Raw genomic sequence first — 72,089 nt, forward strand, 5'->3', positions numbered from 1 at the left:
ACGCTCAAAGATTTGTGAGTTGCGACGTGACTTGTCATGGAATGTGACATAAGCCTTAAAAAAATTTAATCAACAAATAGGGAAAAAAAAATTTCTATCTATAGTTTAAATTATTGAACCAATATATAATTCATCTATTAGAATATCATAATTTATAGTCAAATTAAGAGGGTGTTTGGCTAAACTTATTAAAAAGAGGTTATAATCTCCTAGTGCTTAAAAGCTATTTTACGAGCTTATAAGTTGTTAAAACTTATTTTAAAAATAATCTGTTAAAGTGTTTTGATAAACTTATTTTAAACAACTTAAAGATGTTGATATGTTTGGTATTATAAAATCTTTTATTGTCAAAATTACCAAAAAAGATATAATTCTATGAAAATAAAATTTTGAGTTATACACATACGAAAATAGTTTTAGAATAAACATATATTAAAAAATAAAATTGTTTTAATATTTTACTTTAGAAAAATTTGTGTGATTTGTAATTTTTTAAAAAAAATTATATTTAGTATTTAATGGATGGAGGATATGATGGAGATTATGAAAATATTCAAGGATAGATAGAATATTAAAAAAGGATCTTTTTGAAAAAAGTACCTCCCCCTTACTTTTTTAAAAACAGCTTATAAGCTGTCAAACAGCTTATTTTGACAGTTTATAAGCTGTTTTTTAAAAAAATTTCCAAACAAAATTTGAGAACTTAAAAACTCTAAAACAGCTTATAAGCTGTTTGAAAGAGCTTTTAAGCTCTGTCAAACACCCTCTAAATGTCACTAAGTTTTTATATTTTCAATACTTATAACTCATGTGTAATCTACTTATTTAATTCAAATATAAAAATAAACTACACCAACGAAATAGCCTCATCCAAAAGATCTATTTACTTTTTCTCATCTACAAGCTCCATCACAAATATAAATACGCATTTTCTTTTTTTGGTAGTAAAAAAAATATATATATTTAATTTTTTTATTTTTTTATTTTTTTCTACATTCTTTTGCCAATTTACTAATCTATACTATATAACAATCCACTATCCCCAGACACCGTTTGGTTTGAGTGATATGATAAGTAATTCATAGATAAGTAATATAATGTAAATTAAAAATAAATAAGAAAAAATAGTTAATACATTATTTGATTTGATTGATAGATTATAATTTATTTGATTTAATTGATGTAAAATTATTAATTAATAAATAGATAAATAATATGACGAAAATAAGGCGAAATTGATTGAGATAAGTTATACATAGATTAATAATACATCAAACCAAACAATGCCAATGGATGGACAAAAATACCTCTTATTTCATCCAATAAAAATTGTTAGAACAAACCTATTTCAATAAATTTGAAAAATAACTAAATGATTTGTTATTCATAATCAATATCTTAAATAACTTTAAAAAACATAGAGATTTAATTTAAAAAACATTTAATTATTAAAAAAATCTATGCATGCGTGAATTATCGCGTTCGTAGTTTGTTAGTATTCATTGAATACATTAGTTATTTTCAACAAGTTTTTATATCATATTGAAGCCCTTATTAAATAAGTGTAAAATATAAATTTATTTTGTAAAACATGTTTTTTCAATAATTTTCTTACTCTATCTTAAAAATATAAATATAGGACGAGTCGGACCTGACAAAACTAAAATAGAGAATCTCAAGAGTTATCAAAAGGATAGAATTAAGTTCATTCTTTTCCCTTAAGATAAATTCAAATGTATGGGACGATCGACAAGAATATATCCTATTAAATTTTATCTTATTACATATAGTAACGGTTATTTGAATATATTGCGCACATTTTTTTTGACAAATTGTCCTTTTCTTAGATCCAATGCATGAACTGTAGTCCCAAAAATTAAAGATTCTCAAGGTCTCAATAAATGAAGGCTTTAAATGCCTTTAGACGAGGTACTTAAATGTGAGTCAAAGTATTATTTATTGAAAATGACACACCTTGAGGACACTTGTACCATTTCAAAAATGGGTATATTTTATATTTCTCCTATGTTGTAAATGATTTCCCATAAAAGGTAAATGGGATCATCATTAGCATTAAATCCCCAAATTATTACCAAGATTCTTTTTTATTATTATATATCAATGTAAATGTTGGGTTAGTTTATGCTATATCGAGTGTTTTTCCCTCTATTTCAATACTATTAGATCTAGTGAGACTCTTATATTTTTATAAAAATTGACATGTGTGTTGATGATCCAATAATTATAATTTGACATATCATGGGAAAAAAAATTCAAAATATAGCATAGAATAATACGTAAAGGTCTATCAAACCAACCCCCCACCCACCCCCCCCAACAAAAAGACTAAAATAACCTCAAATGAAATACTCCCGTTTGATCAATCTCATAGAGCTTAGGGTCATGAAAGGAATAAATTATTGTACAAAGTACATATGGTAGATCTGACTGAGATTTATCTATTTTATATAGGTTAAATATTTTATTTACATTTTACAATATTCATGGTTAGATGTATATGAATATAAGTACACTAAAAAAAAATACATGCTATGGTCCTACATATTAGATATGGAAACAATCAAATAATGTGTCACTGGTGTGTACTTCATCTGGATTTTGGAACAAAAATCCCCAAATTTCTATTTCAAGATTCAATTAATTGGAACAAATCATTTCTTAGTTTGAAAAAAAAAAAAAAGAGAACAAATAACCCTTTAATGATTATGTTATAATTTATATGAAATTTAAATGTAAATTTGGATGTAAGAATCAAGGGTCAGGATTTCTTTAACCAAGTGTGGGTGTACGGTGCTCTTCGTGCGGGATGCCACACTGAATAATAACAAAAAAGTCTTCCCTTTCCAAAATTGCATGCTTCTGGCTCCATCCGAGTTAAGAAAGAGAAAAAAAAAGTTGCTGTAAGCAGACTATAAAGAAAGCTCTCCATTATTTGACACCATAAAGCTCCATTATTCACACCCACTTAGGCACGCACATACACACACTTGTATGTGTATCTATATCCATGTTTTATATAATATATGCAGCACATCAACCTTTTGTCATTATTGACAATAATCACTGAAAAAAAGGGGGAAAAAGTTGAAGGTAAAAACAAATCGCACACACACAGTGGTACCATAGGAAGGGGGGAAGAAAGTGATGAAAATTGTTATACGATTTGGTTCCTTGCTGTGTTGGAACCTTTAACTATGTTCTGGCCATCACCATCGTTGTCAACACGTACGGCTTTTACTTTCTTGAAACAAGTCTTTCCCCTGTCTCTCTCTCTCTCTCTCTCTCTGCACGCACTCACGGTGTACTTTGTGTTTCTGTTTTGATTTTTCCCGATTCTTGTGAAGTTCTTATTTGAAAGGAAGTGTTTTGGGCATCTGGGTCTTGAGTTGGGTGTTGAAGAAAGTGATTGTTGGTGTTCAAGATCCCATCTTTAGGGCTTGATCTGCGTTTTTCTCATCTGGGTCTTCGAATTTTGTGGGGTATACAAAATGATTGTGGAGAAAATCATTCTTGACAATGAAAAATCTGATAAGTTTCCAGCGGGCCTGCGTGTTCTTGCTGTCGATGATGACCCGATTTGCTTGAAGTTATTGGAAACTTTGCTTAGGAAGTGCCAGTACCATGGTATGTTGTTCATCTGTTTTGTGTAGATGTTTCTTGTTTAGTGGATTCCTTGAGTGGCATCCTAGATTTGCTTTTGAAGTTTCTTGCTTTATGATCATTATTATTGCTTTGGAATTTTCGTTCAAATCATGTTGATCGATTCTTGACGCATCTGCTTTCATTCATCAGTATTCGGGTTGACTTGGTAATGGTTATGAATACTTCAGTATTTCAGTATTTACATGTGTATAATCATGTGTGGCATTCTTTCATAACCTGATGTTTTTATTTGGTTTTGAATTTTGTTGATCGGCTTGTTTAGCTTCTTTTTTGTTCCTAATTTAATATCTGAAAAGTTCTGGCTTCCGATTTCATTTAATTCTGCCAATTGATGTCTATATCCTTCTCACTCTCCTTGTTTGAATCTTGTTGTTTGTTCATAAGATAATTTATAGTAGACTACCATGTATTATGAACTTGGGGAAAGCTTTGAAATAGGTTCAAAATCCGGTGTTTTAATTTCTGTCTAGTTTTACTATTTTTACCAAATGCTGTGAACTGGAAGACTACTTTATCTGATGCTCGTAGGACTAGCTGACGAAAACAATTTTGGAATCTATAATGAGATTGTACTTGCTGAAGCGGCCTGCCCCCTTTATCTTATACATGAAATGTGCCGCGGTCTAAATGTTTGATTTTTCTTGGAATTGCTCTATTATTTGAATCGTGAAACTCACATCTTGGTTTATCAGTACTATTGGTCCTAGAGGCTCAGCAAGGCTCAACCTTCGTGTCTCTATAGTGTCTTAACTGTAGATCCCCAAGCTTGACGCACTTTAGATTCTCGAGGCATCTTTCAAGCTCATCTTAAATATGGGTATAGCACATATGTGATGAAATGCAAGACAGTATTCAATCATTGTCGCAAATAGAGTAATGAATATTTATTTGTTGCCGTTGAAGTGTTTATAAGGTACAATTTGGTTATACATGATGTAATTTTGTTCATTGGTTATACATGATGTAATTTTGTTCAAATATTTAGATTCTAACAGATATCTTGTCTCTTATGATGCCTTGCCGCATCCATTGCACCTAGACTCTACAATATCCATGTGTCTGAGGGCTCATTGCTCTTCCAATAATTACTGTTCAGGCCCTTGATTGGGAATCTTGTTCTAACAGATTTTGATTTATTTGTCTGTCAGTTTTTGGTGCTCTGTTGACTGTTCATACTTGTAATACCTTTTTTTTAAAACTCAAAATCGTGTCTAATCTCATATCTAATATCATTTTATTTCAAGTCTTTTGAAATGGATGAATTCTTCTTTCATGAAATTGATTTGCGGTTCTCACAGTTACTACAACGAGTCAGGCTCGTGTGGCGTTGAAGATGTTGAGGGAAAACAAAGACAGATTTGACCTGGTTGTCAGTGATGTGCACATGCCAGACATGGATGGTTTTAAGCTTCTTGAACTTGTCGGTCTTGAAATGGATTTACCTGTCATCAGTAAGTTCGATTTTCGTTTTTCCTTGTTTCTCTTAGTATGAAAGAGACTTGAGACCAAGTTTCAAATCTTCCTTTGGGTTTTGATTCTTTCTTGAAGATGCCAAAATGAGATTATTACGAAGTGTAGAATTACCAATATCACAGTTAATCTGATCTTGGAGGTGTTTTTTTTTTTAAAAAAAAAATTGTTGTTGCAGTGTTGTCAGCAAATAGCGATCCCAAACTTGTAATGCAAGGGATTACTCATGGTGCTTGTGATTATTTGGTGAAACCCGTCCGTATTGAGGAATTGAGGAATATATGGCAACACGTAATTAGGAGAAAGAAGGTTGATTCGAAGAACCAGAATGCATCCACTGATCAATTAAATGCTCAGCCAGGCAGTGGAGAAAGTCATATATCTCCAACAACAGAGAATGCAGATCCGCATGGGAAATTTAATCGAAAAAGAAAGGATGACGAGGACGATGGCGAAGATGATGAAAATGAAAGTGAAGATCCCTCGACACAAAAGAAGCCTCGTGTAGTCTGGTCTATTGAGCTTCATCGGAAGTTTGTTGCAGCTGTGAATCATTTAGGAATCGAGAGTAAATTCATCCACCTTGTTACTTTGTTCGTGTGTATATTTAATTATTTTGCATACTGATGCCCCCCATTCCTTATTTTATACTGCTTCTCCTTGTAGAAGCTGTTCCTAAAAGGATTCTTGACATGATGAATGTTGAAGGGCTTACTCGGGAGAATGTGGCGAGCCACCTCCAGGTACAGTTTCTTATTCTGAATGTCTTGTGATCCATTAGGTTTTTGCACCTAAAACTCCAAATAATGTAAGCAAAACAACAGAAGAAGATGCGATCTCAATGCTTTTAACTTCTTGCAGAAGTATAGGCTTTACCTGAAAAGAATCAGCCACGTCACAACCCAGCAAGCAAATATGGCAGCTGCTTTTGGGATCAAGGATTCCCCTTTCATGCGAATGGGTTCATTGGATGGGCTCGGAGATTTTCGTACTTTGTCTGGACCAGGAAGACTCGGAAATGTTGCTTTATCACCTTATGGAACCAGTGGCATACTTGGGAGACTAAATAGTCCTGCTAATATGAACCTTCGCAATCTCACGCCAACTCTAGTCCAACCGACTCATTCTCCAACCTTGAGTAACTTGATTGGGAAAACACACCCAGTCCTCTCATCCTCCGGTCAGAATCCAAGTTTGTTTCAAGGGATACCATCATTGGAGCTAGATCAAATACAACAGAAAGGCAATCTAAATTTCAATGGCACGGATGATTCAAAAATCTTTGCCACTGCCAATACATTTACAGATTCAGGAGCAGTGATTGGTGGCTCCAGCAACTTGTTTAGCAGTAATGGAAATAATTCCATGATGCTTGTTGGGGGATTTGGAAATCCATCTTCCAATAACATGGCTTCTTTCAGCTCAGAATCCTTTAATACTGGTATCACTTGTGCCTCTAATCTGCTGGATCCCAGTAAATGTAACGAGACCTGGCAAAACACCATCGAACCACCTAAAATTGAGCCAAATTCTTTGCTTTCTACGAATACTTTTCATCCTCAGTTGCCTCTCAATAGTATGAGAGACAAAAACTCCTCAAATGGTTCTTATTCTCAGAACAACTCCTTCCTTGCTTCTTCAGTGCCTCCTCAAGATTTGAGGGAGAGGTCTTGCCAAGATTTGGTCAGTGATACTCAAAATACAAATCAAACCACGAACCAGAGATGGGGAGAACAAAGGCAGAATTACAGGCACATTCCGAACAATGCTTTTGGTTCCTTAAATTCTCAAAATCCCGAAAATGGTGTCATCTCTCGCATGAACAGGAATCTGGACCACAATACTGGAATATTTGAGCAGAAAATTGACGAGTTTGTAAATGGCAGAGCAAGTGGAGGTGTTTTGAGCCTCGTGCAGCGGAGTGAGAGTGACAAATTTGCAATGGAATCTAGAGTAAGGTCCAACGAGAACTTCTTTTCGGAGCAACCAAAGCTGCTAGGTGGCTTCGTTCATCAAAGTTATGATTCATTGGATGATTTAATGAACGCAATGATCAAACGGGTATTGTAGCCTTAGATCGCGACCTTTGTTTAATTTATTCATGACAATCATATCAATCTCTAGTTCTTGAATCATACCAATATCTCGTGCTCTTGATGCGTAGGAACAGGATGAAACCACGTCAAATTGTGACTTCGGATTTGATGATTATGCTGCTTTTGGACAAGGTATGTAATGAAGGCTTTTTGGGGACACGACTCTTGCTCGTGGAATGCAAAAACATCGATGGAGTCTGTGTATATGTAATCTGCATTTTCATTCTGAGTCATTGTAGTATGCTTGAATTGATCTTTGTTTTTCTTTTTCCTTGTCTAGTTGCAGTTGAGAAAACGTTGGTATAGTTGCTATCACGAGGAGCTGTAGACTCTTTCTTTCTTGGTAACCAGAATTATGAATAAGATTTTTAGTGATGTGGGCTAGTCTACTTGTCCAAGGAAATTTAAAACAGTAGTATTATGTCAGAAAACAAAAAACAAAAAACAAAACATATATCTTGGCTTCATAAAGATGCGTAAAATCTCAGCCGAAGTGGGGATACTTTGAGACATGCCATGCCTTTCGTTGTCAATGAGAGATATACATACACAAAAATAAACTTGACCATAACATAAAACGAATGAAAGAGACCACGAAAAAATGAATCACAACAGGAAAAAAAGACATCCTTTAATCTCGTTGCCCACCCGAGGCAGAGACGCTACCGGAGGTATCAATGATTGTTTTAAAAAGCGTTACGTAGAGCGCTATAGCGTAAGCTCGCCATTTAGCTATTTACACAGATTGCACACGCTTGCGCTATCACGCTTTTTAACGTACAAGCCGATTCACAAATCCCAAGTCTTACAGATTCAGAACACCTCAAGGGAATAAACATAGAGCCGATTCAGAATTCAGACTGCAACTTCCGTTTTCCAAATTCACAAATTCCAACCCTAGATAATCTTGATGATGATAGCTACGTAGGGTTGGATGGATGATAGTGATTATTTTCACATCATGTCGTTTTAGTTGTAAGACTTTCTAAATTATTATGGTTTCATAATTAATTATCACTAATTTGCTTATATATATATTTCTATTTTCTAATTAGATAATTGACGTGCACAAATAGCTTACGCTACGCGCTGCGGTATTTATGTTACGCTATCACAGGACAAAACGCTACAGGCCAACGCTACGTCTTTTAAACACTGGTATCAATATGTTGCATGTATCAGCAGAAGTTAGTATAGAAAATTCCTCGTTTATAGATTGCAAGATAAGTTCCACATCTTTCAGAAATAGAGTAATGATATTGCACCAGTTTAGGCACATTCTAATATTCTGTCCAAAATATAAGAATACAAGTAGCAGAAGGCAGCAAAACGAATGATTTACCAATGAATAATCTTCCTGTCAGTACTTCATTCCCATCGTGGACCAGTAGATACATCGTTTATGGTTATATTTACTCGCCTTCCCAACCAAGTTGACGGGCTCTTCGTTCCCAAAGCAAAGTTATCTTCTTTTCTTTGGTGAGTAGCACCACAGCTCGTTCCCGGGCTCCCTCACAAGTTTCCGTGGCAATATTGCATTTTTCGGCTTCCCTTTGATACTGAGAAGCCAATCTTCTTGCCTCACCGAAGGTGATGTTCATGTGTCGGGAACTCTCTTCATCGACAGTTTCTTGCAATTTCAGCTCTTCCGATAACAAGTCAACAAATTGCTTCTCCATCTCCTCCTTGAGATCAGGGTCATCTTTCCCACAATCTATTTCAATGAAAATTTGTCGATCAAATTATTTATGATTCAGAAGAGAAGCTATGCAATGCTCTTCATCAAAATGAAACTCTAATATCATAACACTGAGCATGTTTGGTTTCATCTATTATACCCCTACTGATCCTGGAAATGAAACAAAAAAATACACTCTTATTTTCATTCTCCACCCCCAATGCCCTGCCACCAATTTTCAAATATCCCAACCTTATGATTTGAGGTTTCACTACTCCTCAAAATACTATATTATTTTACTATATTTTAAAATTTTAACAGAGTCTGTATACTGTTAAAAATTAATAAATCTACAATGAGACATCACTAACTCAACATGATATGATTTCGGGCTATGAAGTTGATTAGACTGTCAAAAGTAGAAGAAATAAATGAAACTAAACATACTCCTTACCTGTAACAGAAAGATTAGCCAATCCTGCAGAATAAAGGAAAACAAAGTTGAGTGTGTCGATGAATCCGGTATTCTTATAACAAGATGAATATTTTGAAATTTTAAATGTAAGCAGACAAGACAATAAATGTAAAAGCATAAGAAGAGCATGAAAGAGATGCTCAAATCTTCCCTGACAATCCGGCATAGTATTGACAAGAAAATGACAAGGAAGTAGATTAAGAAAGAGGTTGTCTGGTGACAAAAAACAGAATGAGAAAATGGCATGACAACAAATGTCAGATTGATTTAAAAATAAATCTCAATCACCATTCAATCCTCCTACTGTAACTTGTGAACATTAAGATTGAGGCGTTCTTCATTTATCGTAAGAACTCGTAAGAACCTGCATCACTCACAATTACATCGCATATCCACACCAATCTTATATTTTCCATAAACACCATTTAAATAGTTGTCAAAGCTACAATACAAAAGAAGCATATGTGTGACCGGAGATGCAAAGTCTAACAACTCCTCCGGCATTGCATGACTTTGTACAACATTTATAAATCTGACTTTGGATTTATGTCTCTATCAGACAAAAATGGCTCTGATATTCTCATATGCAACCCCTTCAAAGAACAAATAAAAGAAACGTAGTAAAATATCAGGACCTCCGTGAAGGTTGAATTGGTTCTTATAAATGGAATCTTGTAATCCATACATCAGCTAATCTTGGAGAGGTGCGTGAGAATAATTAGAAACCGTAATTTGTACTGAGTGGCACAGAAGAAGAGCTTATAGAGTTGACAAAGATATTCAGTTTTTGGTTGTTTTGTCAGTTCTATTCCGAATGAAAAGAAATTCACAAAGATATCAAACAAACACCAAGTGTCGAGACAGCATGGTTGTAACTTGTAAGATTGCATATCCCTGTATCATTCCTTTTTTGTAGGAATTCTATCCATACGATTACAACACTGCTCAGAATCTTCTTCACAGTTGTAATGTTAACAGGAAAACTACCCACCATTTACGCGATACGATAGAAGGGGAGATGTACTAACTTTTCCTTAATTACGATGTCGAGACAAAACCAAATCCCATGTATCCTTTGATTTCATTGACAATAAAGTGATAAGCTCAAACAGTCAGGACCATTCATAAGCTATACACCAACTCATCCAAGAGATTAACTGTAATAATTCCATCGCATGAGATATCATCTAATTGCATCATCTTTCATAATATCTTGAAGCCATCATTTCAGTTAAATAACTTGATCAACCGTTCTGATTTCTGAACTTCGAAACCCCACCAGTGGTGAGTGACGAATCAAGGGAATTTACTATGCTAGTGGTCAGTTTTGCATCAGAATGTGTGTGATTAATCAATATTCATCACATAAACAAGTAACAAATATGAGTAACCCACGTGATGGCACTAGCACAACACTTCAGGACACAATTCTTGTTTTTGGTGATCGCAAGACAAACTAGTAGGATTAAATCAACACATGAAAATTGCTCCCTTTTGTACTGCAAGAAAATAAGAACCCCTACTTACTGGAGCTTGGAGTGTGATCTCCGAAGGCACAAACATCACAAAGCTTAGAAAGGGGATGGAAAAAAAAAAGATGTTTAGTAACAAATCCAGCTATACCCAGATAAAATTCCCATTTTAGCATGGAGGAAATCATCTTAGAAATAGTAATAGTCGATTTATAAGGAGGAACACCAAAATAATCAAGATATTACACCATGTCCCATGAACCCAGAAACTGAAACCATCAAAAAGCACAAAGGAGAGATCATACCAGGTGCAATCTGAAAAAGGGATTGAGGTGGGGCACAATTGCAGATGCACGGAGGACAAGCTGAAGAAGCTTTCAATTTCAAACCCTTGTTGAATTTGAAATACAGAGCAGGGCCACACACACAAAGTGCAGAAACTACAGCAAAGATCACCAAGCAACAGCGCAGGCAAGCCCCAGATCTTCTGTTCATCTTTCCGTGTGGAAACTAGAAACGATGTGAGATCTACACTGGCTTCATTAAATGTCACAGCTTTCAATTTATCATCATATCATATATATATATAAAAAAAACTTTTTTATTTTATTTTTTAAAAATGTGTATAAAGTCATGTTGATGTAAAATAAAAGTTTTTTGTTAAAAAAAATTATTAGATTTTTTTTTTAAAAAATTAGAGTTTATAACTTATAAGTGATTTTAGTTTTAAAAAATTTATTATTATTATATGCTCTTATATCACTTTTATTGAGAGCTGCCAGAGTTTAGATAAAATAAATTGTGGTAAAAAAAATTAAATAAAAAATAAACAAATCACATGAGAGAGAGATTTTTTTTTTTTTTACATAATTTTAAAAACTTATCTTAAAATCGACCGAAAAAATTCTATGCCTAAAATCCTTTAAAAAAAAAAATGGTACTTTGGTAGTCAAATATAAATTATTAGTTCTACTTGAATACGTTTAGCTCGTTTGAGATGACAATTATTATCCATTGGTCTTTGGGGAGCACAAGCTCAAATAGTAATTTTCATATCGAAAATTTATATAATATAGTATAACTGATATCAGTAATAATACAATATATGGTAAACTTTTTCTTGTAGAAAAATAATTTTTTAAATAATTTCGTTAGCACGTACCCTCATAAAATGAAAGAATTTGATTGATTTTTTAACAAGTAAATAAAAGAATTCGATCTTTTGAAATTTTGCTACCATAATCATTGTGCTCATCCATAATCAACTAATATTCAGACATTAACTAACAATTAAAAAGAGTAATTATGTCCCATTAAGAAAACGAGTAATAATGTAATTTAGGTAACTAGACATCCTATTATTCTTCTAAAATTTAAATTTAAGACCATGAAACATTTATTAAACTAATTATATGATTTTTTTTTGTATTAATAACATTTTTTTTATTTTTTTTTACACCGCTATTTCAATTTCATAAATTAACCACTGTAATTTTAAAATTTTTAAAAAATACTTCATTATTTGTTTTAAGCAAATCTAAAATTACATCACGACCATATAAACATAAAATCCCTTTTACGTGCCAATAATCCAGTAAAAGAAATGAAACATTCCAAAAGATCCAAGATTAGTGTTTGAGCTATACATGACTTCCTTAGTTCTTTGTAACATGTTTTTCGCATTTTAACTTGATGCAGATATTATTACAACAATCTATTCAATCTGCTTCAATTCAGATCAAGATGGTAATCTGATATCCATCTCTTGATGATCTCAACTTCTTGATTTCTCTGATGAATTAGCCATTCAGGATCGCTGCTCGTTGCGGCGCGTAAATCTGTGTGGTGTGCCCCTGTTCCGAGCAAATGTGATATTACTAATGAGTCTAATGACAATAGTACTAAGGCTGTGTTATTGGGACGATTGGATTCGATAAAATATTTAAAATGACTCCATGTTTAGGAAATAACTGGCGCAAGATTTATAATACATAGTTAAATAGATTTATCCACACAAATTAACAAATGGATCTGTTTTTATGAATTTGAATTCCTTGTATTTATATCCATCAATCCAAATAGAACCAAATTACCTTGCTCTGCCACGAGTGCCACAATGCTAGCAGATATGTTCTTCAGCACACTAAATAGAGTCAAAAACGATAACATCAGATAAATAATTAAACAATATGATTCTAATGAATGCAGTGAGTGCATGATGCATCAATATGATATCCAAGCTCGCTTCATGACTTGACGCCCTTCTAGAAGACGTAGGAGCCACCTCCCGACGCAGGTGGATCGACCAGTCAAGCCGTGACTAGGAAGCTACCAAAATGTCTCTATTAAATTTCAGTGAATCAAAAGATTTGTAAAGTTTTTTTTTATAGTTCTGTTTGATAAAAATAAGATGGAAGCTACCAAAATGTCTCTATTAAATTATCCAGATTGTTTCCAACTGACCTGCCCCTGCTCCATGGGTCTTGCAATCCACTGGAAAATATAATATTGCTGCCGAATCTCTTCAGAACTTGTTCGATGTTCTGCGTAGAATAGGGAGCTTACAAATGAATAGAAATAAGCTTATCATATTAAAATCTAGAAGAAAACAACTGTTTTTCAAGAAGAATATAAAATATAAACAAGATTGGCACATTAACTTCTCGGAAATTATCACATCAATAAAAGAACAATTACAAAAGACTTATTACTAGCACATGATATTTGAATTGGACACTCACAGTCCCACCAAATTCAGTGGTGATCCAGTGACGTCGGGGCTTCACTCCATACTTTTTCGAGCAATCCATTGCGTAATCTTCGTAACTGAATGAAGATGGAGGGAACATGCTCTCATTGGACACTATCATTGGCATAACCATCTCTGTACATGCCTAAACATGATTTGTTCATCAAGAAGATGAATAAAAAAAACATATGAATTCATTCATTCAGTATTTCGACAGTTAATTATTATTCAGGAATTTCGTCTACCTGCCAGTCCCAACCATGAAGTCCATGATCATCAGTTTCATCTTCCAATTTGAAGCATTTTTCGGTCTTGGAGTAGTTATAATACAAGCTAGCAGCTGCGAAAACTCTGCTAAGCTTTGTTTCTCCCAGCTTAGATCCATCAATGATTTTGCACATCTTCTCAGAAAAGAAAGAAAAATATTAATCAATACAAGGGATCCGAAAATCTTCAAAACACCAGTTTGTCTATGGAAATGAATAATATCTATCTATGTGATCCACATTGCACCTCTTTCACAGGGTAGGCTGGCAATGGCTTCATAAAATTAGCTTGTGTTGGATAATTCACCATTGCTGTGTAAATGAAGGCTTCCCACAGCCAGCTTCGGGCCGATTCAATTGAAGTAATTTCTCTGAAACACGAGGCAGGCATGTTATAAAGAAGTTACTTTAGTTTGTTCAACTAAAGTAAAGTTCCAAGCAGTTTGCTAATCAGGTAAAAGCCATAACTTGTGAGTGAAAAATATGCTTTCAGACCAATTATATTGTTTTTTCTTCCTTGAAACTTACTTGCAAGCTCTGAAATGGCGACTAAGTTCAGCTAAACTTTCTTTGTGCGGGGAAATAGCATCCAATTCTGCCCAACTCTGTTTGATCACTTCATAGCAATTTAAGCTTACATCCTGTTCGAAATGAGTTGATTCAAACATCATTTTTTTTAGGAAGAATTCACTACTTTTTGAGTTCTGTAATCTGTTATTTAGCTAGAAAATACCTTGAAATCTTGAGAAACAGCATCATAGAAGCTAGACCATGGTGTAATGCCATCAAATTGCAAGATTGGGGCAGAAGATGCCAGTGCACCAATGGCTACATGCGGGTATTTTAGCCTAAACCAAGCACCAAGCACTGCAGACGGTGGAATTTGGAATTGAAAATACCGTTTTAGTGTTTGGCAAGTAAGGATTTCAATCCCCAAACTCAGAAAATTAGAGGCAATCCCCAAATTTGTTGTAATATCATCAGTTTTTATAACCTTGTCAATAAGTAGTCAGCAAATTATGGCTAAAATTAAACACTTTGATGAAAATAGGATCAAAATAATCAAAAGTTAGCTATCAATATAAGTTTGATTAGTTGTTATATGACTCAAAAAGAAAAAAAAAATAAAATTACACGACAAAAATATCTTTTAACTTTTATCCATGGGGAATTTTTCCATAATTCTCCTACATTATCGTTGTGTTTAAATTTTTACAGCTTTTGGCATGTGAAAATGGTACCAACAATCACAATATATATCGATATATATTATATCGAGCTATATATAGAACAAATTAACATCTTCTCCACGGAATGCACTTGGAGAAGACTACAAAAATATAATTAGCTGTAATGCAGAGCATATATATGACAAACAAAAGCCACGTGAAGTGCTGCAGGAGTCCCACAATTAAACTTCAATTCTACAGATATCTAGAGAGGGAGTGGAGGATTTATCCGATGTTTTTTTTTTTTTTTGTGTGTGTGTTATTATCCTAAAAATTGATTCACTGATTATTGTAACGCATTATATCACATGAAAAATATATACGTGACCCGTCTATTACCTTTGAATCAACCTTGGGGTGCTACGATATCGTTCAGAATTTTGGGTTCCAAAATGTTAGATAACGTATTTTTATAATTTTTTTTATGGAAGGCTAAAATATAAAGTTTTTCTAAAAATTTAAAAAAAAGATATAATATCATGATATTATGTTACTTACTTCCCCCATAGGATCCTCCAAAAACCACAACAGGGGATGCCTCAGAAGATAAGTTTTGCTTCAAACTTGTGATCAGAACTGCGTAATCAGCCAATGCTTGCTGTGAATTCAAGTATCCCAATGTCTTTGCCGACTTGTAAGAGTTCTTTCCGAAAGGTAGCGATTCTCCATAGAACCTATGCTACAAGTCAAAATTTATATATATAAAAAAAAAACAAAAAGAGAGAAAAATCAGCTTTAAACATCATGCTTTGATTAAGTTAAAACCCTTTTAGAGAATAAAATAAAATAAAATCATTATTTCAGGTCTTAAATAGTGATCATTTAATTTTCCTGCAAATTTACTTGAATGTTGAGCCACATGCACATAGCTAAAAGCATGGACGGATTCAGAAATTGGGGTAAGGGTATACTTCAACTTAATATAACAAATCATATATTATTATCAAAAAATTATTATATAAATCATTACATCCTATGTTTAATAAAGTTGTGTCCAAGAATTAAAGAAATCGACGGAGCTTTGGGCGTGGAAAACGTGGATTTTAATAGTCTAAGTAAAACACTTAAATATATAAGTAATTTTAAAAAAAAAAATTTGGGTTGAGCTGATCTAAGCTAGATCATTCTTTGTTAAAAGGCCATTTATAGAGAAGCTGCATGTAAGTAGTTGCGGTGACGAAGGAAATTAAGGTAGTGTTTGGGAAAGCTTCTTGGAAACACTTCTCAACTTTTTTTTTCTAAAATTTTAAAATTTTGTGAAATTTTGTAAAGAAAAAGGCGAGAAGTAATTCCTAGAAGCTTTCTAACCACTACATAAGACTAGCCTATGAGCAAAGTTTACGAAATTTGAAACTTTTTTATGAGATATACCTCGATGAAAACTAGGAGGGCGTGAAATTTTGGAGCAATGTCGAGTAGGAAGCCGGTGTTTTCAGCAAACCAATCAATATCTCCTTCATTCCCAGTGTAAACAAAGATGGGGTCTCCAATATTTCCCCAGTGCTGGCTGTTGATCAGGTACTTCTGATAGAAAATCTTGTAACTCTGGGGATTAAATGTGAAGTGATCTAAGATTTGAGGGAAATAACGGGTTTCGTACGGCGTTTTTGGCTTCGAAATCTTTGCATAATTATTCTTTAGTGAAGACTGGCGAATCCCAGGAAGATAAGCTGGAAGTACTGATGCTGCTGATAGAATTACAGTAGCATTAATGAGAATTAGTAGCAGAAATAGAAGGGATGAAAATGGAGCCATGTGAGTTTGATTCTCCATTGGTGCTGTACGTATATGTGATAATTTGTGTGCGGAGAAGAGAGTTTCACAACTTTGGACAAATTTTATTTATGTTTTTTTTTTTTATCTTGAAATGTGAGAGATTTATTTTTACAGTTTGTGTTGTGTCAAATTCAGACCATATATGTCTTTATACGAAATTATTTCGACAGCTTTAGTTTTGGATTATTCTCGGAAGATATCGTCGAGATGTGATGATACTTGTGGTTGAATTGTAGGTACGACGTGATGCTGCAACATTGACAGTTCAATTGGATATCTAATTTGAGACGTTTAAATTAAAGACTAAGATCGTCGTTGTTCTAAATAAGTGGAGTTTCGCATGGAAAGGAAAAGGTTAATAATATATAGTAGTTGGATGACCATGTTCTTTGATGTTTTCCGATTTGCATGAAGAATTTAGATGGTCATGAATATCATATATTTTTAATCTATATATATATATATATACAAAAATGATCTCATGCATTCTAAAGTGCAGAAAATTTGTGAGCGACCACTAAAATCCAAGTTTTAATGATTTTTTTTTATTTTTTTGCACGTAGTGGTCGCTCACATATTCTCTACGCCCTAAAATGTGTGCGACCATTAAAATCCGGTAGTGGGTTTTAGTTGTGAAAAAAAAAATCACTAAAACCCACGTTAGTGGTCGCACACAATTTTTCTGGAATCGGAGCTATATATATATATATATGATAATATTTTTAGCGGAGTCATGCATCACATCATACATAATATGATATAATAACAATATTCGATGTAAAAGTAGACATCCAAGAGTCAAACACCAGTCGTTCACCGACACTCTGCTTGATTGGATATGCCCACCAATTTAATTAAGAAGGGTTGTGATTTTTGGGAAAAAAAAATTCAAGAGTTTCCTTGGAATTTAATTTTTTTTTTTGCAATTAGTATGATTTATATTATAAAATAGAGATAATATTATAGTTATGAATTTTTTATTTTGGCGATGGATGATAATAGTATGAAATTTTAGTTTGGTGAAGGATAATAATAGTAATTTTATGATTAAAAATAGGAATAAAAGGTAAAGTTTTTCATTATGGGTATACATAATTATCCTTTTATTTCATATAAATAAGATAAAAATTAGGATTATATGTCATTTTACAACAAATTAAAGAAAAGGACAGAGATGAAAAAATGCACAAGACAATTGTGATTTAATTTGTGTCTACCTTCCACATATAACGTACTTTCATTTTAATTAGGTCTCTTGAATCTTATAAGTTATAACTTCCAACTTTACTGTTAATTGTCCAATACTGTCATATATAAGTTTTGTAAGGAATTATTAAAAATTTAAGACTGATTATAAATTTGGTAACAAAAAAAAATCCTAAAAAAATAACCAGATAAATTTAGAAATCCAATTATTAAACTTATAATAACATTAGATAAATTTTTTTTGTAATTTATTAATTTGTCCTCATAATAGAACTATGAAATATATCATCATAATAAATATTTTAAATAAATCTCGGACTTTCGAACTTTATTTCTTTCTTTTTCTTTCTTTTTTTTTAATTTTTTTAAATTTATTTTTTTCTAAAAAAAATAAACTAGATAATATTTATCTATATATTATCTATTACCTATCTAAAAGTGTGAATAAAAGGGTAAAGTTTTACAATTGTGAATCTACAACTTTGTTTTTTATTCTACACAAATTTATGTAAAAATAAATACATATTATAAGGATATAAATGTAAAAGTTAAATATTGGCTAGGACATAAAAGCAATATATTATATTACTTATCTATCTATATCATCAATCATCAATCATCAATCATCAATCATCAATCATCATCATCATCATCATCATCATCATCATCATCAATCATCAATCATCAATTATCAATTATAAAAGTGTGAACCAATGTCAAAGTTTTTCGTTGTGTATTTTCAATGTTGTCATTGGTTAGTACACACTTGATAAATTCTACGAGGATACTTTTATAAAATCAATCATTATGATAAGGTTAAAATTGACAATGTGTGAATATTAGATAAGGTTCCAGTTTTCAAAAAGATTGAATACCAAAATACTTTAGTTTTTATTTTCTTGTAGATAAAGTGAAAATATTTTTTTCACAAAAATTTTAATTAAATTAAATATTTATCCAGTTTTCTAAAAGATTGAAACACCAAAATACTTTAGTTTTTATTTATTTGTAGATGGAATGACATATTTCAACAAAAAAATCTTATGTATTATAATTTGCGTAAGGACCTATTGAACTAAATAATTATATCATTAGTTCATAAATATAATAAAATATTAGATTTTTAAACGTTATTAATATATATATATATATATATATATATATATATATATAAATTAAATTACACATCGGTGTTGAAATAAATCAATTCATGTAGAGTCAAGTTTTTATCCAGAATAATAATAAAAAACAAACCAACACACAAATATCATATATGTAAAAGTTGAAATTTAAAAAATTAACTATTTTTCCTCCTCAAAAAATCTAAAAACTATAAAAATTATTTTATGAGATGATGTTACAATTAACGAAGGAATATTTTTACAAGAGTTGGAGATGAATATCTTCAATTGTTTTTAGCAAAACTATAAGATTGATATTATTTAAATATTATTAAAGTCTGTAAATATATCTATGTTAATCAATCTACTACGGGTTAGTTAATAAATCAAAAAAAGAAGACTAGAAAAATTATGGATGACACGTCTCGCATTAAATTAAAGATCCTGTAAAAAAAATTACATATATTGATGCAAATTTTCAATCAGATGAATGAATAAAAAAAAATGCAACAAAACGGTTGAGATAAAATATGAAATGTTAACATTTGTAATTAAAAACATTCAAAATTCAATCAAAAAATTCAGCAATGATAGCATTGTAAGCAAAAAGAGATATGTAGATTTTGAAAAACAAGAAATCAAAAAGAAAAAAGGATGTACAACAAATACATTGATAGTTAAGGATACTGACATACAAGTAATGAAAGACGATAACATACCAGAATGCAGATGAGAATGATGAAATTATTGTTATTCTTTGCAAGCAAATATTTTTAGCATAAAAAAGAGACCGTCTGATTAAATAATCACGATACAAAAATGCAAATGATTGATGAAGATAGTATCACAAGAATTGTTATTAAAGATGATGATAATAATGATTCTTTCATGGAGAATAAAAAACACATGATATGAAAAATCGTTAAAGAGAGAAAAATCCTAAATATAAAATAAAAAATATATTTTACGCAATAATTTAAATTAATGTATAGAAAGTATTATCTATACCAATTTTTTTTCCATAAATTGTAGTAATCCAGATCCCATTTTAAGATAATAATATGTTAAACATGATTAAGAGTTAATATTTAACCAATTCCAGGGATTAGTCGAACTTCAGAATTAAGAATTGGACTTCCATTATTTGGGCCAGTTCGGACGGTCCGAAGAGGACTTCAGACGATCCGAACTCAGCAACCCGGAGGCTCCGAAGAGGGCTTGTTGACTTCGAAGTTAAGGCAAGTTCGGACGGTCCGAACCAGGATCGGACGACCCGAACTCCCTTATGCCAAGCAGGAAGGATTACTCAGCCATGGAATTTGACAAGTGTCATGCATAGGTCACTTCGGACGACCCGAAGTGGCGATCGGACGGTCCGAACTTGACGTGTTCTGCATGCAGGCGTTGAGCTAGATCGGACGATCCAAACCCGAGTTCGGAGGGTCCGAACTTGACCGAAAATTTGCCTATAAATAGGGCTCATTCGGATTCTTTTTGAATTACGAATTCCGAGTTTCCTTCTTCAGTTATATAGTGTGAGATATACACTTGAGGGCCCTATCGGTTTATAGTAAGGTTCTGGAATAACCAAAGCGTGGTTATAGTCATCCGGGATTAGCGACTCCAAAGGACTTACGATGGACGAAGATATGGTCCGGGAATCTATTTAAGTTTTAGGAGTACTTATTATATTAGCTTAGTTAAGGCTTATAGAATATGTGTAGTGATACGGTGAACTTTTGAATATAGGCTTGGAACCTAGGATCCTACTAGACTTGAACTAGCCTAGAGGTACATACACATTGACTGAGATTGCCAGCGAGTATACATGTTTATGTGTTGCATTTATTTGGCATTATTATATGGCATGATATATGATTTACCGTTTTCCATATTCATATGTCATGTGCATATACACGTTGAGCCTATACCTGGTTATACCTGATTATAGAGCCGCTCAGCTCTATACTTGTTAGTCTGTCACTGAGAGTACCGCGACAGCGGGACATGTATGTCTGACTACTCTAATGTACTAGACGAGTGTGGTTGTACCCAAAGGTTGATCCGCGAGGTTATATCACTCATGTGGCGCCTGTACTGAGCATGACTTATCGGATGACCCTTTACCAGTCATCACGGTTGCATGCATCATATACATATGTTTACTCATGTTTATGTACTGGGCGTTAGCGCTCACATCCTAGTTGTTATCTTGGATACCCTATTCCACGGGGCAGGTCGCAGGATGGACGGAGCCGGTAGTTCGAGGCAGGACTAGGGAGCAGGAGTCTTGAAGAGTTAGTTATACAGCGGGATTCGATATAGTTGTATAATGTTTACTTACTAGTCTTTTCGATTTGGTTGTATCACTACTTATAAATAAGCTTGAAACTTTTATACTAAGCTCATATGTAAATTATGGGTTCTGTTTCCGCACGTTTTTCTTTGATTAGTAATTATTGCTTTTATTAAGCTTAATGTATGCTATTAGTTGTCAGTTAATAGGTGATACAATGCAGAGTTACTACATTTTTGGTATCAGAGCATGCTTAGATTTTGGGATTAGTACTTGGAATTTAGCCTAGTTTTGAGTAATTATTGCGCATTTGGGATTTTAATGTGCAAATCTTTTCAGATAATGGCTGATGGAGGTAACGAGAGTCATGGTAGTGTTGGCAGAGAGATGGTCATCATCGTCAACATCGCCATCATCAAGAGGATCGACATCGTCCTCACGAGGGTAGACGTCGCTATACTATCAATAAGTTTATGAAATTAGGACCGAAACTCTTGTTAGGAGGTGAGAATCCTGAGGAAGAAAGGAACTGGATAGCTAGGATCGAGAGTGCTTTTCGTGCTTTCGAGTGTTCTGAGGAGCAGAAGATGGAATTTCTAGAGTTTGTTCTAGATGGGCGTGCACGTTTATGGTGGGATGCCAAGGTAGCTCAGGCGGGTACTAAGAGAAGACAGGTGACTTGGGAGGATTTCCGTCAGCAGTTTTAGAAGTTATATTTTCCTCCAGCTGTTCGTCAGGCACGATCGATGGAGTTGCTTACTTTGAGGCAAGGATCTATGACTGTTGATGAATATCAGCAGTGATTCATTGATCTGCTACCTTACAGTCCCCATATCAATGAGAGTGATGCGTCCAAGTATGATATCTTCCTGCAAGGCTTGAATCAGGATATTTATTCACAGGATGTTGTCTGTGATGATCTAACATCTTACGAGACTCTGGTTAATCGGTGTCGTCAAGTGTAGAACAGCAATAGACGAGCATTGTTGATGATGCCAGGACAGCCTAGTGGATCTTTTGGGCCTAAGGCTCAATCTGTTGTGCAGTCTGGCACTACGCCTTCTTCTACTACTACTTCTTTTGGATCTCGTGGTTCACGAGGTATGTTCCGGTTTGGAAAGAAGAAGAAGAAATATGAATTTTGCAGTCACTGTGGTGGGAATCATTCTGCAGCTTCTTGTCGAAAGGTTTCTGGTGCATGTTATATCTGAGGTGAGCAGGGACATCTACGGAGAGATTGTCCTCAGCGTATGGGAGCTGAGAGTGGATCGGGATCATAGATGGGATCTCAGGCTTCTACTCATTCACATCAGCAGCCAGCACCACCTAGTTCTTCTAGTTTCCGTCCACACACACAGGGGCAGGTGTTTGCTCTGTCTCAGGATCAGGCTACTGAGGAAAGCGATCACATGTTGGCAGGTACTTTTTTGTTATGCGGTATTCCTGCACTTGTTTTAATTGATACTGGAGCATTGTATTCCTTTATTTCTAACCATTTTGTTAAGAGACATAGATTACCTTATGTATCATTAGACCTGGATTTAGTTGTATCTACTCCGCTGGAGTAGAAGGTAGTAACTAAGCGTCTAGTGATGGGTTGCCTTCTAGAGTTTGAGGGTCACGTGTTGTCTGATAATCTGATGATTCTAGCGATGACAGATTTTGACTGTATTTTGGGAATAGATATACTGACATTGTATCACGCTACTGTGGATTGTTATCAGCATCTGATACAGTTTCATCCTGATGAGGGTGAGAGCTGGTCTTTTTATGGTGAGGGTGCGCGACCTCCGATGCCACTTGTTTCGGCTCTGAAGGCATGTCATGTCTTGGAGTCGGGTGGGGAGGGCTACCTCATTTATGCATTTGATATGTCCATGAGTAGTCAGGGTATTGATCAATTACCAGTTGTCAGCGAGTTTTCCGATGTATTCCCTAATGAGATTCCTGATTTTCCTCCGGTTTGAGAGGTTGAATTTGGAATTGATCTAGTACCAGGAACAACGCCTATATCCCGAGCACATTATCGTCTGGCACCGTCAAAGATGAGGGAATTAAAATAGCAGTTGCAGGATCTGCTTGATAAGGGATATATTCGTCCGAGTGTTTCTCCGTGGGGAGCACCTGTGTTGTTTGTCAAGAAGAAGGATGAGTCGATGCGATTATGTATTGATTACAGACAGCTGAATCGTGCCACCATCAAGAATAAGTATCCTTTACCACTGATTGATGATCTGTTCGATTAATTACAGGGTACTTCTGTCTACTCCAAGATAGATCTGAGATCTGGATATCGCCAGATGAGGGTATGAGACTCAGATATTTCTACGACTGCTTTTAGAACCAAATACGAGCATTATGAATTTTTGGTGATGCCATTCGGTCTGACGAATGCACCGGCAGTCTTTATGAATATGATGAATCAGGTATTTCGAGAATATCTAGATAGGTTCGTCATCGTCTTCATTGATGATATTTTTGTCTATTCTCATGACAATGATGAGCATGCACAACATCTGAGAATTGTATTGCAGACGTTACGAGAGAAGCAGTTGTATGCGAAATTGAGCAAGTGTAAATTTTGGCTTGATCGGGTAGTGTTTCTTGGTCATGTGATTTCTAGTAAAGGAATATCTGTTGATCCAAGTAATATAGAGGCAGTGCTGAACTGGTCTCGTCCGACGACGGTTGCTGAGTTTCGAAGTTTCTTGGGTCTAGCTGGTTATTACCGTCAGTTCATCGAGAATTTTACACAGTTGGCCAGACCTTTGACTCAGCTTACACGGAAAGATGTTTCCTTCATATGGTCCTCGGATTGTGAGGAGTCTTTTCACGAGCAGCGTAGACGTCTTACTACTGCACCTGTACTAGCTCTACCTTCTGGATCAGGAGGTTATGTTGTCTACATTGATGCCTCTGGTCAGGGATTAGGATGTGTTTTGACACAACATGGACATGTTATTGCCTATGATTCTCGACAGTTGAAGACGCATGAGAATAATTATCCAGTACATGATCTTGAGTTAGCCGCCATTGTATTTGTGCTCAAGATCTGGAGACATTATCTTTATGATAAGAAATTTGATATATTTACGGATCACAAGAGTCTGAAATATTTATTCACCCAGACGGAGTTGAATATGTGACCGGCTAAATCGGTGTGATATAAATCTACTGGCAAGCGTACCAGGTCAAGTAATAGTAAAGTGGACAGAGAGTCCAAGTATCGATCCCACAGGGACTGTTGTCAATTCTCAAGATTTAATTATTTTACTTAATCTAGACAAAATAATAGAAAATATTTTGAATTAAATAAAATAAGAATATAAAATAAAAACTGCTTAAGAAATACGAATGAAAATAACTAAAGATAAAAATAATTAAAAAAAAATACAACCAAGACACACGTAGGTACCGAACAAATCACGTAACATGTAGTCGATTCAGGACTCAGATTTAATCTTAATTCACGGGAATTCTCCTAATTTGTTCAAAGGTCTATTTCTAGAACAATCAAACCTATTCAAATATTGATGAACTAATCTTTCGTAATTATAATCAAATTTGAATGCATTAAATATTTATGAAAATTCAGTTTACACCCAAACCGCATAATGAAACCGAATTCTATTTCTAGTCAGTTTTACAATATGTTAATTATCAGAGTGATCAAAATCAAAACCTCCTCTGTACAAATTGGAATCGATTAACAAGCAAACAAATAACTGGCCAAGAAATTTGTAAGGCAAAGATAAATCTGATAATCAATAAACTCAATTAAGTCTAAAAAATCCCAAACAAACATCCAAGTTTTCTACATGAATTTGTTCGGCCCAATCACGCCGTCTTGGTTGAAAATAAACTACTCAATAATTAAAAATAATAATTCAAAAATAAAAATAAGAAGAAGAAAAGAAAGAAGAAATCTTCTCTCCCAAGCCTTGTAGCCACCTCCTCTTGCGTTGTCTGCGCTCTGGAGCTTCCGAAACCCTTAAAAATATGTTATATCTTGTATATATATGGTCCGGAACGCCTATCAGTTAATTTCCTCTCAAAACAAGGATTTTTCGGAACACACATGACCCCCGAACACGCGCGCGCGCGCGCAGGAGTTAAAAACAGAGATCTGATCACGAAACTCGCGCGCGCGCGAGCTTGATTCTCGCGCGCGCGCAGTACAAGTTTTCTGCACCGAGCGATGATTTTCAAAAATTCATATCTCAAGATCTAGCCGTCGGATTGAGCTGAAATTTGGACAGAAGCTTCAAAACATCGTGAACTTCATTCTGACCGGTTAAGATCGGATTTGGATCTCTCAAAAATTAAATATGATTTTTAGATCAAGGCTGCTCCGTTATTCGCTCTTCAAAAATCTAATTTCCTACAAAATTAACCGGGGAAGTGAAATACACACATATGAACTAAAACACATAAAAACACATAAAAATAATATGAATTCACACAAAATAGACATAAAAATAACATGAAATAATGCATACAAAATGCACTTATCAATATGCGACAGAGACGCTATATGGACTTCGTGAAAGATTATGACGGTAAGATCAAGTATCATCCAGGTTCTGCTAATCTTACTGCTGATGCTTGAGACGGCAGGTGAGACTTTCTGCAGTTCAGACTAGTGAATTATCTCATATGGTTCAGGAGTGTTGTTCACTGAGTTTTACACTCAAGCACAAGAAATAAAGAAATGGAATTCGTTTGTATACTATTTTATCTGAGCCAGCTTTTTATTCTCGGATTAGAGAAGCTCAGATATCTGATGTTAAGACTCAGCGATTGTCACGTCTAGCCAATGGAGTTAATACATCTAGATTCTATTATCAGACAGATGGTTTATTGTCCTTATCGAATCGAGTGGTTATACCTGATGTTGCGGAGCTCAGGCATGATATTCTTTCTCAAGCTCACAGGAGCCGATTGTCAGTTCATCCTGGAAGTATGAAAATGTATAAGGACTTGCGATCCAGATTCTGGTGGAAAGGGATGAAGCGAAGTGTATATCAATTTGTTTCTCGATGTTTGGTTTGTCAACAGGTCAAGGCTGAACACCGACGACCAGGTGGATTACTGCAGAACTTGAGATTCCCGAATGGAAGTGGGAGCACGTGACTATGGATTTTGTCACTCACTTGCCTATGACTTTACGTCAGTGTGATGCTATCTGGGTCGTTGTTGACCGTTTGACGAAATCAACACATTTTATTCCTTACAATCGGGAGTATTCTTATGATCGCATGACACTCTTATATATCTAGAAGATAGTGTGATTGCATGGGATTCCAGTGAGCATAGTCAGTGATAGAGATCCGCGGTTTACCTCATGTTTCTGGGGCAGTTTTCAATAGGCGTTGGGTATCACTCTGAGTTTGAGCACTGCATATCATCCGGAGACTGATGGGCAGTCAAAGCGGACGATTCGTACATTGGAGAATATGCTACGTTCTTCTGTCATGGATTTTGGTTTATCTTGGCAGGATCAGTTACCTTTGATCGAGTTCGCCTACAATAACAGTTATCATCACAGTATTGATATGGCATCTTTCAAGGCATTATATGGTCGAAGATGTCGTACTCCATTATTCTGGGATGAGATAGGAGAACGACAAGTTGAGGTCCCGAGTTGGTGCAGCAGATTGTAGACAAGGTAGATTTGATGAAAAGGAGGATTAAAGTTGCTCAAGATCGGCAAGCCAGTTATGCTAATATTCACCGCAGGCCACTTCAGTTCGAGTCTGGTGAATATGTGTTCTTACGAACGTCACCTTTCAGGAAGGTGATGAGATTTGGTTTGAAAGGCAAGTTATCACCTCGTTTCATTGAGCCTTTCTAGATACTGAAAAGATCGGAGATGTTTCATATCGTTTGGCGTTACCGCCATATCTTTCTAGTATACACGATATTTTTCATGTGTCGTTGCTTCGACAATACATAGCTGATGAGTCACATATTATCCAGCCTACTGACGTTCAGCTAGAACCAGATCTGTCTTATGTTGAACGATCACTCCGTATACTTGACAGGAAAGAGAAAGTTCTTCGGAACAAGACTATACCACTTGTGATGGTACAGTGGCAGCATCGAGGTGCCGAAGAAGCAACTTGGGAAACAGAGAGTCGTATGCAAGCGGAATATCCTGAGTTGTTTGCTTTGTACTTTTGATTACCATGTAAAGATGTAATTACAATTGTTGTAATAAAACATGATTTGATGTTTCATATTATTATCTTGATTTGTTTTTAGATTTTATTTCGCGAAGAAAATATCTAAAGGTGGGGAGAATGAGTAACCCAGATCCCATTTTAAGATAATAATATGTTAAACATGATTAAGAGTTAGTATTTAACCAATTCCAGGGATTAATCGGACTTCAGAATTAAGAATTGGACTTCCATTATTTGGGCCAGTTCGGACGGTCCGAAGAGGACTTCGGACGATCCAAACTCAGCAACCCGGGGGCTCCGAAGAGGGCTTGTTGACTTCGGAGTTAAGGCAAGTTCGGACGGTCCGAACCAGGATCGGACGGCCCGAACTCCCTTATGCCAAGCAGGCAGGATTACTCAGCCATGGATTTTGACAAGTGTCATGCATAGGACACTTCGTACGACCCAAAGTGGCGATCGGACGGTCGGAACTCTACGTGTTCTGCATGCAGGCATTGAGCTGGATCGGATGATCCGAACCTGAGTTCGGAGGGTCCGAACTTGACCGGAAATTTTCCTATAAATAGGGCTCATTCGGATTCATTTTGAATTACGAATTTCGAGTTTCCTTCTTCAGTTATATAGTGTGAGATATACACTTGAGGGCCTTATCGGTTTATAGTAAAATTCTGGAATAACCAAGGCGTGGTTATAGTCATCCGGGACTAGCGACTCCAAAGGACTTACGACGGACGAAGGTATGGTTCGGGAATCTATTTAAGTTTTGGGAGTACTTATTAGCTTAGTTAAGGCTTATAGAATATGTGTAGTGATACGGTGAAATTTTGAATATAGGCTTGGTAGGATCCTACTAGACTTGAACTAGCCTAGAGGTACGTACACATTGACTGAGATTGCCAGCGAGTATACATGTTTATGTGTTGCATTTATTTGGCATTATTATATGGCATGATATATGATTTGCCGCTTTCCATATTCATATGTCATGTGCATATACACGTTGAGCCTATACCTTGTTATACCTGATTATAGAGCCGCTCAACTCTATACTTGTTACAGCACTCATGTGGTGCCTGTACTGAGCATGACTTATCAGATGACTCTTTACCATTCATCACAGTTGCATGCATCATATACATATGTTTACTCATGTTTATGTACTGTTCGTTGGCGCTCACGTCCTAGTTGTTATCTTGGACATCATATTCCACGGGGCAGGTCGCAGAATGGACAACTTGAAACTTTTGTACTAAGTTGATTTGTAAATTATGGGTTCCGTTTCCGCACGTTTTTCTCTGATCAGTAATTATTGCTTTTATTAAGCTTAATGTATGTTATTAATTGCCAGTTAGTAGGTGATTCAATGCAGGGTCACTACATAAATCAATAGTGATCAACATATAACATAGAAAATTAAAAAATCATATTTAATATAATATGATTAACATATCTCACTTATTAACAAATAAAAAATAAATCATACATATATGTTATAGAAAATAAGACGAATTCATAGTACGAAACATGTCATAATTTCTCAAGATTAATAAAGAAAAATAGAAAACTCGATCGAGCTGTAATAATTAGATAAGTTCAATATCAATATTGAGTTAATGTAAAACTACAATAAACGTAACACTTATATTTATAAGTTTACATGAATTATTGATAATGTCTTATCCTAAAATGTTAATGTGGATGTAAAATAATCATGACCGTAAATAATACAAATATTGAAACTGCATGTGTTACATTGTCGAAAATGTTGCAAATATTTTTATTAGGTTCAATGTCGAAGATTATATTGATTACATCACTAAGACATGTAATAAGTTTCTTTTTCAAAAAATATATTATTACCATAAAAATCATTTATTAAATGTGTGTTAGTATCTTCTCATCTCAATTAATTTATTTAATAACATTTATCGACAACAAAAGATGTTCTCACGTGCATCGCAAGTAACTTTTACTAATTAATCTAAATGACATGATTACAATAGAAACAAAAGTAGGTGAATTAGCGATCCAGCGTACACAGGGGTGAATTTATTGCATGGCGAAAAGAGGCACAGGCACGCCCCCGCAAAAAAATTTTAAAGTCTTATTGGTATAAAGTATATTTTTATTCGTTTTTGTATATATACAATTTGGCCCCACATATGTCCATTCTACACATTTGGTCCAGTGGTTTGCCTTCTAAATATTTATTTGGGCCAAGTTTAAATCTTGGGTTAATTGTCAATCACTCCCTAAACCAATTTTTAACTTATTTATAAATCCCTACATAAATAAAACTTACTTTCAACTCCCTGAAGAGAGAAACTTTTGTTTATAAATACCAATTATACCCTTATCTCTTAAAATTCATAAAAAAAATAATAAAAAATAAAAAAATGAGAGAATGGATAATAATAAAAACAAAACCAATCCAAATAGTATATATATAAAAATTCAAATTAAAATCAAAGAACATAAACCATATCATACACATGCTTACGTTGATACAGGAGCAAGTATGTGTTTAGAAAGCAAACATATACTTCCAAATCATTATTGGAAGAAATATGATAAATGATTAAAAGTTCGAATATGTAACACCCGGTATTTTAAATACGTAAATCCGCATGCATAATTAGGATATTTAATTATTTAAATTTGTGATTTATAGGTTAAATAATTATGTGAATTATTTGTGCATGATTTAATTTATTTTTAAGCATTTAACCCATAATTAGTGATTTTTATGATTTTTAGTATTTTAATTATTTTATCGCGTAAACGGGACCGTGGACGGACGAGATGACAACTTTCTAGCCAATTAATTTCATGAGCCTTTTTAGAGCCCAAAAATATTATTTTGAGTTTTATTGCCTCAAAATTTTTAGTATTTAATTTTATATAATTTTAGGAGTCCATTTTTATCCAAATTTAGTCATTTTAATGACTTTTAATTATTTTTAAAATTCCCTAAACTTGTAATTTCGGGATTTTTATATTTTTTTAACTTAAGTTATCAGATTTTAACTTTTATTTGGAGTTTTAAAATTCTATATTTTATATTTAAAACTTTTAATTATCCTAAAACCTATTTTAATTATATTAAAAACCCAAAACCTAATCTACCCAAAAACCCAACCGATCACTCACACATTCAGCCGCCTCCCTCCCTAATATTCATCATCTTCTTCCTCGAACCACAGCCAAGGAGGTTCCATAGCCGAATTTCTTCGAAGTTTCAAGGTTGCTCGTCGTCCCGGAATCGTCCCACGCTCTTTTTTCTCTTCGTTTCCGGTGAAAGGCATGATTTCTTTCCCTATTTTTCGTGCCTATCAGATATTTTAGTGTGTGTATTGTGTATGCATCAAAAAAACTTTCAAGAATTTTCAGAAAAGTTTCGGCCATCATGAAATTTGTGGCTTGTAGTGTGAGTTTGATTGTCATGCTCATGTTTCTTAGCCATGGTGGTGTCTAGGCTGCTGGTCAAGGTCCCTAGGAGGTATAAGGTGAGTCTAGGCTCGATTGGCTCGGATGGTTCAAGCCAAAAGTGCCTAGAATTGGAGCTGGTTCGATCGGGCTCCCTTGGTGCGCAGGTTAGGGTTTTGAGAAGGGGGGGCTCGGCGAGGAGGTCCAGGTTGCATGGGGCTAGGGGCTGGGTCAGGTCAGGTCCGCCCAGACGTGGGCTACGTCTGGGCGGCGGCGCTCCGGCCAGGGGCGGCCGGCAGCAGCCGAGAAGGGGTTAGGGCGACGGGTCTTAGGGTTTTCAGTTGGGTCCGGGTCGGGTCTGTGGTCCGGGTCGGGTCAGTAGGGTAGTGGGTCGGGTTAAGTTGGTCCGGGTCCGGGTTGGTGGGCCGGGCTCGAGTCTTTTTATTTTTAAAGTATTTTATGAATTAATTGGTTTTTGGGCCAATTAATTAGAAATAAAATTATTTGGACTTCCAAATAATTTTATTTGGGCTTTTAAAATTTTAATTAAGTTAGTCCATTAATTTTATGGGCTTTTGAGCCCATAAAAGTTATTGGGTCAGTCTTTGGGCTTTTGGGCTCATTGGGCCAGTTTAAGTTGTTATTGGGCCTAGAATGTTTTATGAGCTTTAAATTATTTTTATTGGGCTTAGAACAATTTTATTGGGCTTAAGTATGTTATTGGGCCAGATTTAAGTAATTGGGCTTGAGAGTTTAGGGCCAGCAGTCCAGTACAATCCATGAGAAATTTGCATGTGTCCTAATTATATATTTAATTATTTTTATGCATTGAAGTTATTTTAATATTTATATGTTAGTAAGAAATTAAATTAAATATATATGAAGGACACACATTTTATTTAAGTACATGCATTCATGAAATAATTTTATGCATAATTAAATGTTTAAGGTTGAGCAATAATAAAATATTTTATGTTGGAAGTTGAAGTAGTGTGACAATTTAAGGGGGATTCGTCCCCATATGTGAACTATTGAAGGGCAGTTTACTGCCAATTTAAGAGGTGATTCGTCACCGCCACGTACGTTGGTTTCCACGCTGATCAGTATTTAATGTATGATTTAAGGTTACACTACGGATACAACCATGCGATGTTAGAAATTTAACTGCTCAACAATGTTTATGTATTATGTTATTTAAGTTAATTTAAGTTATGTTTATGCCATGATATTTTTAAGCATGCTCATTCATGTATATGTTATGTATTAGTATCAAAGTGATTTAAATTATTTTAAACCCTTGTTATGTTAGCATGTTGGGCCTCTAGGCTCACTACACTGGTATGGTGCAGGTGAGTTCGTAGAGGAGGATGTAGCTCCTACCGGCGGCGAGGACATATGAGCGGACATGCAGTGACCCCGTGACCGTGATAGATGTCTGAGTCACATTACATGTTTTAATTATGTCAGCATGTTACACTTTTTAATTATTTTTCAGTGGTTGTGGTTTTGAATATTTTATTTGAATATTTTCAGTGCATGCAAATTTTACATCATTTTTCTTATGCAGTATTTTTAATTAAATGTTTGACTCAGATATTTATTTTATTTAAAGAATGCAATTTTTATTTAAGTTATTTATTTATTTATTTTAAATCTTTTTATTCTGTGCATGTATGTATGGGCATATATGTGCATATTTTATTTAGTAAGTATATATATATATAAAAAAAAATTCCGCATATTTATTTATTAATTATAGAGTTAGGGTCGTTTCAGAATAGGAGATGGAACAATAATCATGCTTGATACAGTAGCAGAAAAATTAAAAATAGAAATTGAGGAAACAAAAATTTGTAATACCCATTATATACCAATTAGAATCAGGAATGGACTTTATAATAGGAAATAACTTTTTAAGAGAATATCTTTCTTTTACACAATTTGAAAATCACATAACTTTAAACAAATGATCATCAATGATTTATATTCCTAAAATACGAACAGCATTTTGTGTAGAAAATGAAGGATTTACAAAGAATTTTCATAAACAAAATACAAATCCAATAGAACTAAAAATAGAAAATATTTTAACAATTAATCATGAAAAAGAAATCATGAAAAAATTTCATGATATTTGTTCTGAAAATCCTCAGGACAAAATTAAGAAAAAAAAAAACAATTCATTGCTTCAATAAAACTTAAAGACCCTAATATCACAATCCGTGAAGCACCAAGAAGATGCAACATGGATGATGTAAAAATATTCGAAAAAGAGGTTCAAGAATTACTAAAACTTAAGATAATCATCCCAAGCAAGAGTCCACACTCTTCACCAGCCTTTTATGTCAGTAAGAAAGACACTGATAAGAAAAAAAATGGTAATTGATTATCGAAAAATGAATAATGCAACAATTATGGATGGATATTACATCCCAAACAAGAATGATTTACTATCTTATATAGGAGGAATGAAATATTTCTCCAGTTTAGATTGTAAATCAGGATTCTAGCAAATTCAGCTAGAACCACAAACACAATTACTTACATCATTCAGTTGTCCAAAAGGACAGTATCAATGGACTGTATTACCTTTCGAACTTAAAAAGCACCAGGTATCTTTCAAAGATATATGGATGAATCTTTTAAATCATATGTAGATTTTTGTTGTGTTTATATAGATGACATATTAATTTATTCAAAAACACTAGATCAACATTATAAAGACCTCGTGACAGTATTATATATTTGTCATAAAGATGGAATTATACTTTCTGAAAAGAAAGAACAATTGTTTAAAACAAAAATAAATTATTTAGGATTACAAATAGAAGATGGAAAACATTGTTTACAACATCATATACTTAAGAAAATTCACGATTTTTCTAGTGAAATCAAGGATAAAGATCAATTAAAAAGATTTTTAAAATTATTAACTTATTCTGGAAATTACATTAAGAAACTTGCAGAAATCAGAAAACCTCTTCAGACAAAACTTAAACAAGACTATAAGTGAAAATGGTCTAAAGAGGATACTAATTATATTGACACTATTAAAAAGAAGATAATTAGTAATCTTCCCGAATTATATTTTCCTTCAAATAAAGACATAATAATAATCGAAACAGACGCCTCAGATGAATACTGAAGAGCATGTTTAAAAGCTTATACATGAGAAAGAAATTTAGAAAAACTTACTAAAACAGCTACTAGGAATAATGAAGAATTATGTAATTATACATCAGGAACTTTTCAAGGTGCACAACTAAATTATCATTCAAATGAAAAAGAATTATTAGCTTTAATATATACAATTAGAAATTATGAGATTTATCTTATTTCTAAACCATTTTTAGTAAGAACGGATAATATGAATTTAACATATTTCAAGACAAGAAAAATATCAAGAAATGCAAGGAAAAATGCAGCAAGGTTAATTAGATGGCAATTGGAATTGAACCATTATCAGTTCGAGATCCAGCATGTCAAAGGAACGGACAATTCATTACCCGACGCATTAACTAGAGAACTTCATCCAAATTATACTATCCGTAGTACCAGAATAACAAAAGAGATCCTAAGTGATCCAGAAAATGACTGAGAGTCATCCGAACATGCCTTAGAAAGCATGGGGAATATAAATTGATGAAATGAGATTTATATTCAGAAACATGAATTACTCTATGAGTAAAATAATCAATCTAATGAAGATTGGTTCAATTATTGCAAAAGAATTCATAAATGCAATGATACGCATAATAAAACTATCCGAATTACTCACGATAAAGAGTTAAATTTCTAACCATTTTATATATATATATATATATATATATATATGTTTCTTGTGTAGGATGGAGCAATTAGATCAATTAAAAGAACAATTGATTGACATAGATGAAGAAATTCAGATTCTTCAACAAAGGAAAAAGAATATAAATGGAAAAATTCAGAGGATAAAAGAAAAGATGACAACCTCGTCATCATCATCCTCACCAAGAACACCAATCAAGTTAGCAACTCCATTTGACAAAATAATGGAGATGAATGAAAAACAATCAGTGGTCACAGCCAACACAGATAACAAAGAAAAAGAAAAAGGAAAAGAAAAAGAAAAGAAGAAAGAACCGGTGGTCACAGCCAACACCGAGAAAAATGAAAAAGAAGAAAGGACGTTTAAAAGCGCCCTTGAAACAAGAGAAAGAAAGATGGTCAATCTGCGACCACAAAAACCAATTTTTGAAAAAACAAATTTTCCAAAAAAACTCAAAACTGAATTCTTTGAAACACTAAACTATTTGAGAATAGCCAAACCATCTGCAGGATCATGGCTACAAACTTGTGACACACAGAGCATATCAAGAGCAAGAACACTACAAGGTGCTCCAGCGCATGAAGTCGCAAGATTCTTTTCAAATAGATTATTAAGCGGATTAGAAGTCAGTCCCAACAATCAAGAGATAGAACTATTTCCATATCAACTGAGAAATAATATTATCCAGTTCAAGAAAGCAGTCTTCAAGGACGAACCAGTGTTAACATTAAGTATTCATTCAACCCTTCCAGATTGGGAAAATGACAAATTCTATCAGTCGATGATATACATTCAATGTCGAAAAAATAAAGACAAGTTTTTATTTGAAGGATCAAATGAAGAGAAACCAGTAATGGATATCTCAACACTTCCTGAGATAAGAATAAAGACATTGATTGACATGATCTCAAAGACGGGAAAGATTGATGGAAACTCAAAGGTTAAAATAAATTTTGTAACCAGTAAAATTTTATTAACCACTGGACACAAGGAGACAATCCAAAAGAAAGAACAAGTCATGTTAGCTCAATTCGAAGCTCCAATCTATGAAGCAAGAGTTGACATGACCCGAGAAACCCAACAAATGTTATGTCAAAGACTAAGAACAATGATTTCCACTCACAAATGTGGACATGCCAACCCATTCAGATAGAATAAGCATCTGTCAAAGAGGACAAACCAGCTGTCAAAGAAGACAAACCAATAAAGAAATGGTCCGAATGTACCAGTGATTCAGAAAGTGACACAATGTAAAAACAAATAAAATCGTGGACCATACCACATGTGAAAGGCATCCACTCAGATGTAAAATGAGCTGTTTTCCATTATGTAGTATGGTCCCCCTCTTCCTTTATTTTACTACTGTATGCGTTTCTACATGCCTATAAAAAGAGATGTTTGTGTTGTAAATGGATAAGTGAAGTTTGAGTATCTCTCTCTTCTCAAGTTTCTTACAATCTGGTTCATACAAGACGTATGAAAACTATCAGAAACTAAGAAACATAAAATCAGAAACAAAAATAAGTCTTATGGCTAATAACTAAACAAGCAGGGCGTAAGAAGGATAAGGTTGGAAACCAACCATTGAAGATTCATGGTTAGAGTAAACCTGGAGATCCATAGAGCAAGTATCAGTTGATCAAGTGATCGTTAAGGGAAAGCAAGGATTTGGCCTCTGCTCAAAACCAAGATTCATTCAAACAAGGTAACTTTCTAAATCTCTTGCAGCCCTTAATTTAAAAAAATAGTCAAAATACATTAATCATGTCATCATCCTTTATAAGAAATGGAAGATTGATAATAAAAAACTGGTTTGAAATAGAAGATGATCATGAATATGATACATTTCATAAATATCATTTAAATACTTCTGATTTAACCATATTCGAATCAATTTATCAACTAAATTTTGTAATTATAACCTATGAATGGAACCAAACTAATCTGAAAACATTTATCTGTTATAAATGAATCAGATCTGTAAAGCCATGAATGAGAAAATTCATAAGAATTTGAAGAATTCCGCAACCTGGTATCAGAGCGGTTAAATAAAGCAGATTATTAATGCCTGGATTAACTTTAGATATTGAGATTAAAAATTTATTTGATAAAATAATCTTACTAAAAAATTTACGTCAAATAGATCAATTATGGAATAAAATAAAAATCTCCAAACCTTTTATTTCAAAAATCATAAAAAAGAACATTTTTCAAGCAACTAGAAAATGATAATTCAAATTTCTGAATACGATGAAATTGAAGACATAACAATATGTTATGAATAAAAACAAACTTTGTTATCGAAATCCGATCAACAAAAATAAAATAATAAAAGTAACAATTTTTACTAAATGGAAAATGTATGAAAATACAAAAATGAATATCTTTAATTTATATTCTCAAAATATAAATTTTGATATAGAAAATTGTGAAAATAATTTGAAACATCTTAAAAATTGTCAATCTTCAATTGATAGTTTCGAAGATTTTCAGAATTTATTAGAACAAATAGATTCAACAAAAAGGCTTTTAATAGCCTTAAGAAAATTAAGAAGTTCTATCATCTGTTAAAATGACAGAAGTAACAATTCCAAATCAAAATAGTCAGATTGATGAATCTGAAGATAACCAAGAGTATAATTTGAATATTATATTTAATCAGAATAAGTTTGCTGAGATACAGAAAACAGGGTTTTCTAATTCAAAAACAAATCTAATAGACCAACCAGGAATATTAAGCAAGATTTCAAATTTTATTAATCCTAGAAAAAATTTAATTTATTATTCGATTCGTACAAAAGAACGATCTTGTAAAATAAATAACGAATCAAGGTCTAATACTCTGAAGTTATTAACAACTCAAGATATTGATACCATCATGGCAAAAGCCAGTAAAAAAGAACGATCTGAACTAAAATATGTTCACATTGAAGGAATCGAAATAATAGTATCAGCTCACTACCGAGAAGGAATAGATAAACCAATTGAAATCACAGTTCGTGACAAAAGGATACGTAATCTTGAGGATTCTATCCTTGAAAAAATTGAAGGAAACTTATGTTACAAAAAGATGAAATTTTGTATTTATCCACAATACAATATATCTCTTTTTGATAAAAACATAAATGACGTTTTAACATTAGATTATTACTTTTATATAAATAATCTTATGTTAACAGGAAACCATCCGATCAATATAAACTATGTTGTCGGTTTAGCAATAAGTAATAATTCTTAAACAGGAATAATTTCAACAAAACCAACTATTTCTGTTGAAAGAATATTTGAAAATATTACAAGAATTGAACACCCTCGAAAAGCATTTATTGAAGAAATAAATCCCTATAAAATATGGAGTTCAGATGACCTCCAAATCACAAAACAGTCTGTACCAAGAAGATTATTATCATTTGCTAGAAATGATGAAGATATTCTTGAAAAGATTGGAACCATGAATCAAAATATTCTTAAAATTAAATAAGCTATTGTTAATGAATCAACCTCATCGCAATGACGTCCTTAATAAAATTAGAAAAAGATCTAGGAGATTTAGAAAATAATATCAATAAGATCAATCTATCAATACAAGAATTAGAGAAAAATTTCAAAGAATATATTGATTTAGCAACGACTAGATTAATAATTGAACAGAAAAGACATAGTAATGAAATATTAAACTATCTTAAAAAAGTTCTTCCAATAGATAAAGGAAAAAGGAAAATGGAAGAAGAACCACCATTCAAAATTGAATCATGGTATAGAAATCCCCTTAGTTATGGCAAACATAAGTATGGAGATGTTTAGTGAAACCGACTCATCTGATTTTGAACAAATAGGAGTAAATACAGAAGAATTATATCATTCACATCAGGACTCAGAACAATACAGAGATATGGATATTTCAGAATTAGAATCTGAAGATGATTCTAGACCACGATTAAATCTACGAACGAATGTAGAAGGTAGTGGTGGAAGAGATGATGAAGAATTTAAATATAACAGAGACCAATACTCTGGATCTTATAAAGATGTTAGAGATATTCTTAGAGAATCAAAAACATCAGGATTTGTGAAACAGAATATCTTAGATTTAGGTTGTTCAACAACCAAAGAAAGAAAATCAAAGATAGATCATTGGGCAAATGAACTATCAGTACAAATTCAATTAACACCATTATTAGACAAAAGTGAGAATATTCAAGTTTTAACTCATGGGATGATAAAAATGACACTGATAGGAGCAGTAAGAACTTGGGCTGAAAACCTAATAATTACTAATCTACCACAAGGAATGACAGGACATCGATATTTCGAACTATTTGTTGATACCTTGTACCAAGAATTTTTAGGAGTTTCTAATAATGACGCTAATTTAGTAGCCAAAAATATAGAACAAAATAGAGCAATTTTTATTCTGGATAATATAAAATTATGTAATCTATGTTATCTAGAAGAATTAATATGTGATTATGAAAAAAACTATTATCAGTTAATAGATGCTGATAAAAAAGAGCATTATAAATTAAGTATTTTTAATAAAATACCTAATATACCAATAAATAGTAAAGATGAATTCTTAACTAGTGCTTATGCCAAAACACTAGGAGGAGCTATTAAATTTATTAAAGACGTTATAACAAAGAAATGTCATGAAGTAACATTAAATAAAAGAATATCCAAATCTTACAAACAAAACAATAAACTTTGTTGTGACAAAATGGAATTCACAGTAAAAGAATACGGTTGTAAAACAAACATGTCACACAAACATTTAAAACGACAGAAACATAATAAATTAAATAAACCTTATAAATCTTTTAATAGAAAATTTATTCCCTATAAGAAAAAGAAATTTAGAAGAAATTTCTTCAGAAAACTTTATAAAAGAAAATTTTATAAAAAGTTTGATAATAAAAAATCACCTTGCCCAAAAGGTAAAGGAAAGAACTGCACATGTTGGTTGTGCAATGAAGAAGGTCATTATGCAAATAAATGTCCAAAACGAAACGAAAAAAAAAATAAAGTTAAACTTCTTGAAGAAATATATACTATTGGATTTTATCCAGTAGAAACAATTGAATTTTCATCTGACGATGAAAATATTTATTATCTTGATGAATCAAGTGAATCAGATTTTGAATCCGATTCCACATTTGATAATTCAAGAAATAATAATGATTAAAATAAAGACAAGGGCATTTTCGAAAAGACAAATATAGGGAGTAAATTGAAACTTATGTTTGATTTAAGGAATTATCTACGAGTTGCTTTAAATCTTCTTGCATGCCATCATTCACCTTTCTTCTTATTTTTTATTTTTTATTTTTTATGTTTATTATATATTACTCACTTTAGCACATTTAATTTAAAATCCTCTTACCATTTTTTTTTCTAAATTTGAAACGTTAGCACTTTTTATTTTAAGCTCTCTTGCAACTTTTTATTTTTTGTTATTTGAAAAATTACAATCTTTTATTTAAAACAATAAAATGCGATTAATTTTTTAATTTCATAAATTTCTTATTTAACCCATCTTCAATACACAATATCTTGATCAATTTTCCACATATTTTAAGTGATTTTAACTCTTGGGATTTTGGGGGTTTTTGGTAGCTAATAATCTCATTGTTTTAAAACCAAGTTTGATAAATTTTCGGTTTTTCTTAACATCAAAATTTGGTTAAGTTTTATCATTTGATTTCGTAACATCTTTAATCTATTTCATCATGTTTTTGTTTTGTTCTATGATGTGTTTTATTTTCTTATTTCATCTTGATTTTGGATCTTGTTAAATTATTTGCAAGTTGCGATACTTTTTTCTAATTGAAAAAATTACACATCATCGACTTGGACAAAAAACAAATTCATATTCACTTGTGCCTGCAAAAAATACAATAAAAGCTTAATTTATTGAAGGAATGATTGCATATTACTTTTTATTATTATTATTTTGTTAATATATAGAAATGAAACATCTTTGTAAATGGAAATTGTGACTCTCGCTTAACATGTTTTTATTGGCAATAGATGGAAAAAAAACTAATTATAAAATATAAAGAGACAACATCATCTTATATGTACAACGATAATTTTTTTATACATAATCGATAATATCTTTTAATGAAATTATGTTTTTCTCTTTTGGTAATATATTAATTTAACTTTAGGTATTATATATATTTATTTTTTTAAAATATTGTATCCATGTTATTGAAAGTTACACAAACATATAATAATTATTTTTTTCATTTTATATGCAGACACGCCCCCTGAACATGAAGTCCTGGATCCGCCCCTAAGCCTACACGACTAGACATGGAAACACTAACACGTGAGCAGCTTGATCATTTGCTGACCTTTTCACCGAAAAAAAAATTTGCAACGTTGTATATTTAATGCTAGGATCTTACAAAATCTTTAATGAGCAAACCCAGACCCAAAGATTAATCTGGCACAGAACTATTTAAAGCATTGACAATCAAAGAAGCATGAGACTTCACTATATATGATGTTTGATAAATCTTAGAAGAAGAGTTGATGAAGAAGCTAACCAACATGGTGGGGGAACATTGTCAACCTCACTGTAAGGACTCGGTACTAATTTTCTTATTAATTGACAGATCTCGTAATAATTATTTTAAGGTATGAAATTAAAATAACTAAGTCATATAATTTAATTGTGTCACATATATATATTGTAAATGTCGGTTTAGACTAGGGCTGGGATACCGAGCCAAATACCGATTTTTCGTGATACTGTATCGAAATATTTTTGATATTGACATTTTTTTTGGTATATCGAATTTTTTTTCGGTTTCTATACGGTATCACTATGAATTTTTTCCATATCAAAATTCCAGAATTTCGATATTGGTACCGTTATGAATTTTTTTCATACCAATATTATTGATACGGTATACCGAAAACCCACCCCTAGTTTAGACTATATTAAAATACGTACATATTGAATTTCTATAACACATAGGAGTTGAAAAATGTTAAACCGAATCAAGTTTTACCCCGAAATAATAATTAAAAAAAAAAAGACACATGCATCTAACCGTGAAAAGTAATGCTAGCATTCAATTAATTTATCTAGAGTATATACGTACACGTGTAATGTGGATAGGGGCGGCTCCACATATGGGCAACAGGGCAAGCCCTCTTGATTTTTTTTTTTTATAAAAGTACTAATATATTTTTATAGTTTAAAAATTATAATTTATGAACATAAATTAGAAATCAAACACGGAAATACAAAAGAGAGTCAAAAAATTAAATTTAATCTTCATTGTTTAATGTGTGGAAAGTGATCCAAAAATTTGTGGTTCATAGTCTTTAAAAATTGTAGCCCAATCACTATGTTTTTAAACTCAAACACAAATGGGTTTTAAGTTTTTTAAACCTAAAAACAAATTGTTGAAGCAAGAATTGTTGGCTTACAAGCTTGTGAGTTTCGTTTTTAATTTACGAGTCGCAACAACTGCAGAAGGTTATTATAAATATTAATTAATTATACTGAAATATATATATATATATATATTAGTTTGTCGAATGAAGTTATTATTAATTATTTTGAGAAAAATTAGAGTCGTAGGGGTAAATTTTAAGTGAAATTTAAAATCTTTTAAATGAGAGTACTATATTTAACTTTTGTTATGTGATATATATATATATATATATATATATATATATATATATAATCTTTTATTCTGTCTGACTGCCCTCCATTGATAAAATTTCTATATCCGTCTCTATGGTGTAAAGTTAATTGATTTTTCAATTCATAATTTGTTTACGCCTAGTGGATTAATTAAACATGCATTATATTAATTAACATAAAATTTCTAGCTAGACACTTATAGAGTAATGGGTATCGGTACCGTTCTGTTCATGGTATTACTAATATATGTATAATTAATCTCATCTCATCTCATCTCACGTTCTTCTCATCATATTATTTATCTATATATTAACTATTTATTTTATATCAATGAAATCATTAATTATTTATCTCACATAAATCAAATCATTGAATTCAAATTACTATATTACCCCTTATAAATAATATAATTTTTATTTTATTTATTGTTAAAAGGACAAAATAGTCATTTTAACTTTTTTATATAAAATTTAATCAATCAAATCAAATAAACCATAATCTATCAATCAAATCCAATACAATTTTAACTATCATTTCTTATTTATTTTTTATTACATTATACTACTTATCTATATATTACTTATACCATACCTCAAACCAAACGGTGCCTAATTATTTCGAAGGTAAATTTCTTCGTTTCCCTAATAACTGATAAATGGATGCTTAAACTTAGTACTATATATGAGATAGTCATATATATGGAAATAATTGGTACTATATATTAATTTATTGAAGATACAAAATAGGAAACAATATGAGTGACCAAGTACAAGTTTCTCATGTTCGGTTTGTTATTGCTACTGGTTTGCGCGTAAATCTTTTCCTTAATTCTGAATAAAGAATTTTGGCTGCAGAACCTGAATTACGCTATATTATAATAAAGAATCAAAGTGATTATTTCAAAAACAGAATTTTTCATATTTTAATCAAAACATTTACCCTAGCCAATTGACTTCCTGCACATGCTCCTTATAGTAAGAACAAGATGGAGAAGATAACTCTAAACTTTATTTCATACTATTCATACAAAGAAATAAATGGGTCGAGGATATCGGTTATTTAAAGTCTAATACGATTAACGAAAGAAATTAGAAAGCCCGATTAGAGTGAAGGAAGCTAATAAATTTGAATACATTAGTACAAATAGACTTTGGTTTCGAGTTCTATCCGTATAAATTCGATTTTTTTTAACAGACTGAATTGTCAAAGCCTAGGTTCTCAACGTGAACTTGTATCGATTCGAGGAGATTGGTCTAAGTACTTCCAGACTTTTCTTAAGGATTTAAATTATTGGTAATTGCTAATGAGGCACGTATGAAACAATGCCTAAAGTAGCATGTAATGATATCAAGTATTTTGCATGTAATGAGTTGTGAGGTACTTTATGTATTTATGTGAATATTGATTGTGTTCACGAATTTACATCGATTGTTAAGGTGCAAAATTGAGAATAATCTCTATCTTCTTATAAAATAAAATAAACTTTCAATTATTTTCAAATACCTTGTTATTGGAAAAATATTAAGGGATATTCCTCAAATAAGCACGTTAACAGCTTTTCATGGCACGTTGAGCCTTGACTCCTTTGACTGTTATTTATATTGGTATGTTGAAATATATTAAGTCGTCTCTGGAGCGAGTGATATAGGATTTAACACACTTCACATGTGGGCACAAGGCAGGCCGGGTCGCTCTCGTCTCCCTCGGGCTCCTGATGACAGCATGAGGCAGGCCGGGTCGCTCCCGTCGCCCTCGAGGCTACGTGCGTGGATGAGCAGTGATGGTACGAGGTCTGATACGTTTCTGGCACGGGTGGCCATTGATATTATTATGATTCGTTTCGTTTGGACACCATTTAGTATCCCTTATTCTATTGGTACCTGTCACGCATTACATTGCATTGCATCGTACTTGATTTTATTACATGTCAGTTATATTTGTCGTAATTTTTTTAATTCATTGTACTGGGGTCTGACCCTTGTTTTTTTTTATGTTGTGGTTGTTTATGATTCCATGGCAGGTCTATGGGGATTTGACGCGTCTGGTGGAGCATCATCTAGTGGCACCCAGTGAGTCGTGTGTGGAGTCGAGTTCCCAGATATATGTATATATCAGATTAACGAGTTTTATATTTTCCGATACTCGAGGGTGCAGAGACGGAGGTATGCAACAGGGATAATGCACTATTTTTCAGAGATTGTTCCCTGAAGATTTACAACACAAGGAAACAGATATTTATTGAGAGGAAAGAATACATTTGTAAGTATTTATGACCGTTACAGATAGATGTCTATAAATAGGTTTGATGATTAGTTGAGGAAGTTCATCCAACTCTCACACATTCGAAGCTATCTTTGTGATCAAGAATCCATTCGAGCTATCAAAATCTCAAGTTTCACACAACTGAAAAAGCACACTCATTCAAGTCACATATACGATCATCAAGGATCACTTTGTGCTTAGTTTTTCAAGTGTTTCACTAATAAGTTGTAATATCAGTCTACGACTGAACTTTGTATTGAGTTCTAGGAGTTCTAGTCAAAGAATTGTTAATTTCTTATTGAATCGGGGTTGTACAAGTAGTTGTATTACTAAAATATTCTGGTGAATCTTTCCAAGTGAAAGAAGGGACGGCGTAGGAGTTTTCATCTTCCAACATCCATAAACATTCTCTGTGTTATTATCTTTTCAGTAGAGTTTTTATTTAGTGTTCGATCTATTAGATGACCTCTTTCACACAAACATTACTTAATGGTCAATTGATATCGACAACTAAGAAGGAAACAAGCAGTTCATTTGTTATCACGACTAAACCAAAAGTCAAATTCGAAGAAAATTTGTAGTGATGTATTCACACATACCCCCTCTACATTTACTCATCGATACTAACAGTCGTAAGGTGGACTTACTTTTTATTAATTAAATGTTTGATAAACTATTTTTGATATTAAAAAAGTCAAAAAAAAATTCAAACAAAAGACAAGGTTTAACACTCAAGATAATAATAGAACAACAAAAGATTTAAAATGAATATGATGAAAATATATATTTGGAAAAATAAGATACAAGTTGTAACGCCCGAAAAATCCATAAAACCACTCACGAATATTAAAGGGATTTTAAATGAATTTTAAATGATTTTATTTTATTTATTTATGAATTTAAAATTATTTTAATTAAATACTTTTATATGATGTATTAATGATTTAAAAGTTACGATATATGACATGTTCTATTTATTATATCTTGCATGCTTTAAAGGGTGCGGAGTTACGATACTCGAGGGTGCAGAGACGGAGGTATTATTATTATTTTTTTATCTCATCCCATATCGATGTTGAAAAATAACCCATTCGAGATGATCCTGACTCGTGGATATTTCTGGACAATTGGTCAAATTGACATATGAGCTGAGCTAGGTGAGTACGACATCCAACATGAGCCCAGGTGGGCCATCAAAGCTCAGGCCTAGCCGAATTCCTGGCACCTTTCATGTGGAGGTAGAAGGGATCTGGAAGGAATATGTGTAGTCGGATCATCGAGTGGTGAAGGTATATATATATTCTTTGTTTTTTTTTTTTTTTTGAGAGGAAGGTATATATATATTCACTAATCCAATACTATCAATAACCCATAATACATTAAAATTGTAGCTACAACATGAACACTGATGTTCAGTGTTCTAATGATCGACTAAAAAAATATTTCAAAGTAACAATTTGAAAAAATAATCTTGAATAATAGTGAACTCTTTATGATAAGCTAGCAAAATATGTTGTCCACCACCACCGTGCATTCACATAATCAAATAAAATCTAGTTCTAAATTCCAAATTACAAAAAGTAACACCATTCAAAATTCCTGAACTCGCCCTATAAAATCACATGTTTATTCCTTAAAGAATGGTAAGGGTAATGTCTCGCCAAGTCCGAGACCCGCCCCGCCCCGTGAGCCCGACAGGTCTAATCCGGGTTAAATCCGTTGGACCCGTCATAAATTATATAAATTTAAATTTATTAAATAATAAATTTTAAAAGTTTAAAAATTAACAAAAATCATTAAATTTTATTTAATTTCAAATTTATATTGATAGTGTTTAAGACAAAAAAATATTCTCTTAAGTTAAAATTTATCAATTTGTATTTGATTAATAATTATTAACAAAAAAATACAATTATATATTTTCATACAAAACATATCATAATAAAATAAATTCATTTCAATCCAAAAATATTATAAACTCAAATTATGGATAAAATATTAATTATTCAGTATAAAAATATAATTATATATTATTAATATTACATATACTTTGGCGGGTGGGTTTACTTTGACGGGAACCGCTCCGGACTCGCTTGTGGACCCATTTAGGCGAGTTTAACATGATACTGGAATTAAACTCGACCCATTACCATTCCTACTAAGAAAGCTAAATTTTTTTTTTAAAAAAAAAAGTTATCATACATGACCAGATTTATTTCATGTCTTTTGTTATTTCATGTGTTATTTATTTAGCTTATTTTTGTATTTCAAGTAAGTTTTATATTTTAATTATGTGTACTTTAAATTTGTTATATTTATGTGTAATTTTATTATGTTTTAAAAAAAATCATTAAATATAATTAAAAAATAATATTCAACATCATCATCACAACATAACTACACCTAGAAACATACAATAAAGTTTTTAACGCTGACATCATCATACGATCATCACACTAACTTCCTCACATTGTTGAACATGCTCGGAGAGTGTTATTTATACTCCAAAAGTGTTAATAACATTCCACTTTATCAATATAATTTATTTTTAGACAAGATTACCCCATAATGAATTACTTTCCTTATACTATAAAATTTATATTTACCTTAAAAAAAAAAACCCAAATTTAATCCTTCTATTTGTTACAACTAAACTTTTAATATCTCATAAAATTGTCATGAATTTTCTCCATAGGAAAATAAATTATAAAACAACAAAAAAATATTTTCTTAATCTTAAAAGTTAATATTATTCATATCATATCTTAATATTTTGTACAATATACAAAATTTATTAGATATTTTTTTAATAAAATAAATAAGTCTAATGGGTTACAAAATTTTGATTTACCAAGATTAAGTTAAAGTGTTTGGGATAATATTTAAATTTATATATATTTAAAATTAAGATAAAGAATAATAAGATTTTTTATTATTTTAGAATATTTCTTCGAAAGCATAAAATACATATTTTAATGATTAAGAACATGATTGCAATGACATAATTCATTTCTTATAAATTTACACTCTATTTTTTTGTTTGGGTTACAAGAATGTTTATTATACAAATATATTAACTTCAATTTGAAAATGTATATATTTTTTAAAAAAATAACATTTTATTGGTAGACATATATCCGTCATATATTGTGATTAAAATAAAAGTTTGATTTTTAAATTTAAAATAAAAATTAACATAAATCTATTTCTACTATAAAATTATGAATGATGGACAAAGTTTTTCATTGTGAATTTATAATTTTATCCTCAAATTGTATATGGATCAAAAAATATGTGTGGGCAATAATGGAAAAATTAGGTAAAAAACAAGGGCAAAAGGGATTAGAAATAGAGGTGTATTTATTATTATTTATATTCAATTATCATCTCAAAATTAATTTTTTTTATAGTCAATGTGTAAGATATAATATAAAATTTCACAAATAATATTTGGCCACAATATTTTTATATTTTCAAATATTTTACTTTTAATATATTTGTTTGACACAAATTTTTTTTAAGTGTAAATATTGCAACAAAAAAATATTAGTTATTTTTATTGTCATAGTGAGAAATAAGGTTAATGATTTCAATAATAATAAAAAAGTTATAACATAATAGTTTATTAATTGATTGTTTTTTTTAAAGTATTATTAATTGATTGTAATAGAGAAAACTTTACAAATTCAATATGATGTTTTGAAAATAAATTAAAATAAATTATATTACAATAGTATAAAAGGTTAAATTTACAAATTTTTTTATAAAAAAACTTTACAAATTCAATATGACACTCTCTTCGATCAATACTTATTATTGTCTTATTTATTTCAATAAATTTAATTATAACATTTTTATCAATATTGTTGACGTTAAATGACATGTTATTTTACGTTGATATCAATCTTGTGCCTTATTTTTTACTATAATTTAATTTGGAAAATGAGTTAAAATATTTTTATATTGTCAAATATTTTTATTTTTCATATATTTGTTTGAAACAAATTTTATTTTTTACTATAATTTAATTTGGAGAAATGAGATAAATATTTTTATATTGTCAAATATTTTAATTTATCATATATTTGTTTGGCACAAATTTTTTCTAAGAGGGTGTTTGGCTAAACTTATTAAAAAGAGCTTATAAGCTTTTAGAGCTTAAAAGCTGTTTTACGAGCTTATAAGCTGTTAGAACTTATTTTAAAAATAAGTTGTTAAAGTGTTTGGGTAAACTTATTTTAAACAACTTAAAGATGTTGATATGTTTGGTATTATAAGATCTTTTATTGTCAAAATTACCAAGAAGGGTATAAATTCTATGAAAATAATGTTTCGAGTTATACATATACAAAAATAGTTTTAGAATAAACCTATATTAAAAAATAATTATTTTTAATATTTTACTTTTAGAAAAATTTATGTGATTTGTAATTTTTTTAAAAATAATTTTTAATATTTAATGAGTGGAGGATAAGATGGAGATTTATTAAAATATTCAAGGATATTTTAGAGAGATGGAATATTAAAATAAGATCTTTTTTAAAAAAGTACCTCCCCCCTTACTTTTTTTAAAACAGCTTATAAGCTGTCAAACAACTTATTTTGACAGCTTATAAGCTGTTTTTAAAAAATTTTACCAAACAAATTTTCAGAGCTTAAAAGCTCTAAAACAGCTTATAAGCTGTTTGAAAGAGCTTTTAAGCTCTGCCAAACACCCTCTAAATGTAAATATTGCAAAAAAAAAAGTAATTTTTATTGTGATAGTGGGAAATAGGTTAATAATTTTAATAATAATAAAGTGATTATATCAAAATAGTTTTTTAATTTATTTTATTTATATTAAAATAGTATATATAGAACTTTACAGATTCAATATGATGCTCTTTTTGATCAATAGTTATCATTGTCTTATTTATATTAATATATTTAATTATAACATTTGTCTCAATATTTTTGACATTAAATGAAATGTTATTTTAAGTGGATATCAATCTTGCCTCTTTTTTTTTTACTATAATTTAATTTAAAGAGTTAAGTACAAAATTAATAGAAAAACATACGTAAAAAATAAAAAATATATAAAAAATTTAAATAATATTCTACGTTATTTAGTAAGTTTAATTATTAATTTTCATTCTAAATTTTACTATTTTAAATAATTTGTAAGTTTTCTTTAATTTTTTACCGTAAAAAAAAAAAAAGAATGTTTCAAGTACAATATTGATAACTTACAATCACTTTTAAGTTATACAGATTTCATTATTACTCATACATGATTATTATTCTATAATATGATATTATTGATAGTATTCAGAGTAAATGAAAAATTTTAATGTAAAAATTCTTTAAATTTTCTCATACCTCTTTGTCATGTTATGTATATAATTAAATGGTTATTAATTACTGAAATTGATTATTATTAGGATTTAAGTAGAATAAAAATTTAATTATATTAATTATTTTTTTAATAATATCTTCTCACCATATTACACATAAATTAACTTTTAGAGAGAGAGTTGGTCTTTTCGTTTTATTAACTATTCACTCATATGTTATATTATATATAATAAAATCAATGGCGTATATTAAAGTGATATTGGAAAGTTAATAGAGTTAAATATATAATTGTTCTACTCATAAATATTTCACTTGGTTTAATTTATTATTTATTTTTTTAAATTGTTAGTTTGTTTACAAATATACTACATTAGTTTAATAAATCTACTATAAAAGTATGAATGATGGACAAAGTTTTTCATTGTGAATTTATAACTTTGCCCTCAAATTGTATATGGATCAAAAAATATGTGTGGAAAATAATGAAAAAATGAGGTAAAAAACAAGGGCAAAAATGGATTAGAATTTTAGTCATCTTTAATGAAAAATTTATTGCATCTTGAGTAATGGAGGTGTATTTATTATCATTTATATTCAATTATCATCTCAAAATTAATTTTTTTATAGTCAATTTGTAATATATAATATAAAATTTCACAAATAATATTTGGCCACAATATTTTTATATTTTCAAATATTTTACTTTTAATATATTTGTTTGACATAAATTTTTTTTAAGTGTAAATATTGCAACAAAAAAATATTAGTTATTTTTATTGTCATAGTGAGAAATAGGGTTAATGATTTCAATAATAATAAAGAAGTTATAACATAATAGTTTATTAATTGTTTGTTTTTTTTGAAAGGATTATTAATTGATTGTAATAGAGAGAACTTTACAAATTCAATATGATGTTTTGAAATTAAATTAAAATAAATTATATTACAATAGTATAAAAGGTTAACTTTACAAATTTTTTTATAAAAAAAACTTTACAAATTCAATATGACACTTTCTTCGATCAATACTTATTATTGTCTTATTTATTTCAATACATTTAATTATAACATTTTTATCAATATTTTTGACGTTAAATGACATGTTATTTTAAGTTGATATCAATCTTGTGTCTTATTTTTTACTATAATTTAATTTGGAAAAATGAGTTAAAATATTTTTATATTGTCAAATATTTTTATTTTTCATATATTTGTTTGAAACAAATTTTATTTTTTACTATAATTTAATTTGGAGAAATGAGGTTGTTGAATCCGATATTTTGGTGATAACAAACAACAACTCATTGTATAGGAATGTGCTGCCAACCATTGTATTTCAGGAATCTACTACAACTTCTACCGGAAGCTTGTCAACCGCCTTTGCTCTCGACCGGCTGAAGTCACAAGCCTATCGACTGGCTATCAAAACCAGCAGAGGATAAATCTATCTACCGGAAGCTTGTCAACCGCCTTTGTCTCTCGACCGGTTGAAGTCACAAGCTTATCGACTGGCTATCAAAACCAGCAGAGGATAAATCTATCTACCGGAAGCTTGTCAACCGCCTTTGTCTCTCGACCGGTTGAAGTCACAAGCTTATCGACTGGTTATTCAAACCAGCAGAGGACAAATATCTCTACAGGTAGAATGCCAACTGCTTATCAGGATATCTCAAGACAAGTACCTGTGACAAGATGTTCTTTGCAAGATCTTTTATTAAAAGCAGAACCGGCGTGTCAGAAGATATGTTGACTCCTGCAATCGAGACAACAGGTTGCACCAAAATGGCAAAAACACAGAATGACTACAGATAAAGCATTCGACCGTTTATTCCAGTTTTGGACCCTGGAAGTTGTCTGCAGTGTACGATCTTCATGCAGAATCATCAATGCATTTATGAGCATTAAATGTGCATTCAATGCAGCATCAGAACGTTCAAAATAAAGACGTTGATGATTGACCTATATAAAGGGAAGATTGCTCAAGAAGTGACAACAACAACAACAACAACAAAAAAAAGGGGGTAGACAACAAAGAGAGACAAGCAATTCAGAAAAATCTCAATCAACTCAATCACTTGAATAATTTCAGAAGTCCTCATCTGATATACTTGAGCACACTTACAAGATCATTCATTTGCTGCTCAAATAAACCCTCGCCTACAGTTCACATATCTGATCGTCAAGGATCATCCTAGGGTTTTCAAGCCTCTCGACCGCTCTGCAGTTTGAGAAGCTCAACTCAACTATACTCATTGTTGAAGAGAATTGAAGCTACTCTGAAAGCTTCCACCAGTCTGATAAGAACTGAGAATCTTATCTGTGTAAATCTAGGAGTTTCGGATTAGGCATTGGATAAGTCCTAAGTCTGAAGTGGGTGTATTACAAGACGTTGTAATAACCAAAGTCTTCTAGTGAATTCCTTCCTAAGTGGAAGAAGGGGAGACGTAGAAGGATTAAGCCTTCGAACTTCCATAAATCGTGCCTTAGTCTTTACTGCTATTTATCTTACATTCTGCTCATACATTGCATTATAAACTTTGCATCACTAAAACCTCTGAACTATTTCCGCACTATTTAAGTTGTTCAAACCGTTTTAGAAGTTGAGAAAACAGATTAAGTGAACTAAACCTCACTTGATCATTTTAAAGAAGAAGAAGAAAAGTTTCAGAGTGTATTCACCCCCCCCCTTTACCCTCTGAACCGATCCCAACAAGTGGTATCAGAGCGGGTTCCTTTCTCAACTGCTGATCTGAAGTTTTAAAATCATGACTTCTTTCAACAGAATTCCTATGTTTTCTAAAGAAGAGTATGATGATTGGAAAATTCGCATGCAGGCACATCTTGCAGCACAGGATGATGACATGCTATATGTCATAACAGACGGTCCTATCAAGATTATGAAGGTCAACCCAGCTCTAGCCGATGGTGCAGGACAAATGATTGAGAAACCAAGAGCTGAGTGGACCACTGAGGACAAAAAGAAGGCCAATCTTGACAATGTGGCCCGGGACATCCTATACAAAACACTGGATAAGAATATGTTCAGCAAAATCAAGTCATGTTCCACAGCAAAGGAGATTTGGGAGAAGCTCACTCAGCTATGTGAAGGGAATGACCAGACAAAGGAAAACAAGCTCACTTTGGCCATTCAAAAATATGACAACGCCAAAATGAAGCCAGGGGAAACCATGGCTGAATTTGATGAACGGTTCAGTAGTATCATCTGTGATCTTATTGCTTTAGGTAAAACTTATACTAACCGTGAAATTGCTGTGAAGGTTATGAGAGCTTTACCCAAAGAATGGGAGATCAAGACAGTGGCCATGAGAGAGTCAAAAGACTTAAGCAAGGTTGAACTGCATGATCTCTTTGCAGATCTCAAAGCCTACGAGTTCGAGCTCAACATGAGAACAGAAGATGAACCATCTACTTCTCAACCAACCAAGGCCTTAACCTCAACCGTGATATGTCCACCGGTCGAGGAAGCTCCAAAGAGATCAGCTGAGCAAATCAGCAATGAAGCCATGACACTCTTTGTCAAGAAATTTGGTAGATTTATGCGTAAAAACAATTCTAAATTTAAAAATTATCATAAATCGGACCATACAAAGGATGGTCCTACTTGTTTTAACTGTGGCAAGTCAGGCCACTTCATTGCAGACTGCACCAAGCCTAAGAACAATGATCAGAAGCAATTCTCCGAAAGAAGAAGAGGTAAGGAGGATAAAAGGACGTTTAGAAAAGGAAGAGACCAAAGGGTTCTAGTAGCAGACGAAAGCAAAAGCAAGTGGGCTGAGTCTGACTCTGACAACTCCAATACCGGAAGCTCTTCAGATGACAGCGATGATGAAAAAGTGGAATGCCTTATGGCCGACATCGAAGAAGAAGCTGAGGAGGTATTTGACTTTGGCTCACCTGAATTTACTCACAGTGATTTAGTTACTGCTTTACACGAAATGGCTAATGAATACAAAGCATTATCCAAGGAGTTCGAGGAAGTAAAGGCAGAAAGAGCTGACCTAAAAGATAAGTCAAGCAAATCAAGCTGCATGCAGCAAAAAGAGCTTGATGGTCTTAAGGTCAAGCTAAGTCTGCTGGCTACTGAGAACGACACCTTGAAAAGAGTATTCCAAGCTACCTTGATTGAGAATAAAAAACTACTTGAAACCATTAAGGCTTGGAATAAATCTTCTGTAACCATTGACAAGATTCAAGAAATCCAAAGACCGGTACATGATAAAACCGGTCTAGGGTTTGGAACAAATGAACAGTCTATGGAATCCTGTATTCAGTCAAGCCTGGACAAAGGCAATCTTAACAAAATAAGATTTGTCAGGTCCAGCACGATATATGAACACGATAAGTGCAGCTTTGACAAAAATCAGAAAGTATCTAACGAACGAAGCTCTAAGCATAGAGGGCTGGGATATGTGGATCCCCAGACCTCTAATCAAAGAGGAACTTGGATCAAACCAAAACCTAATGAAAGAAGAAAGGGAAACCAATCTAATTTCAAAAGGCCATGGAATGAGTCTAACTACTCTAAGAAAAGATGGTCAAAGGAGAAGCCTTACCAGTACTTTAATTGCAGGCCAGTTCAAAAGAGGTACAGGCTAACTGATGAAAATCAAAAAGGCAAGCAGCACACAGCAACCTCACAAGCACACACATTTACTGCCTATCGACCGCACAGATTTCTGGACACACACACGGGCAAACCTGTAAGGGTGTTCCAGGTGTGGGTCCCGAAAGGGCTAATCCGACCTGGACCCTACTAGATATGGGTACCAAAAGTTCTTCACTCTTTGCAGGTACTAAAAGTCCAAACGGGCGAGAAAACCACTTCTATGAAGGACACTACCTGGTATTTAGATAGCGGTTGCTCACGACACATGACAGGGAATCCAGAACTTCTAACAGAAGTGGTGTTGTGCAAAGGACCAAAGATCAGCTTTGGAGACAACTCCAAAGGTAAAACCGTGGGTAAGGGTAAGATTATCCATGGTAACATCATTATTAAAGATGTGTTACTTGTTGACAAACTATGCTATAATTTGATAAGTATTAGTCAACTATGTGACAATGATCATTCGGTCGAGTTTCACAAACACACTTGCCTCATAAAAAATGACAAAGGTGAGACTCTTATGACCGGTGTACGAGACCTAAACACCTACAAGGTAAACTGGTCTTGCTCACATATTTCTTCACCTACTTGTCTTACTGCTCATCATGATAAACATTGGTTGTGGCATAAGCGGTTAAATCATCTAAATTTTAAGTCCATTTTTAACTTGAGGAAGCATGATTTGGTTTCTGGTCTGCCCGAAGGAGATTTTATAAAAGACAAAGTTTGTCCTGCTTGTCAACTAGGAAAGCAGGTGAGAGCAACCTTTAAAAATAAAGGGTGTATGTCTTCTTCCAAATGTTTAGACTTACTTCACATGGACCTATTTGGTCCTATACCAGTAAAAAGCATAGGGGGAATGAGATATGCTCTTGTTGTTATAGATGACTTTTCTCGATTTACTTGGGTCATCTTTCTCTCTTCAAAAGATCAAACTGCACCTCACCTGATTAAGCTTTTTAAACGCTTGCAAAATGAACAATCTACTGTGATAGATAGAATCAGGAGTGATAGAGGGACTGAATTTTTAAACACCACTCTTATGACTTATCTAGATGATCAGGGAATCAAGCATGAGTTGTCAGCTGCTAGATCCCCACAGCAAAATGGGGTGGCTGAAAGAAGGAACCGTACTTTAAAAAAAGCAGCCAGAACTATGATTGCTGATTCAAATGTTTCTCAAAGGCTTTGGGCAGAAGCAGTTAACACAGCTTGCTATACTCAAAACAGATCTATGATTAATAAACGATTTAACAAAACTCCATATGAGATCTGGAATGGCACAAAACCTGATATTTCATACTTCAAAATTTTTGGGTGCAAATGCTTTATCCACAACAATGGCAAAAACCATTTGACAGCCTTCGATGCCAAAGCAGACGAAGGAACTTTTATTGGTTACTCAGCCGTTAGCAGAGCTTATCGAGTGTTCAATCAAAGATCACTAACGGTCGAGGAAACCATTCATGTTGTTTTTGATGAATCTACTCTTTGTACAGAACAAACTCAAGGGAGCATAAATTATCTGAGTCATAGATTGGAAAACACAAATCTATAGGAAGTGACAGTGATCTATATCCTCCAAAGAAGGATGATCCAGTTCCCTCTACCGGGTGTGATCAAACAAGGACAGAAGTGGATCCACCGGTTGATAACAATCCTCCAGCCAATGATGATCCAGTAAACGAGGACGTTCATCAACCAATTGATGACAACCCTTTAGGGAATTATTTTAGGTGGAACAAAGATCATCCACCTGGGTTGGTCATAGGTGACCCTTCTGCTCCTCGAAAAACACGTGGTCAAATGATTAATGAATTCTTGCATGCAGCTTTCATATCTCAGGTAGAGCCCAAGAAAATAGATGAAGCTCTATCAGATGCCAGCTGGATTGAAGCTATGCAAGAAGAGTTGAATCAATTCACCCGCAACAATGTTTGGCATCTAGTTCCTCGACCGAAAAATCAAAATGTGATTGGAACTAGATGGGTGTTTCGTAACAAGCTCGATGAACATGGCACTGTTGTGCGTAACAAAGCTCGACTTGTTGCTCAAGGATTCAGACAAGAAGAAGGCATAGACTTTGAGGAATCCTTCGCGCCAGTTGCAAGACTAGAAGCAATCCGCATCTTTCTTGCTTATGCAGCCTTCAAGAATTTTAAAGTTTATCAAATGGATGTGAAGTCTGCATTCCTCAATGGCCTACTTCAAGAAGAGGTGTACGTTGAACAACCATCAGGTTTTGTCAATCCTACTCATCCTCAATATATCTATAAACTTGACAAAGCTCTCTATGGATTAAAACAAGCACCGCGTGCTTGGTATGACACATTACTAAAATTTTTACTGGAACATGATTTCCAAATTGGAACGGTCGATAAGACCCTGTTTAAATTTGTAAAAGATGATCATGTGTTACTAGTACAAATTTATGTTGATGACATTATATTTGGGTCAACTAACCCCAAGTTGTGCTCAAAGTTCTCTAAACTGATGAAGGAGAAGTTTGAAATGAGCATGATGGGCGAGCTAAACTTCTTTCTTGGACTTCAAGTGAAGCAACTTGAAACTGGAATATTCATCAATCAGTCCAAGTATGCCAAGGAATTGGTAAAGAAGTTTGGAATGGAACAATGCTCAACTGTATCTACCCCCATGAGTACATCAATTAAGCTTGATAAAGATGAAGGGGGAATTCCGGTCGAGGTAACCATATATCGAGGCCTTATTGGTTCACTGCTCTATTTGACTGCCAGTCGACCGGATATCATGTATTCAGTTTGTTTATGTGCTAGATTTCAAGCTGCACCTAAGCAATCTCATTTCATTGCTACCAAACGAATACTTAAATATATTAAAGGAACTACTAATGTGGGTCTTTGGTATCCCAAAGATTCAAATCTCAATCTTATTGGCTATTCAGATGCAGATTATGCAGGTTGTAGAATTGATCGCAAAAGTACAAGTGGCACATGTCAATTCCTTGGAGATAGACTAATTTCGTGGTCAAGTAAGAAGCAGACATCAATTGCTACCTCGACCGCCGAAGCAGAATACCTTGCTGCTGGCAGCTGTTGTGCTCAAATACTCTGGATTCAACAGCAGCTTAATGATTATGGGATTCGGTCGAGTGAAGCTCCAATCTACTGTGACAATACAAGTGCCATAGCCATCACTCACAATCCAGTGATGCACTCTAGGACAAAGCACATTGATGTCAGGCATCACTTTATCCGAGATCATGTCTTAAAGAAGGAAATCAGGCTGGAATACATCTCTACCGATCAGCAAGCAGCAGACATATTCACCAAGCCTCTACCGGACGCTAAGTTTTCATATTTTCGAAATATTCTTGGCTTAGTAGATTTAAGTTAGTATGCATGTGTTTAGGGGGAATGATTGTCAATATGACATTAATAGATTAGCTGTTACGTTGCCATAAATATTGGCATATCATCCGCCTTTAACTAGTCTCTGACAGGCTTCGTACTAGCAGCTTGGTGCTTTGAACCAAATGACATTAATTGGGCGCCGTGATTATGCTCTTCAAAACTTTTTGAATTTCAAAAATACTTTTCATGACGTCACCCTATGGCCCATAGGTTCCTATATATACTTCTTTACACTCGTATATCAATCTTTCACCTTTGCTAAAAGCTTTCATATTGTATTAAACGCATCATCGAATTACTCTCTAGATTTTGCTTACTCTCTGCTCGAGTTCTTATCTACAGCTATCATGTCGATCCAGAAGACTTGCCTCGCAATCAACTTTGATTCCGTTGTTAAGGCAAACAACGCAGGAATATCTGAGGTCTTCACCATGCTTGAAGCCTCTGGACTGAAGAAATTTCTGGAATGCAGCGCCATCTGCGATTTGCCTGTTTTGAAGGAGTTCTTCGCAACCGCTCAAATCGAGCATGGGACTATCAAATGCTTGATCAAGACAGAGGTCTACTCCTTCAATCAGAAGTTCTTCGCCAGCACATTTGATCTGCCCTCCAGGGGTTTGACAAAATGCACGGATCTTCCAGATGGTAACTGCTCTTATTGGTTGAAGGAGTTCTCAACTACTGATGCTCCGATCAAACTGCCGGCCCAGAAGACATCTCTCAAAGCTCCATTCAGGCTACTGACTAATATCGTGGCCAAGAATCTTCTAGCCAAGGCTGGATCTTACGACAAGGTGACGCTGGAGAAATTTCAATACATGGCTTGTATTGCCTCCAAGATCAACATAAACTGGTCAGACATTCTGTTCAATATTCTATGTGAAATGATCAGGGGCAAAGGGCAATCCGAGGGATTTGCTTTGCAAATCTGCCACATCTTGGGCGTCCTTGGAGTGGACTTTTCCAAGACTGAGCCTCTGCATCCCACCAAATGGCTCAACAAGTCTACGATTCTCAAATTCCTGAACAAGAAAGAGACTGCGGTCGACACCTTGCCCTCAACCGCAAAGGTTATTGCTATCCCTCAACCGCTTTCAACGGTTCCGGTCGTGGCCAAACCAGTCCATACCAAAAAGTCTGCCAAGCGTCAACTGATCATCGAATCTGACTCTGAAGATGAATCACGTGAGAATGTTCCACTGATTCAAGCTTTCAGCAAGTCATCCCCTTCGGTCTCAAAAGCAGCTGTGTCATCCACGCCTGCAGGCGAGAAGAAGAGGCAGCACAAGAAGCTAAAGTCTCTTTCTGGACTTGCTCCTACCCTGCCAACGGTCGAGGCTACTACCGTTGTTGCTTCTACTGCTCCTCGTCCTACAAAGGGTGTGATAATCCTGGAAGGTGCCTCATCAGCTCCTGAGGTCACTCTAGCTGATCCCAAAGACAAAGGGAAAGGTGTGATGATCTACACACCCAAGGCTCAACCAGCAGCTACGATAGAACTCAATATGATCATCTCTCACGTGCTCCGTACTGTCAAGCGTCATCTACAACGTTTTGACAGATGGCATCACTCCCGCACTCACTTGACACTCGCTCAAATATTTCCTAAATGGAAATCTCTAAACGTCATTGAGCAGAAGATGCTTCTATTTGCTGATACTGAAGACATCGTGGAGGCTCTGGGAAGAAGACATCTCATAGACTTGAAGCTTCGAGGAAGCCTGCTATCTCTGTTAATTAATGAGCGTGTCAAGAATTTCAAATCCAAGAGTCCTACCGCTGCCGATGACTTTGTGATTTTGACTGGACTACAGGATAGTCTACGTCAAATCACTCAACTACTTCAGCACTTCCAAGCTCTCAACAATGTCAAAACACCAGCTTCAGCAGCCTGTTTACAAGCTTATGTGCTGGAAGCACAAGTGATGATGAAAACCTTTCTCACTCAAGATCAGGGTGAAGAAGACGTCTATGCTCTCCCTTCTTCAGATGGGATTCTGACCGATCTCATCACTGCTGACCTCTTTCAATCATCTGCTCTAAGATCGAGTGTGGCAGCATCTTCATCGGTCGACCCCTCCTCAACCGCAGTCCAAGCAGTTACTCAACCGGAAGCAGTTGTGATTGCTCACTCCTCTCCAGTGACGACCGCTCACACTTCTCCCGGTCATTCACAAGATGTTTTAGAAGTGGTTGCACAAGAGATACCTGTCACCTCTGTGACAGAGGCTCCTTGCAGTAGTGAAGCAACAGTGCCCCCAACGGAGATATCAAGCACTATTGTATCACCTGCATCTCCAGAACAGCAAGTGACTGATGCTGATCCAGCACTTCAACCGTCTCCATCTACTGAAAAGTTTATGGAAGATCTCATTATGGATGAACCAAGTGCTGATCCTGGTACTCCACCAACCATATTGGCTGCAGTCGAAACTATTACATCTCCAACTGTACCATTATTGGAAGGTCCATCGGGTAGCTCTCCAGCCAGTTCACCCGCACCACATCATCGTGAGTCTAGCCCGGTTTCACCAAGAAATGACCCAGAAGGGCAAATGCTTCAGACTGATGATTCTTTAATTGAAGCCATGGCCGCAGCTCTAGATCATACCTTGATAAATCGGCTTCATGAGCTCATGCAAACGGTTAGGTTAGGTCCTTCTCTCAAGACATAACAAACTCATCCTTATCGGTCGATAATTCACGCCAGACGATGATTCGGCATTTCGAGACCGTGTCTCGAGACCTTGCTCGTCTGTCCACAGAGATCACTAATCATCATCGCACTCAAATCAACACGCTCTTTACCGTCTCCGAACAAGTTATCCGATCCGAAAACCGCCTTCATAAGCAGTTGAATGATCGGATGGACACTATGCAAGCCACTCTACTTGCTCAAATCGATGCAAAAATAGACACTATGCAAGCCTGCCTTGGCACTCAACTCACTGAGATCATCCTTCGACTCAACCAAGGTGATGCCAAAAAGGGGGAAGAAGAGCAACGTAGAGCAGCAGAGGCAAGAAGACGTGAAGAAGAGTCCAGAAGAAAAGAAGAAGCCGACAGAAGAAGAAGAGAAGGCGATAGGTCAGGAGGAGCCAGTTGGTTCAAAAGATGAACAACTTATCTCTTCTTTACTTATCGCAGCTGCATCTTATTTTTTTCTGTAGGTGTAATAAAAATGCTTATTGTACTTAATGAAATTCATTCTCTCAATGAAGTTCATTTTAATGCTTTCATATTGTTCTTGGAGCACTTAAGTTTTGTCATCACCAAAAAGGGGGAAATTGTTGAATCCGATATTTTGGTGATAACAAACAACAACTCATTGTATAGGAATGTGCTGCCAACCATTGTATTTCAGGAATCTACTACAACTTCTACCGGAAGCTTGTCAACCGCCTTTGCTCTCGACCGGCTGAAGTCACAAGCCTATCGACTGGCTATCAAAACCAGCAGAGGATAAATCTATCTACCGGAAGCTTGTCAACCGCCTTTGTCTCTCGACCGGTTGAAGTCACAAGCTTATCGACTGGCTATCAAAACCAGCAGAGGATAAATCTATCTACCGGAAGCTTGTCAACCGCCTTTGTCTCTCGACCGGTTGAAGTCACAAGCTTATCGACTGGTTATTCAAACCAGCAGAGGACAAATATCTCTACAGGTAGAATGCCAACTGCTTATCAGGATATCTCAAGACAAGTACCTGTGACAAGATGTTCTTTGCAAGATCTTTTATTAAAAGCAGAACCGGCGTGTCAGAAGATATGTTGACTCCTGCAATCGAGACAACAGGTTGCACCAAAATGGCAAAAACACAGAATGACTACAGATAAAGCATTCGACCGTTTATTCCAGTTTTGGACCCTGGAAGTTGTCTGCAGTGTACGATCTTCATGCAGAATCATCAATGCATTTATGAGCATTAAATGTGCATTCAATGCAGCATCAGAACGTTCAAAATAAAGACGTTGATGATTGACCTATATAAAGGGAAGATTGCTCAAGAAGTGACAACAACAACAACAACAAAAAAAAAAAAGGGGTAGACAACAAAGAGAGACAAGCAATTCAGAAAAATCTCAATCAACTCAATCACTTGAATAATTTCAGAAGTCCTCATCTGATATACTTGAGCACACTTACAAGATCATTCATTTGCTGCTCAAATAAACCCTCGCCTACAGTTCACATATCTGATCGTCAAGGATCATCCTAGGGTTTTCAAGCCTCTCGACCGCTCTGCAGTTTGAGAAGCTCAACTCAACTATACTCATTGTTGAAGAGAATTGAAGCTACTCTGAAAGCTTCCACCAGTCTGATAAGAACTGAGAATCTTATCTGTGTAAATCTAGGAGTTTCGGATTAGGCATTGGATAAGTCCTAAGTCTGAAGTGGGTGTATTACAAGACGTTGTAATAACCAAAGTCTTCTAGTGAATTCCTTCCTAAGTGGAAGAAGGGGAGACGTAGAAGGATTAAGCCTTCGAACTTCCATAAATCGTGCCTTAGTCTTTACTGCTATTTATCTTACATTCTGCTCATACATTGCATTATAAACTTTGCATCACTAAAACCTCTGAACTATTTCCGCACTATTTAAGTTGTTCAAACCGTTTTAGAAGTTGAGAAAACAGATTAAGTGAACTAAACCTCACTTGATCATTTTAAAGAAGAAGAAGAAAAGTTTCAGAGTGTATTCACCCCCCCCCCCCTTTACCCTCTGAACCGATCCCAACAGAGGTAAAATATTTTTATATTGTCAAATATTTTAATTTATCATATATTTGTTTTGCACAAATTTTTTTTAAATGTAAATATTGCAAAAAAAAAAAAAAAGTAATTTTTATTGTGATAGTGAGAAATAGGTTAATAATTTTAATAATAATAAAGTGATTATATCAAAATAGTTTTTTAATTTATTGTATTTATATTAAAATAGTATATTTAGAACTTTACAGATTCAATATGATGCTCTCTTTGATCAATAGTTATCATTGTCTTATTTATATTAATACATTTAATTATAACATTTGTCTCAATATTTTTGACATTAAATTACATGTTATTTTAAGTGGATATCAATCTTGCCTCTCTTTTTTTTTACTATAATTTAATTTAAAGAGTTAAGTACAAAATTAATAGAAAAACATACGTAAAAAATAAAAAATATATAAAAAATTTAAATAATATTCTACGTTATTTAGTAAGTTTAATTATTAATTTTCATTCTAAATTTTACCATTTTAAATAATTTGTAAATTTTCTTTAATTTTTTACCGTAAAAAAAATGAATGTTTCAAGTACAATATTGATAACTTACAATCACTTTTAAGTTATACAGATTTCATTATTACTCATACATGATTATTAGTCTATAATATGATATTATTGATAGTATTCAGAGTAAATGAAAAATTTTAATGTAAAAATTCTTTAAATTTTCTCATACCTCTTTGTCATGTTATGTATATAATTAAATGGTTATTAATTACTGAAATTGATTATTATTAGGATTTAAGTAGAATAAAAATTTAATTATATTAATTATTTTTTTAATAATATCTTCTCACCATATTACATATAAATTAACTTTTAGAGAGAGAGTTGGTCTTTTCGTTTTATTAACTATTCACTCATATGTTATATTATATATAATAAAATCAATGGCGTATATTAAAGTGATATTGGAAAGTTAATAGAATTAAATATATAATTGTTTTACTCATAAATATTTTACTTGGTTTAATTTATTATTTATTTTTTTAAATTGTTAGTTTGTTTACAAATATACTACATTAGTTTAATAAAATTTGTTAAAAATAATGATTTAATTATAAATTATTAGTAAGTTAATTAAGATGCTAACTTTAATTGTGTTAATTAACTAAAATTTTTATTATATCCTCATTCTAAATTTTATCATTTTTAAAAAGTGCTTTGTTAGATTTTTTTTTACCAATTAAAAAATGTATGTATCAAATGTAATACTGATAACTAATAAACACTTTAAAATTATAGAGATTCATTATAATTTATGTCTCTCTATGGTTATAAGTCCATAACTTGATATTATCATTTGTATTTAAATTGGATTTAAAAAGTTAGTGTAAAAATATTTGAGAAATTTGCTTTGTTGGTCCTCTATTTTTTAGATTTTTAGTTTTAGTTCAATATTTTTTTATTTTTTTTGTTGTTGCAATTTTATCTTTTTTTCGATGTGGTGCTGATGTGACATCAATGCAGTGTTGTTGTTGAGCTAACATGTACAGTGTTACATATGCATTTTCGAGGAAAAATGACTGAAATTGCAAAAAATCGAAACATACAGGACTAAATCTGAATTATGAAAACATAGATGACTGAAAACGCAAAGTAACAATCATACATGACCAAAATTACAGTTTTTGCAAAATAATTTTTCAAATATCTTTTTACCATGTAATGTATATAATTAGTGAGTCAATTAATTGAAAAAATTATATATTATGATTTAAGTTGGATAAAAATTCATTTAAATGAATAAATGATTTTCCATATCTGCTCTTCATATTACATATAAATTGATTGTAAGAGAACATTCGTCTTTTGGTTTTATTATTTATTCACTCATATGTTGTATTATATATAATAAGACCATTGACGTAGATTAAAATACTATTGAAAAGTTAATATACAATATTAAATATCTAATATTATTACTTCTAAATGTTTCATTTGGTTTAATTTATTATTTAATTTTTATTATTTGTTTGTTTACAAATATACTGCAATAATTTAATAAAATTTGATTAAATGAGTTAATTATAAAATATGTTTAGTTGTATAAAGTTTCTTAATAAAATATAATTTCATCGTATTATATTGTAGAGAACTCAATAATAATTAATATAACTTTTTATTAATTGTGAAATGCAAATATTCAATTATTAAATATGATATTTGATTGAATTGACTAAAAAAACTTCATATTACGTGCGTAGCACATACTTTTTTCTAGTTATGAAAAAATAAGAATGAAATATTTTATTTTTTTCTTTTTACAAAAATTTGAAATACAACATAATAATGAACGGTTATTTTGATCAATAATGTCTTTAAAATTTGTTTTTATATATTGACAAATATAACTATAATATTTTGAGTTGTTAATTAAGAGTTATGATCCCACGCACCCTAGGGTGCGTGGGGTTCCACGTGCACTCGTGCCCAAAACAGCTTCGATTGTTTTGAAATTTTCACGGTAGGATCGTATCAAAAATGCGAATCCAACGATATATCATATGACACGAATTTCAATCTTGGTGGTCGAAAATGAAAAGATGACCAAAAATTAGATAAAATATGCAATTTTCCATCATCTTCATATTTCCGAACACCGAGGTTGAAATTAATATCATATGATATATCGTTGGATTCAAATTTTCGAGACGATTCTACCGTGAAAATTTCAAGACAATCGGGGTTGTTTTGGGCACGAGTGCACGTGGAACACCACGCACCCTAGGGTGCGTGGGATCAAAACTCGTTAATTAAAGTTTAGAAAACTTATTTTAAGAATTCATGAGAGTATATTGAAGAATTTACTATAATTAATTAAAGGATAATATAGTCAACTTGTAGTACAAAAATAATAAATGAAGTGTCTTTAACAAAAATTGGAGTGTAAATAACACTCCCCAATAATAATAGGTCATCTGTCGTCATTACTATTTTAAAGTGATATAAAAAATTTTATAAAAAAACGAAAGAGAAGAGAAGATAAGGCAAGAAAAGAAAAGACCTAATCCAGATACATCACACTGTGAATCAGTAATATACCATCATATGTTTCGATATCATTGCTCCAGAAAACCATTGCCGCCCTAATCAAACGAATCTCGATGCCTCTGACCTTGAATGTCACGACTCAAAACGTTGAGTGGCAAATCAACAGCCTCCTCCTCTTGAGCTCCAGAGATGTTAAATGAGATTACATCTGTTATACTGCATTAATATGTTAAGGGTCTACATACAAGACCAAGAAAATCTAAAAACTGAAACTGAGCCTCCAACAGGAGCTCGTATAATGCCACCTTTTTCAAGGTATATACATCCATTGACGACTCATCGAATACCTAAGAAATGGCTTTGTATCGCTGTAGCAGCATGATACATAAAAGAGATACAATTTAGTTCAGTAAGATTTGTATGATTCGACAAAATTAAAAATAACTGAGCAGATGCTGCACCTCATGAAACAAATTTGAAGCATCGAATCAGTGTTCATCCTCTTTGCGCTAATTACCAGTCCACCTCCTTTTTCGTGCTGGACGCTCTGATTTGATTTCCGAATCTTGGCATGTTTCAGTTTGGGATGTATGCAGTAAAGGCTCATTCTCAAGCTTTTTTATTGTCATCGCCTCTTTTTCACTTGGCATGGGAAGCTTAAATCGCTCACTTCGCTTCTTCAACTTTTCAACAGTGTCCAAGTGTTTGTCCTCTGTTACATTTCCTTTTCGGGAATCATTAACTTCTGCTTCAGTCGCTTTATCATCAACCGAAGGGTGTAGCTTATCATCTATCTTTTTGGAAGGTTCTTCAGGAAGTTTGCCAGCCAAGGCAACCTTGCCACTGTCATTAGTATCTAGAACTTTACTATTCAAAGAAGACGACATGGAGGAAACATTGATCTCCCGCTCCTTGTGACTTGTCCAACGTTCAAATTTAGACCGCCCCTTCCTGGTGTCAGGCTGCTCGTCATCCGACGAAGCCTCTTCCCCCTGCTTTCTGGAAGGCTGATGATGTAGATGAATCTCACTCTTATCAGTTTCTTGCTCCGCTCTGGCTCTCAAGTTAACCTGATAGCAGGTACCGGAGGACAAAATGATAATTAAGTTTTCAAAGTTAAAATTTGATGTGTTTATCCAACGGGTCAAAAAATTTTCCACCTTCTTTTCCCCTGAACCACACCCCCACCACAAGGCCTAAACCACTCCACACAAAAAGATAAAGAATAAGAGTAATATAGAAATAAAGAAAATGGAATATTTTAAAAAGGCATGCAACTGGCAGAGCATGAAACTACTGAGAGTTAACATACAACTAATACTAGTACTACTTCCTCGAACCCCAGATCCATGAATTTTTCCGATACAGTTGCAGTATATACAAGAAAAATTTTGAAATTCAAAACAGATTTGGAAAAGAGAGTAGTAGAAGGCTCAGTGAAAGCAAGTAAACCACGTAATTTCCATCTAAATTGAGTACTGCCAAGAAAAATAAGCGAATCTGATATTGTAAAATGTAAGCACGACTTTGATGTAGAAAGTTCTAATCAAATGTGTCTCTCTTCAATTCACACACTGAAACAAATTGAATCGCCTGAATACAGTATATCAACTCATAGGAACAAAACGCGAATACTTCGGAGCCCAAGATCGGTCAAGCCATGCAAGATAACATAACTAAAGCACAGAAACAAGTTATTAGCAAATAAGTATCACGAAGTAGACAATCACAGACTACCGAATATAATCAGTTGAGCCTCCCGAGTAAATAGTCATGACAAGCATCTCATCATTGTAACCATGTTAGTGTATAAGAAATCCAACTTAACCTAATTAAAAAATATCCCATTCAAAATCTTAACCGAAAAATCACCAAAATAAAAGCAAGCAATCCATAAATCACCGACCTAGACTTTGAGCTACCTACTAATTACTTTCTCAGATCTCATGTTCATTGCAGCTCCATGTCATCAACCAGCCAACTTGACTTATTACAAAATGTTTTCGCACTCAGACCAGAGAAAAATCTCATCTTACAAACCGTGAACAATTAGGTTTTGTTTCTATTGAAACATGGGCTAATATTAAGATGATTTAAAAATGCTGAAAAGGTTAAAAATGTAGAAATATTATAGTCCAAATTCAGACGACATTAGCAGGTGCTAAATAATAACTCATTTAGCCTTCTCCTTTGTGAACAAAAGTACAATAACTACTGCATAGAATTGACTACTTATTATTCCCAAAAAAAAAAAAAAAAAAAAAAAGAACTGACTACTTGCGATCACTCCAAATTTCAGTATCTAGAGAAAATTAATTTTATTTTTTTATTTATATGTAAACAAACTACCTCGAGAGTCTAGACAAATATAATTAACAAGGAGAACCACAACATTGAAGATTTTAACAGACCAAGATAATATCAACAAATAAATCTTATGCACTACAGGGATGAAAGCTGTCAAAGCATGAGCATTCAAAAACATTCTTGCGATTTAGGAGTTGGGAGACGATATTAGAAAACAAAAAACAACAAAATGAAGTACTTGTCCTTGAGGACGATTCATTATCCCACTCAAAATATCGTAACATTACATCAAAGCATGACCCTATTTCATATCTTTTTCATACCTAGAGATATATAATTTAACTTCATGTCATGCCAAGTCAGCCAAAACCAGTTTTAGATACATTTAACACAGTGAGAGACATGCAATGGAATTGATTTCACTAGAGCATTAAATACTGGATAATGAATTAGACATAAAAATGAAACGTTAAAATAGCCTCTATAACCAGTGAAAATATCTTCCATCGAGAAAGTAAATGTAGATGCAAATGAGAAAAATCGCATCAGTATAGCATCTTGCCTGATTGCAAACCTTGCAGAAGCAAAAACTACATTAACTAATCAGAGTGAAAGAAGAAACTTTCAACAAACTCGTCATCATTAAGCTTGAGATTGTTTGTGAAACAAAAATTTTCCTTTGTGTTACGGACCTGTGATCCAAACACACCAACAACAGGTCCGTAACACTTTGCGGTAATGATTTCAAGAGCATAAAATTACTCAAAACATCTCAAAAGTGTTTCTAATAGAATAAGTGAAGTGTTTTGTTCACAGAGACCTATATATAATTTTTTTTCCACTCTTCCATCATAGCCCCCTTTCTGAGCACAACAAATACAAGGAGAAGACATAAAAATAAACCAGGATCTACCGAGCACCTGTACACGAAGTTAGTTTGAACTCAAAAATCTCAAATAATTTCGGTTCACATTCCTGCCATTTTATTTATCGAAATTACTCATAACAGTAATGTAACATCTGAACTCAATCGTATCACAAGCATTTAGCTTCTAATGAAGTTGTACTCCATACGTTTATGGCGTTGGTTCCAAAGAATAAATACATACCGTTTTACTCATCTGTCCACTGTGCTCACCCTGAGTCCTCTTAGAAGGGAAGGAGGACCTGTGATCACCGCTCTCAGATTCTTTATTCTTTCTACTACTCTCCTTCTGTTTATGTTCATGCACAGTAGATGTATCAGATGCAAAAGCAGCTCTTTCATCACGAGTGCTAGGTCTTTCAGATCTTGCTCTCTTTTCATCATTACTGAAATTATTCCCCCGTGAATAAGCATTTTCCTGGCCCCTATGCTGTGAAAAACTTTCATTTTCAGATCGATCCCTTCTCTTAAGTTGATCACTGTGTCTGCCCACATCCTTTAGCTGGTAATCTCTGGTGGAACCTTTGTAATCATCTTTTCCTCTTGAATGACTGATCCATGTTTTATCTTCGGCACCATGCCCACTCCTCGTTATAGATCTTGTTTCTTCTCTTTCCCTCTTTGATAAAACTTCTTCATGTGATTGTCTTTGCCTATGCCATTCATCACGCTCTCTCTGTCTCTCGCTTCTCTCCCTTTGAAGTGATTCCTCCTCTTTCTGCCTCACATAATGCAGATCACCATCCTTCAATCTGGTTCGATCATCTCTTTTCCGCTGCTCAGAGATATCGTCTCTTTCTCTCTTCCTTCTGTCGCTACTTTCTCTATGATTATAGGATATATCTTCCTGGCCCCGATTTATATAAGTTTCTTCTTTCTTTCTTTTGCTATGGGAATCATCCACTTTATCAAGACGACTTCTTAAACTATCATCCCTATCTCTCGGTCTAGAACCAATTTCTTGATCCTGATAAGCCCCTCTCCAACTACCATTATCAAGATGATTTCTCGACTGCCGATGATCATCTTTTTCGCTCCTCTCACTCTCTCTAGCTTTACCCCTACTTCTGGAGCCAGATTCTCCAGCATGTTCCCTCTTTGATGCCTCTTCCATTCTAATTCTTTTCCCAGGAAGATCCTCATCTCTCCGGTGACAGCTTACTTCAGATATATCACTCTCCTTTCTCCATTGTGAACTCTCACTTTTCACATGCCAACGAAGCGATGAATCAGTATCCCCAGCCCTACGCGAATAAAAATCTTCTTTCCCTCTCACTACTGCATGGTGCCTTCCAGGTTCATCCTTCTCATGGGGTAATTTTCGACGAGGGTTATTATAATCACCTACTGATCTCTTGATAGTTTCGCTGCGAGGGTGGTGCTTTTCCTGAATAACTTCATCCTCAACACTCTCACGGAACTTGCGGTGATCTTTACTACTTCCTGACCTTGCTTTGCTGCTTTCACTACTCCTCATAGCCTTTGAGTCTTTCCCATTGTTGTTTTCTTGAGACAGTTGTCCCTCGACTGTAATCAACTTCTTTTTCTGTGTTGAAGGCATCAAGTTCCCATCTTCAGGTGTGTTCCTGAATGATGCATCCACAGCCATGGCATCTGCTTCCTCATCAAAGCTTTTATCGTCAATTGCAGATTCATCATTCATGTCTTCCCTTGCTTCCAAGCCCGGCTCTGCATCAGACCCAACAGCATGGGAATAAATGGAAGGACTTTGTTTACCATCCCGACTATCGAATGATTCTTCAGCGTGATCATAAGAAACCTCCTTTTCTCTTTCATCAAAATCACTAGTGGTCATCTTTGGGGATTTGGCATGCTCCCTTTCTTCTGCAGACCTATTATCATTGGATGAACTTAAAAAAATATAAAAGACTATCAGGCATAGTAATCTTCTAGTGATATTGTTTCATGGAGCACGCAACAAAATTGGTAAAAAATACGATTCCAGGAAACCCTAATTGATGTTATATGAAAATAAATAACTGCAGAAGAAAGGTATTAATATATTTTTGGAAAATTAAAAATAGAGCATTAAGTACGTGAGGATCACAATGACCAAGCATTCAGTCTGAACAAACAAGTTTACCAACTGCCATTAAATCAAAAGTTTCAGGATATTACTCCTACGTTTGACATCCAATCTGAAAATTATTAAATAATTGAAATTTATGGAAAATCTATCTATCATGCTTTTGAAAATCTGGCAATGTTATCTATGTCATTGCACCTTTCTCAACCCTAATTTTAGTGAGTCAAAGTTCAGTCCAAATCTTTTTGCTGCGCAATACAAATTTAACTGTCCTGCTTTAGATGATATTATTGCAACTTGTGTGCAGCGATACCTATTCCTAATATAAAGACAAACCATGAGTCCCTTCAATCTTATCCAACATTGGGTTGTTATGTAAGAAGCATACAAGCACCATCAGATTTGAAGAAATAAGAAATGGATCAACGTCACATGGAACTGAATTAGAAATATTCCTATACCTCCCCTCACGAGGGCCCATAATATCCCTATCAGAATGATCATGTGCGGGTACTTCTGAAGGAAATTCCAAAACATCCTCTCTTACAATCTCATTACTACTGTTACTATTCTTAAATTGTGTTCTTCTTGCTACAAGTTCCCTCTTCCGAACATTATATGCTTGCAAAGAGCCATTGATATGCCCTACAGTTTCCCCTGGAAGGTCATCAACTTCACCACCCTCTCTTAGATCATCCGCAGCCTGATCAGTGTCCTGCTTCTCAGCCATGTCATCATCATCCGTTGAACTATGGCAGACTATCTGTTTGCCAGAGAAAAAACATGTATCTGATTCACATATCAAGTGAAATATGATAATAAC

General features: G+C 33.3%; 4 protein-coding genes across 7 annotated transcripts in view; 1 reads left to right on the top strand and 3 right to left on the bottom strand.

Moving 5' to 3' along the window:
* The first annotated feature begins 2,910 nt into the window (after positions 1 to 2,910).
* Positions 2,911 to 7,625, top strand: LOC140886917 (two-component response regulator ARR12-like). 4 transcript variants are annotated; one of them, XM_073293836.1, is made up of 8 exons: positions 2,911 to 3,246; positions 3,366 to 3,645; positions 4,983 to 5,135; positions 5,333 to 5,722; positions 5,821 to 5,897; positions 6,016 to 7,215; positions 7,319 to 7,382; positions 7,531 to 7,625. In XM_073293836.1, the coding sequence occupies exons 2-8, from the start codon at positions 3,510 to 3,512 to the stop codon at positions 7,554 to 7,556; spliced, it is 2,046 nt and encodes a 681-aa protein (XP_073149937.1). In that variant the 5' UTR covers positions 2,911 to 3,246; positions 3,366 to 3,509; the 3' UTR covers positions 7,557 to 7,625. The 4 variants fall into 4 exon arrangements, with proteins under 4 accessions (XP_073149937.1, XP_073149936.1, XP_073149938.1 ...); XM_073293835.1 differs by having other exon boundaries at positions 2,911 to 3,645; XM_073293837.1 differs by having other exon boundaries at positions 2,911 to 3,645; positions 7,325 to 7,382.
* Positions 7,626 to 8,442: 817 nt separating this feature from the next.
* On the bottom strand, positions 8,443 to 11,430 carry LOC140890501 (uncharacterized). The gene is made up of 3 exons (XM_073298345.1): positions 11,181 to 11,430; positions 9,383 to 9,406; positions 8,443 to 8,964 (listed from the first exon to the last, which is right to left on the bottom strand). Exons 1-3 carry the CDS (start codon positions 11,368 to 11,370, stop codon positions 8,663 to 8,665), a joined length of 516 nt encoding a protein of 171 aa, XP_073154446.1. The 5' UTR covers positions 11,371 to 11,430; the 3' UTR covers positions 8,443 to 8,662.
* Positions 11,431 to 12,438: 1,008 nt separating this feature from the next.
* On the bottom strand, positions 12,439 to 16,987 carry LOC140891809 (uncharacterized). The gene is made up of 10 exons (XM_073300461.1): positions 16,491 to 16,987; positions 15,618 to 15,798; positions 14,624 to 14,757; positions 14,419 to 14,531; positions 14,138 to 14,261; positions 13,870 to 14,025; positions 13,617 to 13,769; positions 13,339 to 13,418; positions 12,969 to 13,018; positions 12,439 to 12,728 (listed from the first exon to the last, which is right to left on the bottom strand). The coding sequence occupies exons 1-10, from the start codon at positions 16,890 to 16,892 to the stop codon at positions 12,604 to 12,606; spliced, it is 1,518 nt and encodes a 505-aa protein (XP_073156562.1). The 5' UTR covers positions 16,893 to 16,987; the 3' UTR covers positions 12,439 to 12,603.
* A 48,889-nt stretch (positions 16,988 to 65,876) lies between these two features.
* LOC140892780 (FIP1[V]-like protein) overlaps positions 65,877 to 72,089 on the bottom strand; it is an 11,929-nt gene continuing 5,716 nt past the window's right edge. Inside the window, exons 7-9 of the mRNA XM_073301774.1 lie at positions 71,728 to 72,029; positions 69,404 to 71,072; positions 65,877 to 67,057 (exon numbers count right to left, since the gene is read on the bottom strand). Coding sequence (XP_073157875.1) covers positions 66,497 to 67,057; positions 69,404 to 71,072; positions 71,728 to 72,029 — 2,532 coding nt within the window. The 3' untranslated portion in view covers positions 65,877 to 66,496. The remainder of the gene's footprint in view (positions 67,058 to 69,403; positions 71,073 to 71,727; positions 72,030 to 72,089) is intronic.

The sequence above is a fragment of the Henckelia pumila genome, chromosome 3 (assembly GCF_033568475.1).
Source record: "Henckelia pumila isolate YLH828 chromosome 3, ASM3356847v2, whole genome shotgun sequence".
NCBI classification, from domain to species: Eukaryota; Viridiplantae; Streptophyta; class Magnoliopsida; order Lamiales; family Gesneriaceae; genus Henckelia; species Henckelia pumila.

What these genes read in the sequence shown, in the direction of transcription:
- LOC140890501 (XM_073298345.1), bottom strand. Translation starts at nt 11,370, where the DNA reads ATGAACAGAAGATCTGGGGCTTGCCTGCGCTGTTGCTTGGTGATCTTT. An exon ending in CCTTTTTCAGATTGCACCTG is followed by an intron (nt 9,407 to 11,180) that starts GTATGATCTCTC and finishes TTTATTCTGCAG; the next exon opens with GATTGGCTAATCTTTCTGTT. An exon ending in GGCTAATCTTTCTGTTACAG is followed by an intron (nt 8,965 to 9,382) that starts GTAAGGAGTATG and finishes TCATTGAAATAG; the next exon opens with ATTGTGGGAAAGATGACCCT.
- LOC140886917 (XM_073293835.1), top strand. Translation starts at nt 3,510, where the DNA reads ATGATTGTGGAGAAAATCATTCTTGACAATGAAAAATCTGATAAGTTT. An exon ending in AATGGATTTACCTGTCATCA is followed by an intron (nt 5,136 to 5,332) that starts GTAAGTTCGATT and finishes TTGTTGTTGCAG; the next exon opens with TGTTGTCAGCAAATAGCGAT. An exon ending in GAATCATTTAGGAATCGAGA is followed by an intron (nt 5,723 to 5,820) that starts GTAAATTCATCC and finishes TTCTCCTTGTAG; the next exon opens with AAGCTGTTCCTAAAAGGATT.
- LOC140891809 (XM_073300461.1), bottom strand. Translation starts at nt 16,892, where the DNA reads ATGGAGAATCAAACTCACATGGCTCCATTTTCATCCCTTCTATTTCTG. An exon ending in TGGAGGATCCTATGGGGGAA is followed by an intron (nt 14,758 to 15,617) that starts GTAAGTAACATA and finishes CACCGTCTGCAG; the next exon opens with TGCTTGGTGCTTGGTTTAGG. An exon ending in TTCATGGTTGGGACTGGCAG is followed by an intron (nt 13,770 to 13,869) that starts GTAGACGAAATT and finishes AATCATGTTTAG; the next exon opens with GCATGTACAGAGATGGTTAT.